The 72,089-nt window shown below is 40.1% G+C and overlaps 1 protein-coding gene across 6 annotated transcripts; it reads right to left on the minus strand.

Moving 5' to 3' along the window:
• Nucleotides 1-3,105: 3,105 nt before the first annotated feature.
• LOC148015544 (vesicle transport v-SNARE 13-like) lies at nucleotides 3,106-17,848 on the minus strand. 6 transcript variants are annotated; one of them, XR_015688307.1, is made up of 7 exons: nucleotides 17,574-17,844; nucleotides 17,427-17,485; nucleotides 17,052-17,234; nucleotides 16,782-16,952; nucleotides 3,840-3,998; nucleotides 3,604-3,669; nucleotides 3,110-3,344 (listed from the first exon to the last, which is right to left on the minus strand). XR_015688307.1 is itself a non-coding variant. In XM_087664993.1 (5 exons), exons 1-5 carry the CDS (start codon nucleotides 17,665-17,667, stop codon nucleotides 3,339-3,341), a joined length of 513 nt encoding a protein of 170 aa, XP_087521119.1. In that variant the 5' UTR covers nucleotides 17,668-17,846; the 3' UTR covers nucleotides 3,106-3,338. The 6 variants fall into 6 exon arrangements, 2 of the variants coding, with proteins under 2 accessions (XP_087521119.1, XP_087521118.1); XR_015688305.1 differs by having other exon boundaries at nucleotides 3,113-3,344; nucleotides 3,598-3,669; XR_015688308.1 differs by having other exon boundaries at nucleotides 3,106-3,344; nucleotides 3,598-3,998; nucleotides 17,574-17,718.
• Between the last annotated feature and the right edge of the window lie 54,241 nt (nucleotides 17,849-72,089).

Below are 72,089 nucleotides of genomic sequence, written 5' to 3' on the forward strand. Positions count from 1 at the left end.
TTAGGGGTTAAAAAGCTAATCTTGCTAAGAAGGCTCCTAAGATTAGGAATATAGGCAATGTCCTCCTTTTGCCCAAGGGTGAGTTATCTAGGTCACTAAGTCCTACTTGCCTCAATTTTTTCCCCTCAAGTGAAGCACCTCTTGTTTCCCCTTGAATAATTGTAATACCTATGAGTATAGGGCCTTTTCCTTTCTTAGACTACCCTTTACCCATCTTCAATGGGGGCTCCAGTGAGGATGTGGAACTCCATATCTTGGAATTCCAAAGTTAATGATTAGCTAGCATAACATTAGCAGGTAATGCAACTATGTGGTATGCTCAACTAGTCCTTGCAACCATCAATCGTATGGATGAGTTAAATGTTGTTTTCCACAAAGAATAATCTCCTAAGAGAGTTGTGCATTATTGTCTGCATGTCCTTAATGATACTCATAAATAGTAAAATGAAAGCATTAGTGATTATAACTAACTTTCAAGAATTCGTATATCAATTGGATGGTACAATTCTCTTATAAGCTGTTGCTAAATTACAACATTTTGAATGGGGGTTGGACTTTGTCATCCAACTTTATTTAGTAAATTATCCCTCACTAACCTTGACACAATAGTGACCTATGCAAAAGGGATGGAGGCAAGAATCCAAGAGATGTATGACTCAAAAGTTCAAGCTTACCCAATTCTAGGTGTTTTGACTACTAGTATGGTATTAACATGAAAAATGTGTTACATATGCCACCTATCGATATAGAACTTAATGGGTAAGGGACCATCAATCAAAGGCTCCGAGAAATGATTGCAAAAAAATGAATTATTAAAAGTAGTTGCTACAAAACAAAGTTAAAGTCGGTCCTCACAACATGTACATAGTATATATTTTAATTGCTAGATATCTACTTTATACTCATGAGATAATGGATTCAAACCCTCCAAAATTTTCTCTTTATTATTTCCTTAAGCTTTTTACTTCTTCCTAAAATTTTTAATATGTAAACCTTTACATTTACAAGCTTACATTTTTATCTTGAATCTCGTTCCAAGCCTTCAACACTCATTTTTCAAGTTTAAACTTTATCTCCCTTATAAGCTTATACACACACACACACACACACACACACATACATAGGTATGTATGTATGTATGTATGTATGTAAACCTTTACATTTACAAGCTTACATTTTTATCTTGAATCCCGTTCCAAGCTTTCAACGCTCATTTTTCAAGTTTAAACTTTATCTCCCTTATAGGTATGTATGTATGTATGTATGTATGTATGTATGTATGTATGTATGTAAACCTTTACATTTACAAGCTTACATTTTTATCTTGAATCCCGTTCCAAGCTTTCAACGCTCATTTTTCAAGTTTAAACTTTATCTCCCTTATATATATATATATATATATATATATATATATATATATATATATATATATATATATATATATATGTATGTATGTATGTATGTATGTATGTATGTATGTATGTATGTATGAAACTAATCTTGTGGCAAAAAAACCACTTTTGTGACAAATTTGAACCCTCAATTAAAAAAAACATTTCTCATTAACAAGAAAAAACGAGAAAAAACGATTTTTTAAAAAATGTGACTATCACAAACAATAGTTGAAAAAAATAAAAAATGTCAAAACAAAACCATTTTTACAAAAAATCAAAAACTTTCAATGTTTCTAATCAAAACCTTCTCTTTAAAAAAGATTTATCAAACTAAAACTTTCATGAAAAATACTTTGATATATATATTATATATTCCCATTAAGAGATTTAAAATTAGATCAAAAATAACAACTTTCTAAAGAGCTCCAAATAGCATTACTAAGTGCAAGTTTGATAAATTTTCATACAATTTTGAAAGTTGTTCCGAATCTTTTACTCTACCATCATACAATGTTGGTCAAGTCCCAACCAATCTTGGTATCATATGCACATGTTATTCCAAATATAGTGAAATAGAACCTAAGCCACTAAAGTGCCTTGCAACAGCTTTTGTGATAACTTACAATACTAGTGTTAACAAAATCTTTTTAAAAAATCATTACAATAGTTCACTTTTGAAGCCTAAACCTCTTTCACAAAATTAAATCTTTTCAATACAATAGCTTATTTCTAGAAGCCTAAACCCCTTCAAAAAAATTTAGGGAGACATTCTAAAAAGCTAAGGCAACATCTTAAAGAAAACTTTTAAGGGTTTCGGACCAACAGGGACATAGATATGACACATAATGTTTAAACCATTAGACCATATACTATGTGAGCAATACTTTAAACTTATTCATTCTCATGATTTCATTTTTCCAACAATTGTTAATTTTTCAACCACCCTACAATGCACACGTAATGAATGATATTTATTCTCGTGATTTCATTTTTCAAACAATTGTGCCAATTCTTTGACAACCCCAAGTGGTCAGCCAATCTTTCAACAAGTTCAAATTACATAATGAGCTGGTCTTTCTCCTCTGGTTGAGTTTAGTTTTGCAAAAAGTAGTAGTCACAATTTTTTGCACACCTAAGACTTTCGACCGTTGATCCAAACTCTAAAGGATCTTACAGACCCTATATGAGATGGCCTCGAGGAGGCCCAAGGGGACCACACGTGGGGAGAGAGAGAGAGAGAGAGAGAGAGAGAGAGAGAGAGAGAGAGAGAGAGATTTCATAACATACCAAAATTTGTCACATATCTAGGAATCATCCCAAACTTTCTTAGTACTATCATTGAATTAAGAATGTATTGGCTTTTATATTTATGCACAAAATCAATCCATTAGTACATGAATGGTCCAAATATCACACCATAATGTGTGCCATGGTTCCACACGACAACTTCACATGTATGGAACAATGATACAAAAAGTGTATGCGTTTTTGTGTGTGTGTGTGTGTGTGTGTGTGTGTGTGTGTGTGTGTTATACATTTGTGTGTGCACCCCCACGCATGTTACTTATTAAAAGGGAATGTGTCACTATAGCTTGTGTGGTGATTCTTAAATAGAGAGGTGTGTGCATGTGAAAATCCACTTGTGGATCCATTTGCCTCATCACACGAAGCACATCCTAGAGTTTGGCTACAAGCTGCCTCACATAATGGAAAGGGCACTTTAGATCTATGTTTACATTAATTGAAGCAAAGCAAATCAAACACCACCAACAGCCTAGAATTAACATTCTAAATATATTTGATTGGTCTTTGTGCAGAACTTGCATGGTCTATTAGAGGTGTACATGTACAAAGTTATCGCACCATACTTGATGTACCAAATCCATAAAAGTACAATCACACTTTGGCAGTAGTCTTTCAAAGGTCACACCTCGTGTTTTCTGGTTACATCTGTTTGAATAGAGAAAAGAGTAAGCAAAAATTTAGTATGAAAACAAACACCCAACTCCAAGGCAGTCTCAAAGAGAACATAAACAAATTTAACCACTGAATCCTCTATACTGCCTACTGCTGTGCACAGATGTACCTCCTCTACTATGAAGAGAAAATACAAGAAAAACATTGTCAACAGTAATGGCACAGAGTTCTGCACTTCAACATGAAACTGACAACGGGCGCAAAGCACAGTTCATTGCAATCTTACAATTACATTGCTCTTGTTTGTCTGTTTTGCCTTGATATATATAACTGCTTTCAGTTTTCAGCAGGTCCATTCCTGTTTATGAATTCAAACAGCATAGGAAGCTAAAGGCTTGTGAGAATTAAAAATCTACAGCTTTGAATGGAATTGCACAATACAGTAAATAATACATGAACATTTGAGAGTAGATCTGCTAAATCTGTGCAGATAATAAATTGGTAACATCAGATTTAAAGCCAGTAAACCTGTCAACCACGGGTGAACTTCACATAAGCAATGAAGATTATAGCCACCGCTAAAGCACCTAGGAGACCACCCATGATCCACTTGTTACGACTGATTCTTCTTGTCATTGAAATCAAAATTTTTTTGCTCTTCCCAATATTGTCATCCACATCAATCAGCTGTGCCAAAAGTAAATAATTTCAATGCCTACTCTTTGTTCAATTCCCCATTCCAAATTGAAATCTTATAGAAGACCACATCTCTGACATCTATATGTTCAAATAAGCAGGTAATAACCAGCAGACAATATGAACTAAAACCATAATAGTTCCCAATATTGTCATCCACATCAATCAGCTGTGCCAAAAGAAAATAATTTCAATGCCTACTCTTTGTTCAATTACCCATTCCAAATTGAAATCTTGTAGAAGACCACATCTCTGAAATCTATATGTTCAAATAAGCAGGTAATAACCAGCAGACAATATGAACTGAAACCATACTAGTAAGTGAAATCAATGCAATATCCAATCACTCAATAAAATCACAGCATGCACTAAAAACTATTGCAAATTTATTAAGGTTCAAGCGCACACATGAAGAGACAGCTGCTGCCTTAAGGATCAGACTCTAACAACTGCAATGAACACAGGTTCAGCATCATGAACATCTAAAAAGTGTCCTCGTTTGTTTGGGACCTAGAAAGTCTTGAGAGTTTAAGAAGTGCAGACATGCCAGAACAGTCCCCAAGAGACACATGTTGCATACATAAAGTACACACAAGTGAGGTTTTTACCTGAAATAAGATGCAACCCCCCAAACACCAACAAGAGGGGTACCTCCCTGCCATAGCATTGGGCACATTGAATTGACCACTATGCAGCTCATCATACCTAATGCATCAACCTTGGCTATGAGCTCGAAGAGTTCAAGATCACTGGGGAGGGCCAAGTTGGCAAAATAGTGGCATTTTGTCAAGAGGACGTGAATTTTTTAAGATGCTTTAATCTTACTAGTAAATGTGCAAGGTCGTAAGGCACATGTGATGCACATGGCAATTATTTCATGGTCACAAACCAAGGACCCCAAGGAGCCAGGCAAAAGTTGACAAGTTATGCCAACTTGGCTTTGGATGTCAGTTGGTGTCAATTTTGGCCCTAAGACAATTGGCCATCAAGTGTCAGTGGTGACACTAGAGACTAGCATTAATTAATTAGTTAATGCCAATCTAGGGGTCAATTAAGGTTGGGGACCACTCATGGTTACAAATGGCCTATCCAAATTAATTGTGGATGGGCATTCTTACTTTTGGGTAGGGTCAAAAGAGTTGATGTCATGAGGACATGTACTTTTGAAACCTCACTTAACATGTGGATTAATTTTTAATCACATGATTAAGTAAATGTTGCACATGTGAGATGCAACTAGGGTTAGAGTAAATTTATGAGCCCAGGGCTCCAAAAAATCATAGGATGTCAAAGGTAAAAGTTACTTTAAATTATGTTGCACAGGTACTTAGTGGTATCCGGTGTCAATTGTTGGCCTAGGTCATTCATTTAGCCATAAGTGTTAGTTGGTGACACTAGAGATGTGGCGTTTAATGGTACCTGACGCCAATCTAATGGTCAAAGATAGCACAGAGAGACTCAGGAGTGGAAGATGTCTAGTCAATTTAATTATTGGCCGGTCAAATTATTTTTTTGGGCATCGAAATAATTATTAGATTGCTTTTCAATCATTAAAGGCTGAAAAATTAATATTTAATGATAGATAACATTGGAAAAACCGTTTGGGAAGATTGCCACTCGGCAAACTTGCCCATACAAGCTAGTAAAAGGCTGAAGAAGAGAAAAAAAGAGATGATTATTGCTGTAGCAAATGTGGGAGAACTGTGAGTAGCCATGGTCAACCTATTTTCAACCATTGCAGCCAGCCACAAGTCAGTTTTGAGGAGGCGATTGTAGTTTTGGACCCTCCACAACTGGGTGATTGCATCCAGGTACAAGATGACAGCTAACTTGGATGTCTCAGCTGTAGGCGACAACATTTAATGCTGTTGTGGCAAGGCAGTAGCTGCATTTGACTGATTTTCAATCATTCTTTGCGACAAAACTCTGAATTTTCTCTCTACAGCTTTCTCTCTCATCTCCCAGTCATTTCATAGCCTTGCTCCAAAGATCTCAACATTTGGACCCTTGGAGACTGAGAAATTGCAAATTTCTCTACTGTAAACCCTAATGTTGTAAATTAGGGTTTAGCAGTAGCCTCAAGAGGCATGCCAAAAATTTGAAACTCCAAAACTCGGATTTTTTAGGACTAAAGGTGAATTTCAGCTAAATTCAAGTGGAAGACTAGCCAGCCATTGAATTTGGGGAATTTCCATCGTCTATGAAGTGGGTGAAGGCCAATTAAGTGCCCGAATTAGAAGGCAAAACAGATTGAAGACTTCCTGGTCACTTTGGACAGCAAAGGGAGTTTGGATTGTGAAGGGGATCGAGAGAATCCCATTGTAAATCAACTTCTTCTTCAATAAAGCTAAAGAAATACCAAAAGGGACGCCAATTTTGGGACCAATCGGGTATGCATTGTCCAAGATCAGTAGGTAAATTTGTATTTTCATATTTGCATTTATTGTTTGCTACTGTAATTAAGTTGTAATCAAGGATTTACCACCCATCCACGGAAGGAAGGCTGGTTTCAGTTGAAATTAATTTTCAGAATTAAGTAATTCAAAAATTCAATTTAAAATTGCTGAAAATTGGGATTCGAAGGTCGCCACTTAGCAAAAATACATGTGCAAACTTTTAAATCAAAGGGCTTAGCACATTAAATGTGGATGAGCACAAGCCAATTAATGGGTAGGGACAAAAAAATTATCAACCCCAATTATTGATTGCTGAAAATTAAGTCTAGAGGCTAAGTTTCATTCTAGAAGTCATGCCACTTTGTAGCAAAGGCAGGAACATGCCATACAAATTGAAGGAAGGTTGTTGAGGGTTGGTGGAGAACAAGATTAACCATTTTAGTAGTGGACAACCACAGGGAGAGTGCATTCCGGGTAGTAAGAAGTTTTTCTTAGCCAAAGTAGGTGACAACATCTTGGGCACTAGAGGCTGTAGGCAACCCTTGTTTGGGGCTAGCAACAACATTTTGGAGGCTTCTAGCAACGTGGGACTTGACCACGAGGCTCTTGATCAACAAGCAACTGCTATTATGCCCTCTTCCAACAACGAAATTCCAAATTCTCTCTCTCATCAATCATCTCTTATCTTCCTTAATGATCTCTCAGTCATTCTCAAATTTCCTTAGCAATTGGTAGGCATCAATGCAAATTACTATCAAAACCCTAATCTACAACCGAAATTACAATCTCTATCACAAGAATATGAAAACTTGATGCTTTGCTTAGCATTCAATTAAGCTGTTAATCAAATGTGCAAAAGTGGGGTGCACATGTGATGTGCAAGTTAGCTATGTCACAATGATGAGCCAAGGACATTGAGATATCAATAGGTGTCAAACAAAAAAGTTCTAATAAGTTATATTAGTCAAAGACTAGGTGGTGCCTTGTGACATATTTCGGCCTAAAATGTTTTATTAGCCATTAACGTCAATGGTAACGTTAAAAGTTAGGCATTAGACAATTAATTGATGTCAATTCAATGGCTAATGAATGTTCAAGATTACATGGATGACAAATTGGCCTAGCCAATTTAATTACTTGTTGATTTTTTTAGCAAGAATTAATAATTGAATTAATTTTTAAAATTAACATTCTAAAAATCAATTTGATTTGCTACCACTATACAAAACTTGCCCATGCAAATTAGGAAAAGGCTATTAGAGGCTATTGGAGCCTCATTTCAGCATTGTGGATGTTGGGAGAGGAAGAGAGAGAGAGCTGTTGTTGCAATTTTCCAACCATTGGTGATTAGCCCAACCATTGGAGCCTATCAAACAGCTACGTCCAACTCATCAAGAGGCCATTAGAGGTAGGTGACAGCCCTATAAGCTACCCTAGGCAGGTGACAACAATTTTTGGAGCCCTCAAGGGCAAAAGATTGCATGTGGGGCTCCTATTGATGGTGGGTTGCAATCAAATCAACCATTTTGGCAATAAAACTTTGAAATTTCTCTCTTTCAAACTTCCTCTCCATTCTCTTAGCCAATTCACAACTATCCTCAAGAGATCTCAACCAAGTTCAACCCCAAGAGGATGCAATTAAACAATTATTACTGCTAAACACTAATCTACAAGTAAAAATTTACATTTACCAACTACCCTCGAAAGAGTGCTCAAAAATTAGGATCTAATACTTGAAATTCAGCAGCTAAAAGTTGAGGATTTCAAAGAATTTCAAAAGGCCAACCAACTAGCATTAAGTTTGATACAAAATTTATCTTGCAAGGAGTAAATTGACAGCCAATCCCCAAGCACACCAAGGGGCCAATTAGTTTGAAGGCTTGTTGGTCATTTATAACAAAATAGGTATTGGAAAGGAACAAGATTAAAGCAATCTCAGTGTACTTCATCCAATTGCAATAATAGATAAAGAAGTACTTCAAGGGGCACTAGTTTTGGGGCCAAGGGAGTGTCCATTGTCCAAGATTAAGTGGCACCTTTGTATTTCAATTTGTGTATTTAATGCTTGCTATAATTTAAGTTAAATTAGGTTTAAAGCACCCTTCCCAAGAAGGAAGATTGGTTTCAAATTCTCAGCCACCGCAAGAACTGTGCCCATTAATGGAAGCCCAATGATCCAAGTAGCAATTGCAATAGAAGGATTGACAGCTGATTTGAGGGGGAGTGCTCATCTATAGTTAATTTGTCCTAAATGCAAGTTTTGCCCAAATTTTAGCCAAATCAAGGGGCAATTGATCTTTGATGCTACTAGTCATTTGTGACAGCCCATTGTATTGAAATTTGAAGAGAGATCAATCCATATCTTGAGTACTTCAAATTGGAGCAATACAAGCTTAAAAAATACTACAAGAAGCATCACTTGTTGAGGCCAATCAGGTGTCCACTATCCAAGATTTAAGTGGTAAAGTATTATTTCAGTTTTTTGAATTCATGTTTGTTGTAATTTAAGATGAAATCGGGTCATTTAACACCCCGTCCAAGAAGGAAGGCTAGTTTCAACTTTTGCCCTTAGCATCACCCAAATCCTCAAAATTTTCAGCTTGTTACCTCCTAGGATAATCCTTTGCCTTATAGCCTTCCTGTTTACATACAACGTATTTATTTTTGTAGCAAACAATTCTTTGCATTCAACATTATTTTTCCAAGATTTGAACGACCATCCCTCCTCTCCTCAGCATTAGATGATACCTTTGCATGCTTCTTAGACTTTGCTGCCTTTTCCTTTGAATTGTCACTAGACTTTCCACACAGTATAAAATCTATTGTACACTCTCTCTACCAACTAAGACATGCTATAGTTTTCATGCGAAAATCACGAATTTCCTTTGGCAAACCACAACAATACTTCTCAATTTTCTCAAAGATAGCCACATACAGATAAGAAGAAACTAGCGACAATGCTTCCCAAAACTTCCTATTGTACTTTTGAGTTGGACACTGTGAAGCATCCATTTTGTCTCACAAGTGATCATAACATCCACCTCATATGTGCTTGTCAATCAAGCTGCAACAAATACTTGCTCAAATTGAACTCTAAGTGGATAGTACTCTACCCTACATCAAAAGAGAAGTCCACCATAGTAAAGAAATACCCTTAAGGAAAGCTGCGGACTTTTACGCTTTTGATGATTACGTGAAGTTACTCCTAGAGTCAGCTCCATCAAACTATTCAATAAAAGCCAAAGCTTTCGGCTTATCTTGACCGCCACTAAAAGTGTCAAACTTAACAACCTTGCCCCCTTCATTGAAGTCCTTTGCTTTGCCCTTTGGTGCCAAATTGTCATAAACAAGTGGCTGCAAAAATGTTGCATTTGCTACCATACCACCTTGACCAACATTGAACGTAACATTCTATAGACGAGCCCCGATCCCATAGGTACCAAGTATGCCAAGAACCCCAAATGCATTACCAAACATTTTCATTTGTACTGGATACCATACCAATGTGACTATACATGGGATTATGCATGCCAACTGCCATTCTCAACTACATTAGTCCATGCATCCCTGCCTGTGCACCAAATATATTCTTATCATGCATGCCAGAGTAACCAGTACCATGACCAGCCATATCATAAAAGACTGATCCACATCAAAGTATTCAAGATGCCCCACATTTTAGAACATAGCTTGCTATTCCAAAGGCACAGGGATGTGCACTTCCTAAACTCCCATGCATTTGTGGAGCTTGTTAAAAAGCAAACATTTGCATCTATTCATTAGATGCAGTGAGTGCATTTTGAGGTCATTGTACATGCTGTTCCAAAGAATCAAGAGGTGCCTTTCCCTTTTAACTCTTGCTGTCCTTCTTTGATGAGTGCATGAATTCAGTAAAACATGGGTCTTTGGTAAGCTGAGACAAAGTGCCCACTGCTGCCATCAATTGAGCATCCGAATCCTCTTTTTCCTGTTGATTTTCAGCATATTTAAGTGTTGAAGATCAAACTTCATGACCAAATCCAGCATTCTCAACATGCTAACCATGCTGAAGTCCCATTCCATGGTTAGACAATGCATTACTTCCATTGTCTTTTGACTTCTCAGACAAAGAGGCATCACCATAACAAGATTCACCATTCTTCATTGCTTGAAAACATGCTAGTTGAATTTGACCATAGCTCAAAACAATTTCAGTAAATTGCTTGCAATAATGGCTTGCGATCAAGTGCCACAAACCCATCTACTGAAGGGAGTCAATGTACCCTGGCGATGGAACCTTGAAACCAGTCTTCCTTATCAGAGAAGGGTGGTGGAACCCTGATTTACCATTATTACAGAAAGTAATTATTACATTAAACAAATAATCAAATGAGAATTCAGCACTTTACTACTTTAGACTAAATTACCCTCAAGAAGAGAGAGGAGCCAAAACTAATTGGCCCTAGAGCCTTAGCACCCCCTAAGAGTATGTCTTTTCATATTAATTCCAGAAATGGATTACAATTGAGATAGCCCAAAGCTCTGAAATTGGAGAAACCAAGCCTCCGAGTTCTTTCAATTGAAATCTTCCCTAGGAGACCAGATTGAGAGAACTCGAAATACCTCCAAGTTCCGTCAACTGAAATCCCCTTAGTTTTTAGCCAACTGAGGTTCAATCCCTAACGCTCCAGAACAACATGTTGTTCTCTGCAACTAGCCACCCTAAAACTCATTTGCCCCTTGATTGCGCATCCCTGGGAACCAAATTAACTCTTCTCCTCTTGCAGGCAAATCAACCCTGTTGTAGACCTCAAATCTCACACAATCTGCTGTCGATTGACTGAATTTACTGCAGCAACCTTCAAAAAAAGCTGAGGAATGCATGCATGCATCCCAAGGCAACCATGCAAACACTAATGCTTGCTGGTTACAGACGTGGGATCAGCAAAATCCCAACTGCAATATTTCAGGCCCATAAATGAGGCTCGAATCATGAATTTTCACCACCAGATTGCACATCCATTATGTATGGATGAGAGAGAGAGAGTAGAAGAGAGGATCCTCTGATTTTCAGCCCCTGAGCATAACCCAAAACAGGTCACTTGCAGCAAATTACACATTAAATGCTGTCACCAGCATTAAATGCTACCTAAATGCTGTCATCTACTGCTGTTTAGGGTTTTGCCACTGTCAAATACTCCAGAATGACCCTCAGAACATGTTGCCCTGCAGCCAACAATGGTTCAGCTATTCTCTCCCTCTAAAAATTGCCTAGAATGCCCTCTCCAACCTTGAATGGCTCTAAACATGGTTGCATGCCAAGCAGCAAACCACCCATGCAAAACTTAGCCTCTAGACTAAATTTCTTTAATAGTTCAATTAAATGAAAAATACCCAAGTTTGGCCACCCCCCAACCCGAATTTTAGATTCCACTGAAAGCATTGAACTCCACAAACAAATGTTAGAGACATTAAATGATTTAATTCCCTAATCCCCATGACACCGGAAGTCATGCCCAAGAGGCTATTCAATGTCTTTGACCAAAATCTATCCCAAGTACCCACCACTAGCACCTATCCACCACACATAATCTCACATATGCACCACATGTGCACAACTTAATTGTCCCAAAAGCATTAAGTTAAAAATTCATGACCACTTGACTACCCACCATGTCATTAGTTTGCCAACCATTTATGTTGTTTGCCCACATGCAATTAGCTTGCCACATCATCACATGCTTGTCTAGCCAATTGTTCACAACCATAAAATGGAGGTTGCCCATTAGAATCAGAAGGCAAGCTACTAGTTAGACTATCCCTTTTTCACATCCCTATTTAAGACCAGCTTTGCAATTGTCATTGATCAACATCTCTATTGGATTGTGGTGAGTTGATTGTTATCATCTTCAGCAATAGTCATCATTGTCCTCAACAAGTATGTAGCGATCAAAGGCAATAAGCAAGAGAGTTCGTGCTAGTCTTCACTAATCACGAGTTTCTTGGACATGGCAACGAGGTGTACTTCAAGGATGTAAAGCTTGTGAGAGTGCACAACTGCATTTAGGGTTGGAGTGCATCAAGGGTTCACTATTGGCATCCTTTACCCTTCTACATGTCTATGTTGTGATATATTGATCATTCTACATTTGGATTCTCTATATCTCTTTTAAGTTGTGTAGTTTACCTTCAACAAAAGTGCAGCTAAAAATGTAGTGACGCAAAGCGCGAGGATCGAGACACTCAGTGCTTACTAGCAAGAGAGAGAGTGAGAGAGAGTGTAGAGTAGTGAGTGAGCACGATTTGTGGGTACAGTAACGAGAGTATATCTCTTTAGGTTTTTAGATAGATATATATATGAAAGTACAAGTGCTAAGGGCGTGTTCACACCCGAGCACATTTAAAAGGCACGAGAGCCTTTATTCCCAACAACCTCCCACCTAAAGGCAATGTGCCTTAAGAGGGGAAAAGAATCAACTAAGTCTAAGTATGTACAAAGCTAAAATACATATATCTATCCGACTCCCATCATCTATCGGCAATGAGCAAACCGCTCTGCTAGAAGACCCTTCGTGAGAAGGTCTGCAGGATTATCATTTGTATACACTTTGACAAGCTCAATGCTCTTGCTGTCAAGTACATCTCTAATAAAGTGGTACTTCACCTGTATGTGCTTTGTCTTTGCATGAAAGACGAGATTCCATGCTAGTATGATAGCACTCTGACTATCACAATGGAGAACAGGGAACTCTGTAACACCAAGCTCTCCTACCACACGTGAAAGCCATAAAGCCTCCTTGCATGCCTCAATGGCAGCCACATACTCTGCCTCTGTAGTAGACAATGCGACACACTTTTGTAGCTTGAAGATCCAAGAGACTTCTCCTCCAACGAAGATAAACACATACCCAGAAGTGGACTTTCTGCAATCCACATGACCAACATAGTCTACATCCATAAAGCCAACAACAGATGCCTTTTGCTTTCCAAAGCAGATGCACAACTCCTTTGTGCCTTTGAGATATCTCATAATACCTTTCACTGCTTCCCAATGCTTTTTTCCAGGGTTTGCCATGTATCTACTAACCACTCCCACTGCAAAGGCAATGTCAGGACGTGTAGCAACCATAGCATGCATCAAACTGCCAGCAGCTAAAGCATATGGTATCTTGGCCATTTCAGCCTTCTCATCATCAGATGTAGAGCTGTCCTCTGCACTAAGTTTTACATATGGAGGCAATGGAACCCCAATTATTTTCCCTCCCTCCATATTGAAATGCTACAAAACCTTGGAAATATACTCCTGTTGAGATAGGTAGAGTAATTCTTTCGACCTATCTCTAAGTATTCACATGCCAAGAATGTGATTCGCATCACAAAGATCCTTCATGTCAAAGCTACCATGAAGAATTTGCTTCAGTGAGTCCAAAGCATGAGTATCCCTGCCAGCAATCAACATGTCATCAACATACAAAATCAAGATAATCAAGCTGCCATCTATTGCATTCTTGGTGTACAAGTAGTGATCCACTTGACTTCTATGAAAACCTTGAGACTACATAAATATATAAAACTTATGATACCATTCTCTTGGTGCTTATTTCAGCCCATACAAACTCCTTTTGAGTTTACATACCATCTTCTCTTTCCCTTTTTCAACAAACCCTTTAAGTTGCTGCACATATATGTCTTTATGCAGATCACCATGTAATAATGCAGTCTTTACATCCATTTGTATGAGCTCCATATCTTCAGCTGCAACCAAGCCCAAAATGATTATCAAGGTAGTCATCTTGACTACAGGAGAAAAGATCTCATCAAAGTCAATTCCATGTTCCTGCTTGTACCTTCGCAACCAATCTTGTTTTGTACTTTGGTGAGGAACCAAAAGTGACCTTCATCTTGTAAACCCATTTGCATGGAAGTGTTTTCTCTCCTTTACGCAACTGCACCAAGTCCCAAGTGCCATTTTTCTCAAGAGATTCCATTTCCGACAACATGGCTTTATACCACTTCTTACTGTCCTGTCTGTCCATTGCTTCCTTGAAGCAAGACGGTTCACCACAGTCTGTCAACATAACATAATCAGCCACATTGTTTGCACCATAAATGAATCTATCAAGTTATCTAGTAGCCCTAGATGATCTCCTAACCCAATGATCATTGTTTGCTGGCTGTTGAGCATTTTCAGCTTGCAGTCCAAGCATTTCAGCCTGCAAATTAGCATTAACAACTTGCTGTCCTAACTATTCTTGCACATGTAGTGGTTCATTATCATGGGCAATAGCTGGCTGATCATTTCTAGCATTATTTTTTACATTTACAGGTTCATTTACAGCAGGTATTTGCTGCTGTACAGCGAGCACATTTTGCTATCCAAAAAGTATTTCTTCCCGGAATACAACCCTACGGACCTCCTCAATCCTTTTGGGCTGTTTATGCATGCGATCTTCCCAAAAGATAACATCATTGCTGCGTACTACTTTCCTTTTCTCGAAATTCCATAATCTATTATACCCCATTTCACCCTCGTCACCATATCCTAGAAAAATGCATTTACAAGACTTTGGCTCAAGTTTGCTGCGTTTTTCTTTATGAATGTGCACAAAAGCCTCGCATCCAAACACTTTCAAGTGAGCATATGAAGATGACTTGTCCGACCACACTTCTTGGGAAACTCCCCCCGCCAAAGACTTGTTTGGTGACCGATTAATCAAGTGTACGGCTATCGTAACAACCTCTGCCCAAAAACCATGGGGTAATGCAGCATGAGACAGCATCGTACGAACCTTATCTTGTATGGTCCGATTCATACACTTTGTAACGCCATTGTGGGGTGGATTATGAGGGGCAGTGAGCTCCCTCTTGATCCCTTTGCTGTCACAAAGGCCTTGGACACATATTCCCCACCATTGTCGAAACGAAGACACTTAAGTGTCTTGTCAATCTGATTTTCAACCAATGCCAAGAATTTTTTAAACTTGTCAAGCACTTCATCCTTGTTACGAATAGGGTAAACCCATACCTTTCGTGAAGCATCATAGACAAAGGTGACAAAATATTTATTTCCCCTTAAAGATAACGCAAGCGGTCTATGACTTACATAAAGCGGTCATTCCTTCAATTAACACCTCCCCTTTACATACACACACATAAACAGAGACCTCTCTCCCTCGCTCAACACCAGATTGGCCCCGAAGATCGGCGCCCCTCTCGGTATTTCTTTATCAATTAAAAGATAGAAAATTACAAAAATGGTAATGTTCCAAAATACATAATCTGTGAACAGTTGGTTTTCATCTCTTCTAAATAAATCCCAACTACATAGTAACAGTACAACAAACCAGATCAACATCCCTTACTGTCCAGCATGTGCAAAATTCGTTGTTCTTACTGTCCAGCACACTATTCTTACTGTTCAGCATGTGCAGAGTTCACACACACGGAAACATGTACTTGGGCGAAAGGAGTGCTCAGTGCACCACGGTAAATGCCATGTTGGCCACAAGGCCAATATCATGTCGAGAAGCCCTACACCTCATTAGCAAGACTAAAGTTAAAGAATTTGTGTGGCAGCCCACTCGCAAGCCAAGATGCAGTTCATGTTGGACAGACTTTCCTCTCTCCTTGATGACTTAACAAAAAAGGCAATTGGAGGTGCATTGCAAGAAACCTATACTTGTGAGGGGCAGAGGATAAATGTCTACAAGTATAAAGAGCTGTATCTAAGGCATGTTATGTAGCTAGAGTCAAAACATAAACCACTCAAGAAATGCATGTCATCCAAAATTTGCACTTTATGTTCTCTTATCTGCGCCCTTGCACACCATTTTACTGGTGTTAAATAAGTTCTATAGGATTTTTTGCCATTTCTTCTCTCCATTTTCTTTCATTATGTTTAGGTGTGTGCAACTTACAATCCATGACCCCAAACATTGTTCCGTGTGCTCTCTTTCTAGCCTTGGATCATTAAGGACGGATCACTTTGGACAATCTCTATGAGGGATGTAATAGATTTAAACAACTCATTTCCTAGGAATGGGAGATGAGAGGACCATATCAACTATATAACGACTCAATATGAGGGTACTCATATCCGAGGGGAGAGGGAAGTGAGAGACTGTGTAAATTATTGGACATCGTATTTCTAGTAATAGCTAAGGAGGCAGTGCCTAAGATATAGGTCATTGAATGAACTGTGTGATATGCAGGTATTGAGGGATTGGACTATATCTCCAAACAATGGGTATGAAGAGACTATGACTCCAGTATTTGGCAAAGAGCCATGACCCATGATTAAGATGCTTTTTTATTTTTCACTGAGGGATACATAATTAGAATTTTAACCAAAGGCATTTTACAACTTGTAAATGTCTACAGCAGGTTGAAGAAGCCATACAGTATCTTGTGCATGAAGCAATGTTTGCCGCTGCTGATGAAGGTCTTGCAAAATTGAGACTCCGATGTCCTCCGTCTCTAAAAGTGTCCGTTTACTTTCCTTTAGTCGATCTCCAGATTGATTTAGCCTATCAGTGGACATTAAGAGTCTTTCCCGTTGATTAGCTGAGGCCTGCAAACTTGTGTTTGTCACATGTCAAAATACCCAGGAAGGAAAGAACATTTATGAAGATAAAAATAAAAAGACAACCTGATAAGGGAAAAAGCATACCAATAAAGGGTCAGAAATTCCTCCATTCAGAAGATCATCTCTGGCAGCTTGGGCATCCGATGATAACTTTTTGAGCTCACGCTTCACACTGTTTAAGTCTGATTTATATTCCTTTATTTTGGTCAGTAAAACAGCTTTCTGAGTCGGTTGCAAGCTCCGTGCTTCCAAGTCCATTCTTCTGATCTTTAAATGCAAAGCAAAGATTGTCAACAATCCATCAATATTCTGTCCATTTTGGCTGATTACAGCGGTTTAGGCCTTAGAAATTATTAGAACAGCAAGTCGTTCAAACAAGGAAAACAAAAATGTAGTCAAGAAGATCAACACAGTTACAAGACGGTCAGGATATGGAAAAAGGAAGATTAAAACACGCACCAGGGACTCTGCTTCGTCTACGCCACTTTGGATCTCCAGAAGCTTTTGTTTCTTCTGTTCTGCAGAGAAACAGAAGAGCGGCACTGAGCAGTTGGAAAGCTTAAAGGACCTCCGATTTTGGACAGGAGATCAAGACCGAAAACCTACCTCCTGTGAGGAGGCTGATCGCTGGACATTTTCGCGTGAGATTGGCGGAGAGCTCGCAGTACTGCCTCTCGTACGTCTCGAAGACCTCGCTCATGGCTGCCAGGAAGCTCTGAGTGCGGCCCCAAAGATGCCTCTGCGAAACGCGGTGATCAATGATCTATCGATGGCATCAAGTTTCGACTATATGAGAATTCTCCTGCTTCCGACTTCCGACTTCCGACTCCTCTCCTCTATCCAATCACATTTGCTTTTGAAGCTCTCTTGCATCCATAATAATCATTCAAAAGCTTGAACTCGTCTCTTAAATGTTATATTCATTGTCATACTAACATTTTGCTCTCTCTTTTCCAAGTTTACCAAATAAAATAAATAAAATAAAGTGTTTCTTCGCATAGAAGCCAAAACCAATGGTTAGTTGCACCAACAATTTTTAGCATTTCCAGTAGGCTAAAGGGGCCAATAGATGTCATTTAATAGTTCCCCATTCTATCTTTTTCTCTAGGTGAGTTATATAATTTTTTTAAATTGTTGAACTTTAATTAGGTGTCATTCAAACATATAATATTGAGGTATCTTGATATTTTTATCAAGTCGACCTAGTTATAAACAAAGAGTTTACAAAAGAGTGATAATGAGGGGCCAATATAGTGACACTTAAAGATGCATTGTTTCAAAGCTTTACAAAACCCAAAATATAGAAAAAACATTGCATGACTCAATTGTTTGATCGTGCGTAGCTTATGTGTAGCGTTTAAGAGCCTAAAAGAGATGCACTATGTAAAATTGTGACTAAAGCGGGGTGGGATGAGTTTTGCTTTAAGGGGACATCACCTTACTGGACCCTTTATCTTAAGGGCATATGCTTAATGCATGCTTAGCAAATCCTAGCAATTTGTGAGAAAAAATTTACATCAAGTTAGTGATAGAGATTTTGGAAATGAATAAATTGTTGGCTTTGTGGCATGATCTTTGGTTATGAGTGTATTTATGTTAATATACTTTTATAATCATGTATGTAACTATATTTATGAGTGTATTTATGCTAATATATTTTTATAATCATATACGTAATTATATTAGATAGAGGCAAAAAAATATTTAAAGACAAAGATAGACTATATTTATATTTAGGGACTTACTTTGCTAAGAGACTTAGCAAAAACTCTAAAGACTTAGCCATACTCTTTCTCGGCTTTAAGGGTGTTGGTGGCATCCGACTTGCATAGATCATGAGACCCACCAAGGCCTATGAATGCTTAAGCCATTTCTAAGTACCTTAGCATCCTCGAAAGACCATATATATACTTGTTTACTAAGACTTGTAAAACATTTTGTGACTTTATTTGTTTTTCATCCATCTTGAAACATTTTCAAAACAAAATGAATAGGCATGAATCTTATCTGAGAAACTAGCCCCATTGATACACTTCACTATCTTCCTCTACAATATTTGAGCTTCTTGGCAACCCCAAAAAATATTGTATTTTAATTCTTCACCTTCTTTGCAAAGCAAACAATGAAGGGGTATTAGCATGCTTTTGCATATTTTGTCTCTTTCACCCTCTGGAGTGTGAAGTTAACTGGTGGAGGGAGTGGTACTCCAAACTCTCCTATTTCTCCACCTCCACATCTTGACATTTGAGGATGGGATATATTTCTTTCAAAATAAAGAAAATGAGAGACTCCATTAACTTCAAATCCTTACACTTCCTACACATCCAAAGGCATTTGTTGATCTCAATTCAGAAGAATTATAATCACTGAAGACAACAACTGAAGTGGGTCACCCTCTTTTTCTTTTGCCCACTACTTTAATTAGCCATTGGAATTCTTAATCAAACATGTTATACTCTTGTTTAAGTTGGCCAACTTCCTTGAAAGACCTAGATGAATTTCAAACACACATCGTGCCACTGGTCACAAACCTTTGTAATCAAGAGCTTGGGTTTTTGAGTGAGTAGGCAAAATAAAGGAGGGTTCAAATCCATTGGGAAAGAATCACAAACTTCTAAGCAAGGAGTCATCTCCCCTTCACTCTGAAGGGCTTGTTAACTCAATCACATGCTTCTAGATCGCTGCAATTGCACTAGTTATAACAAACTATTTTACAGAAATCCTTTGCCCTTTAATGAGTAGGGCATCCTACTAAGTAACTTGACTCTAGCCTACATTTGAAAAGGATTTGATAGTTCTTGATTCAAGGATTCAAGTTCAAGTTTCATTTTGATTAGGGAGAGAATTAGAATATTTGCTATCTCTTTTAGGTCCTCCATTAAGAAAAAAATGAACTCACAAATGGGCCCAAAAAAATAATATAGTTTAAGATGTGGGCCTTTTGGATTGTCCAATAGGAAGGCTAGATGGTGACGTCCATGGAGGGTGAATCTTCTCTCTCCAAATCTTGGGTTTTCTGTTAAAAAAAGGGATAGTAGGGGATTTAAAAAATGGAGAATGAATAGTACACAAAAATTGAGTTTCCCTCACCTCGTATTTCCCCCCGTTTTTTGGAGAATTTTCAATTTTGGTTTTTTTCTCTCTCATGAAATCAGTTTGACCCAAAAGTTGAGCAACTGACTACTTTCCCTCTCTTCTCTATACTCATGAATTTTCGTCTCCATGAGAGTAATTAGGGTTTTGAGCATTCTGCTTACCTTTATACTTTCTTCTCCATGTAGCTCCTGATTTTGGGCAAAACATAGTTGCCCATCTCTCTTTGCATTTTCTCTTGTTTGCTATTTTTTCAATAGGGTTTGATGTCCTTTCTTACTGTTATTGTTGTTTTATTGCAGAGGTTGTTTGGGGCAGGAGACAGAGGTGCTCATCTCTCTCTCTCTCTCTCTCTCTCTCTCTCTCTCTCTCTCTCTCTCTCTCTCTCTCTCTCTCTCTCTCTCTCTCTCTCTCTCATTTCTTTCCCCCCTCTCTCTATGTGTTGTTTCTCTTTTATGTTGTGTTTTTAATAGAATTTAATGTTGGTTCTAATTGTTGTTTTCTTGCAGAGTTTATTTGGAGCAAGAGGCAAAGGTGTTAATCTCTCTCTTTGTTTGGTTTGTTTGTTTTTTAATCTTTTCAATACAACATAATGTTAGTTCTAGCCCTTGTTGTTGTTTTATTGCAGAGATCATTTTGGGTGACATTGCATAAGTGCTCATCTCTCTCTCCCTCTCTCTTTCTCTCTTTGTGTTTCCTATTTTCTACTGTTTTTTCAATATACCTTCATGTAAATACTAACTCTTGCTATTGTCTTTTGCAGAGATCAAATTGGGCAAGATTGGATAGGTGTTCATTTCTTTCTCTCTCCCGCGTACTCACACACTCTCTCTTTCTTTCTCTCTGCATTATCTCTTTTCTACTATCTTTACAATAGGGTTTGATGCTAGTTCTAACTTAAGGATCAATTGTTGTTGTAGCACTTAACATAAGGTAGAGCAGAGATTCTGTAGCTCAATTTATAGGTAAATCTGCCATATTTTGTGGTACCAAAGTTTATTCATTTAATTAGTGACTTTTATGTTTGATGGGATTGATGTTTTCTTATGTCCATCATTTGCAATGGGTTTTGATTAGCAATGATTCAATCTTATCTTCAGCAGATCAGCTTATAGGTAAATTGGCATTGTCTTGTATTGCTCCTATTCATGCAATTATCTAGATATTTTTTGTTAAAAGGGATTTATGCAAGTATTTTTGTTAAAAGGGATTCATGTAGGTGTTTTTTTGTACATGCAGGTATTGTACAAGGTTTAGGTGAAGCATATAATTCTCAATTGACTATTTTGATGTGGTGAGTGATTCCTTTGTGCTGGATGATATGGATTTGCTGGAAGTCGATGGTTGAAAAATCCTCAACTTTATTGGTCCTATGTGTCCATTTGGATCTCCATGCCAATTGGCAATGATCCATGAAACTCTTGTATCATATCATCCATATAACACACAATGTGTTGAGTCTTAGAATATCTGAGGTGTCAATCCAATGTGCCTATTAAGATTTGCATGCCATGTGGCTACTATCCTTGTAACAACTACTCTACATACCCACATTTCATACAATGTATTGAGTCAAATCACACTCCTCTTCATTATAATTATAATAAAATTTATTTTGGCAAAATTCTTCGAGTATTCTTGTGCTATTCTTTTCATTATATTTCATGTAAATGGTATGATTAAAGTGATGCCTTGAAATTGAATCTATACTTTGTGTTGATGTATATATCCACATGCGTTTCGATATTGATGTTTATGTCTGTTTACAAAATTCTAAACATCTATTAATGCCATGTTGATTTGTATGGCATATTGGTGATTACTAGACATACTTAAAATGCTTATTATTTAGGGGTTAATACATACTTATTTACATCTAATCCGTAGGTTATAATGCCTAAGAGAAGAACAAGTATTCTCTCGATAGAAGTACATAACAGAAAAGATGAAGAAGGGAATTGGATCACTGATATGTATCATTGGTCATCTTGGGTACATATGTGTCCAAGTATGAAGGGAGCTTTTAGGGTGTAAGCATTTGCAATTGCAGATGTATCAAAGCACTGGAAGGGTCAAATTTTAGCTCTCAGACAAAGGAATGTTGATTCTCACTTTGTAATAGAGACGTTTGTACAACATGTATTCATGCAAAAACAAATACATATTGCGCCCACTATGCCCTTTCAATGAAACATTGCAAACAGTAAGTATCTCATTGAGAATGAGAAATTTAATGATACCTATGTAACAACTTATTTCGTATTTACAGAATTATACCCTTTGGATTGCTGTGAGTGGCAAAATGTTGAGAGTTTCAGTGGTTCTTTTAAGTGCTACCACCTCAAAATTGGTAGATTGCTCTTTGAGGGACGCACAGCTAAGCAGCTCGTAGAGGACCTTGTTTTTTTTCTATGACTCCAAGTATAGATTGCCCAAGGGGAGTCGAGAATATGAAACCCTTGAGTCTATGCACATATCGAATCTCAATAGCATAGAATGGCCATTGTGTAGCAGCGACATTTTGCACATGTGTAGCACAAAAATTTTAGCAGACATATTGAATTCTATGAAGCCAAGCACCGGCTCAAAGAATGTGCATCTAAGCCGGTCCATACCGATTGCAATTTTTGCACACATGTTCAAGGAATGTAAGGGTTTGAGATGTACCAAAAGCACGTACGTCATAAAAAATGCATCAAAGGATTATGTAGCAAGGATTCTAGGCAAAACTTGGACATAAAAAATAACTCACAGTCCTGACATAGTGGAGTGTCGAGTCACAACAAGGGACATGGCTTTCATGTAAAATTTTTCTCTCTTAATTGACTATTATCTTACTTTGGGATGAATTGGCTAACTTTCCTTTCCAATTATAGATACTTTGTCACACGACAAACTTTATGCCTAGTGTTCAAGTATCGTAGATGGAGGATGCTCAATGGTAAATGGTTGTGCCTTGATCAAGACATGCATGAAAGTGCAGATGTGGATGTTACTGTCATTTGTGAGGGCTGCGAGTCCCAAGTGTTGCAAATGGAGGATGATTGGCCCTTGAGTATAATGCGCCAGGAAATTACAATGTTAATGCAAAATCCACCTGTTAGCTTCTATTTTAAACTAGATGGTAGGAAAATTCGAAGTCGAGGTGAGGATATTGTTACCAACGGAAAGTGTGTGGCTCCACATATTTTAGAAATGTAGAGTCTCCCTAAAAATCCCAACACCACAAGTTGTAATTTCCAACACCTATAAATTATTGGGTTTTTTTGGCCAATAGAATATTGTCGCTTACAAACTTGCAATATTTAAAAATTATGGTAGTTATGCAAAATCAAACACTTGTTATACACTTTCCACATCAACACATTTACATATGCATGTAAACTTTACAAAGACGTAAGTAAAGCCATAACTAAATATCGTATGCGAACAACCCTTAATGGTTTAAAACTTAAGGTTTTTAAGGTAGAACTGGTTTAGTTCTTGTTTCATTGTTTCATTTCACACTTTCTCTCTTCATCTCTTTATATCCACCACATCCCTCCTACCTATTATGATGGATGCTTGTGCACACTTTGATGAGTGGATCCACGAGACTATCTTTGCCAACTAGGGTGATGAGATATTCTAGGTTTTCTCTAAGAACTTCAACCTTGAAAGTGTGTTCTCATCGGTGGATCCCCCCCTTCATGTTTTGGAAGACTTTGTGAGCACCATTGCTACATGCACATACTCCATCGAGGGATCCGACATGACTTGGGTGCCTTTGAAATAGCTCATGGTATTTCAAGCAAGGAAGAATCACCAAAAAGTGGTGAATAGGTGTTTGGCCCATGTAGTCCTTCACATAGAGTATGCACTGTTCCCATGGGAACTGCACCAGGTACATCACCTTTGGATCTCGTGGAGTGTGATTGTGCATTGGAAATTTACCTCCTTGCATTGGATACACCCCTAGAGGAACTGATTGAAGAGCTCATAAATGTTGAAGAGGAACATCGGGTGGTGGCAGAGCAAGGGTTGGCTCTCATGGTGCCATCTTCTTCAGAACAGCCACAAGTCGACAAACCCAACCTTGCCTCCTTGACGCCCATTGAAGTAGATGGTGTACAATACTTGCTTCTATCAGATGTGCTACAATACTTAGAAATGAAGGAAGAAGAGTTATTTTCCATCCTAATCAGGGATTCGATGGAAGACCTGATCGATTATGATTACATGGATGTGCATCCGACGATGGCAGAGATTGGAAGATATAATGGCACAAGCTTAGATACTGCGAGTGCCATCATAGTAGCACATGAGCATATTACCTCGGTTGAAGAAGATTACCTTGTGCGGGATGGCCCTAGAAGCCAGACTTTAGACAGGGCAGCTACAGGCATAATTTTTGGCCAAGATTTCACCGGTGGACTTCCGGGGACCCGACGCACCCTACCGTCAAGTTTCATTGCTTTCTGATAACTCTAGGTTAGTCGCTAAATATATTGTTTGATTTGACTTTGTCATTCAGGACATACTGTATATAGATGAGTTTACATTAAGGTAAGGAGGAGCTCGATATGCAAATCGATGGAAGGATTCGGCTCTGAAGGAGTATATTGTTAACATTGTTGCAGATTTGGTGGTCTTTTAATAGAAGTGCTCACTAGGAGGACGATAAATAATCATGAAAATTTGAGCTTTAACCAAGTTTGGACCTTTTCGAGCGATACATGTGACATCTAGCTTGGAGAAGGTGGTGCTAATCAAGCGGTCAAAGCTTCTTTACTTGTTTGACCAAACGCGTGGTGAAGCAATGCGTGTGCTTGCTAGATTAGGTGACCTTGCTAAAGTGTCAAATCCGCTTTTCTTGGAGAAAGAGCTGAAGGGGGAGTGTATCATTTTTGAAGCAAATAAGGAACTTATATTTTCATCGGAAGCTGGCCCCTCCTCTCCACCGATGAAAAAGCCAAGGAATAATTGAGAGTTCTTGTTGGCTATTGGCTTTTTGTATATACCATCACTAGTAGCCATCACATGTATTTTTCTTAATGAATATAAGATACTTTACTTTGTTCCTATAAATAAATATGTATTAAATAAATGTGTGATTCGTAGAAGTGTGACGATAATGTGTGGTACGTGAATGACGTATTCGCATACGTTAACATAATTCAACGCGTAGTACTATGCGTAGTACTGCACTTGCGATTGTGTAAGTGTGACAATAATGTGTGGTACGTGAATGACGCATCTGCATACATTAACATAATTCAACGTGTAGTACTGCACTTGCTATTGTGCATAAGCAATAACGTAACTTGTATCCGTACGTATTACTACTTTCGATGCGTTCGTACATTAAACAAAAATTAAGAGTCATACGTTTCAAGAAACAAAACAAAACAACTTTACTCAATTATTTGAATTCAGTACACATCGCATGAGATATTATGTATATATAAATAAATATTCCAATGTGGTAGAGTATACAAAAAAATTTGGCATTCCAAGATGTTATGGTGCTATAACACTCATTGCAAACCTTGCATCATTAATCTAGTAAACAATGGTGGAGTCCCCTTGTGTCAAAGTCAAATGATAAAGTTCATGTCTTTATTTGTGATTATGACACGCTTTGCATGGATGGTCGCAAGCTATGTATCATCGAACAAGTCGATAAGAAACTCCTCTGCAGTTGTTTGTAGGGCCTCCATAGCTGTAGCAGTCCACCTTCCTGCTGGTGGGCAATCCCGTACTCGTGCCCAAAATCTTCCCATCCCTTTCATCTCCAAGTCTTGCATGACTTCCCAAACAACCTTATGAAAAGAACTTTTTGGGATGAGAAGCTCATATATGCGTTGAATTGTCCTTATCTCTCGAAGGGCGGCAATGCCCAATTTCCATCTCCTCTTCTTCTGTGGTGGTCCTTGTGCTCTATGGGGAGCACCTGTTGTTGTACTAGAGGAGGCTCCACCTTGTGCTCCAGCTGGCGGGCCTTGGTGTGAGGTCTTCCCGAGGCCAAAACGGTGACATGCTTGCTTGGTGCGTGCCATGCAAGCTCGAGGAGGGAAAGACGGCCAGAGATTGGGGATAAGAAAATGGAGGAAGCAAAGAAAGCAAGATGTGAAAATGAGAAGAAGAATGAACTTTTAACCCATTCAAACCCCAAAACCGGGTTAATGCAGCTTTATATGCACTGTCCATCGTGTGATCATAAATCCATAACCTTGTATCAGAATGTGACGAAATTTCACAAGCGCACTCGTTAGGTGACCAAGAGCCCAAATTATTATTATTATTTTAAAAAATGCTTGCAGGCCCCTGGTTCGAAGATTGGTGTTACACCCCTAGTCTGAAGTCTAGTGTCTGGAGCCACTTTCCTGCCCATGCATTTTTTTTTTCAAAAAAAAATAATTTGGGCTCTTGGCCACCTAACGAGTATGCATGTGAAGTTTCATCGCATTCCAATACAGTTTAGTATTTTAAAAATTATCCCACACCAAAATTATAGATAAATTGATAATTAAGAAATCAACATTGCGACTACTGACCCTTAGAAACTTCGCACCACATAGACTATATAAAGGCATCAGGAGTAAAGTCTGCAACAAGAAATGGCAAATTTTTACATGTTATTCCTATTGAAATTGATAGTGCTAACAAAAACTGCAAGGAAGAATTGAAAATATAGCGAAGATGCACAATCAAAGTTGAGAGCGAAGGACAAGTGTAAAATTTTAATTCATATTTTAAGGGCGCATACAATAGTTTTGCACTAGGACATAGTCATATATCCAATGCACGAGAATAACACTATGCCAAAAAAGATAACATTACAAACTGTGTTCATTCCATTGGAACGAATGTATCCTTCAATGCTTGAAGATTTCTTATAAGTTGGAAGTTCTTGAGAGTTACAGTGATGCGCTTCGCATGTATTGCACAACGTTGAGCATCAGTCATCATCAAGTCAACTAAAAAGGCCTATGTAGCACATTGTAGAGCATGAAGACATTCTTTTATGAAGTGATTAGGTCTATCCTGACCTTGTACCAAAAACCACCTCCTGCTTTCTGTGTGGGAGAGGTCTTGCACAATCTCGCGAACAAGTCTCGAGAAGCTTGCCTTCGGTATGATGAGATCAAAAGAGCATTGATACCTCCTAATTTCTCTCAAGGCCACTGTACCTGGCTTCCACTTGCGTTTCGTGTGGGGATGTTGAGGAGGACCCTTGTGAGGGCGGCTTGAGGAAGATGGGTTAGGTTAAGAAGGGAGTGCATCTGAGCTAGTAGATGCTCCAAGGGGCTGAACACAATATGGGGCTTTGAGCGAAAGCTTATTTGCAACTACCTTAGACCTAGCTATCTTTCCTGCACAAGAGATGCGAGAACTCAATGAGTAAGATAGAAAGTGAAACTCTCTTTTATATAACCCTACACTGTAAAACTCATTCACATAGATGCACACTCTCTCTTTCTCTCTTAAACTATGAATTGCATTCACACTGAACACATTGTTCATCTTACTATATTAGCTCTCTTCGAACCCATTTGCTGCCTTGTCGAAGCCTTGTTTCTAGCCACTTGGCATGGTTGTCTTTGGCACTTGAGGCTTCATAACGCACTCTTTTAGTGACATGACGTGATTCCATCATGTCTGTAGCCGATTCATCAGCACCTTCATTTGCTCTCTTTTGTGAGAGTTTAGCTTCATCCGCTACTATAATTCTATACCACCAAGATAGCAATTGGATCATTGCATTGCTACCATTCACCCCTCCACCATGATCAGTTTTTCTTTGCTATGCACCACACGCTATCCAATGTGAATTTTCCATCCCTTGTGTGGACCAAATTCTGATGCTTCCCTTTTCTGCAAAGTATGGCCCATGTGCCTCAAGGATATGCTACAAAGATACATATCACACATGAGTAAAACTATGATCAATAGTTTATACAATTCATACATTTTTAAAATATTAACTTAGATGTGTGATAGAGCTTTTGCCCCATGCTTCCACCATGTTTTCGTAGAAGTTATGCATAGCATTGATAAATTCTTGCTTATCTTCATTGTGAAACACCATCTTGCGAAGTAAGGGAGCCAATTTGTTAAGATTTATCCAAACCTCAGCTTTGGCCAATCTTGTTTTTCCTCCATTACTTCAATCAGGAATTGAAAAATGTAACTTTTTCCACCCATCATAGTCCTACGGCCTACAAACCATGATGTTTCCTTCCTCATTGATGGGTGCTGAGAAAAACTTCCTAGCCTTTGCTCCTCCAAAGCAAGGCTTTTTTGGCAAGTTACCGGATTTTCCTAATCTCTTCTCATCTTTTTCAATTGTCACTTGATGCTTGTGTAGCCCAATTTCTAATAGCACTCACTCCACATTCCTACACATTGCAATGGCTTCTTTTTCTGGTTGCATCCTATAAGCAAAGAAAATGTATTCATATACAAGTTTCTCCATGATTCTGACAAAATCATGCAATGAACAAATGTGAATACGATCCAATGGAATGTTGAAGATGGGCTTCCAAGTGGGATCTTCTCTATTGCGCGTCGGTGTAGCACTTGTCACCCTTTGCCAGTTCTTCTTTCCGTCCTTTCCTTGCATCCTCTCTGTCAAGCAATATAGACATGGATTCTTTGTATTTGCACCACTGGAGATTCCACACATGCATTTTAAAGTTTTCAAGTCTCCTACAAGATGCCATTCAACCAAGTATTGACCATACCCTTCAACCGAGAGCATCTCACCATGTTCCTGACGATTGATGATGCTTGGAATGCTTGTGTATATAAAGAACAATTGTAGCACCTCAAATGTTTCCTTAGGAACTTCAAATGCAGTGAGCCACCACACATGGTGCTCAGATTGAACATTAAAGTTCCCTAGGTTGTTCTTGTCGAATTGTAAAGCCTTATTCATCAGAGTTACACTAACTCTTTCAAGCTTTACTACTTTGACAACCTCACTTTCATCTAATTTTATAGCAAATTGAAATTTACCATTATATTCCTTAATAGACATATTGTAGTACATTACCATTGCCGACTGCACCTTGTACAAATCTAAATACTAATTGTTGAGTTCGGTGAACTTCACCTCATATGCATTTTTGGTCTCAACCTTTAGTGTTTCCATGCACTGAACATGCATGGGATCTCCTATCAGCTCCAAAACCTTTGTATTAAGTTGTCGTCGGGCCTCTATTAACTTTGAAGGTTGAGGAAGAGGCACGATTCTATTTCTCTTCAGCACACGACCAAACCTAGCCTTCACACCTTTGAATATCTTTGAGTCATTGTGCTAATAATGGCCCTGTCACAAATAGATTGTACATCCACAGCTGAGAATTCATTTGATACATCGTTTAATGTGCACTCAATCACCTTTTCCTTCATAGCTTAAACTTAGGATTGCTCAAAGTGTTTTCCAATGTACTTGCCTTTAACAATCTACTAATACACGATCCAACCTCACCCTCACCTAGGTTCTCTTTCTGAGCTACCTTACATGCTTTGATACGTCACTTCCACTGGCCGCTATTCACAATTAACTCATTGATTGGCTTCTTCTTTCGTTTGCGCTCTTGTGTTAGCTTGCTATTGATCTTTAAGTCGTCCAATTGTGCCTTTGCCTTCTCATATGAGATACCAATGTCATGGATAGTGTCCTGCATTGAAATAATTTGATTGTTTTGTTGAATTATAGTGTCATTCAACTGTACCACTTGTCTTATGAGCTGTTGTATATGAAGTTGATGTGCATCGATCACATCATGGCAATTTTTTATGGTTACTTGGCAAGTTGTAAATACTTTGAACACCTGATCATTGAGCCGCCTAGGATAACAGAGTAACCCATTTTCACCCTTGCACACGTACTTCAGCAAATTTGTGATTCATGAGAAAGTTGGAGGTCTATTGTTTAAGGGGTGAATTGGGTACATTCCCCCATCAACCCACAAATCCACATGTTTCAATCCCATTTACTTGTAACTCTGCAAAACCTGAGGGTTGACACTGGCATGCTGGGTTCTTTTGAATAATGGGGCATATTCAATCTCTACCTCAATATGCAGCTTCATCTTTCATGTATTCATTTTACTATTAATAGAAATGGGGAGCCTACTTGGTTGTCACAAGAGGTAGAGTGGAGATGCACAGAGAGGCACACAAAGGTGCCAAGGGAAAGGAGGGTGTAAGTAATTCACTATGTTAATGAAGGTCATAAACATAGATAATAAGTCACAATAGAGCCATGAGAGAGCGTAGATATGGGAGGGAATAGCTTAGAGGGTAGGGATGTCCAAGACTTTTCGTATTTTAGATATTCCTATTTTACCTCCAAAAACATCTCTAAAAAACATGAAATTTGACTAGTTTGTTTGTTTTTTGATCAAAATCTAGAATATAAAAAATCCCCAAAAAGAAACTTTTGAAATTTCATTTTCCTTGTTCTTGATTAAAAAATCAATTACCTTGTATCTACTAATCATTTTGCATTGAAAACGAAGCACCACACTCTCGTAACTAACTCCTTTTTGAATATAAAATTTGGTTGAAAAAGACTTCTTGAATGAGGAGAGAGAAGGAATCTGAGTATATCTTTGTAGATAATATAAAAAAGGCAAAATGAGATTGCAAAAGTGGAGAGATAAGAAGAATATTTTACTATTCTTCTCTCCTTTTTTCCTTGTTTTAAGGAGGAGAGCGGGGGGACGAAAAGGCCCATTTGTGAGTTCATTCTTTTCCTAATGCAAGAGGCTAAGCCTATATTAACTCAATCAACTGTGACAAATTCCCATGAAATATAGTGCCATCCTTGCTTTCCATAGCCTAAAGAAAAACCCTTATAACATTTTCCAAAACCTCCCAAGGTGACTTGCTAAAGACTAAAATAGTTGCTACAAATAGTAAAGTGGATATAAAGATAGTCTTTAAACATCAACGATTGGCGCATGAAGCCAATGGTCTACCTTGAATAGGTCGCAAGCTTTCTCTTAAACTTTGCTCGTATCCCTTAAAATAGTTATTCTTTTTGTGCCATCTACCTAGAAGGGGCATTCAACAAAGCAAAACACCACATCATAATGTATTTGATTAAAAATGTACTAAAGGACCCAATCTAGAGTATCTCTCTAGTAAAGAAAGACAAGCTTAGTGTTCTTATGCTTAACTACCGACTTAGATAGGTACAAAAACTCATCATAAGTCTCTAAGAGTGCCTCCACAAATTCTTTTTGTAATGTAACGAGGTTAGAATTGTCATTTGTGAAGAGATGTAAACAAAAGTAATCCCCATCAAGTAATGGAGTCCCTTTCAAACCCCCTATTGGACCTTCCTATCAAACCTCCTTAGGAGTTGGTCCATAATATTTACAAAAATCAAGGGGCAAGGAAGTTCCCTACTACTGAGTAAGCAACACTAAAGACATGCATTAACATTACATTGCCATGCAATAATGCCTAATTTTACTCCTTAGTTCAACTCTGAAAAGCTTTATTTTTGAAGATAATATAAATGCCCAAAAATCCCTACAAAAATACATGGTGTTGGCATCCACCTAGCCGATGCCAACCTTGCTACCATCAACATGAACGTGATCTACTACCACCCATTCCATTTTATATTACCAACTAATCACTATTAGCATTGGATGCTGCTCATGCTTACTATTGTTATCCACTCTATTGATTATGTTTTATTGAGACACATGCATCTCCATTAAAAAAACCTACCATTTATTTATGCACCCTTGTCTCACCCACCTTTTGAGGGGGAAAGCTAAGGTAGGAATCCCCTTCACAATGAGATGGACATTATAGCTTTGAAAAGAGAGTAGTACTACTTTGGCAAAGTTTCTCAAAACCCATATGCTTTAGAGTGGCTATAAAACTCTAACTTATAAGATTGTGAACCTTGTAGAAGTCCATGTTGACCAAGACAAAATCCTTATCCAAGCCAAGAGCAAGGTCCATAAATATAATGAGATTGAGAAAGGGACAAAAGAGTTGAGGGTGCCCACAGAAAACTAACATGATACATATAACATGTAATGATGAAGATAAAGCTCATTCTCGTGTGTGACAACTTGAGAGCTTGAGCTTACCTTCTTCTCCATTGCCATCAACATTGCTTGTGTGTGTGATAGATTGCAAGAGAGAGTGAGAGGAAGAGAGAGTGAGTGGAAGAGATGCAAAAGGAGAGAGAGGTTGGTAGAGGGTTTCCCTCTCTTCTTCTCTTATTTTGCTTCGTCTTCATCTTCTTCTTCTCCCTTTCTTATTGATGGTAGGTGAAGAGAAGTGGCAGTGGCTTGGAGCTTCCAAGGCATACACAAAAGGATCATGGTGCTATCAAAGCTATCCTTAGTGGTGAGAGAGTACTAGTAAGTTAGCTATAAATAACTTCTCAAGCCTCTTGTGTTTTCTTTGGTTCTTGCTAGAGCTAGATGGTTCAAAGCTCAGAATATTAGCCTCTAGATGAGAGCTAGATTGATCAAGTTTCTTGAAGAAATAGGCATTGTGCCATGGTCCTCTATTTGCGGTTGCAAACCCCAATAATGTAACAAAAACTAACAACTCAATTATATAAATTGTTCAAAATAAAGGGCAATGTGATTGTGCAAAATTTGCATAAGTTTATCGAGAACTTGAAAGGATACTTATTGAATTTTGTAGCTTACAATAGGACTTGCTTTTTGAAATGGACATAAATGAGCAATATTATATAAATATCTACATCAAGAATGAGCAAAATTATATAGATATTTACATCATGAAAAAAAACAAGATTTGCAATCTTACTACTATATTATTTTAGTTGTAGGTTCGGAAAGCCCCAAACCTCCAAAGGGTTTCCCGAACCTACAACCTTTTCTAAACCGCCCTTTTTTAATTAAACCCCCTCCCCTCCCCTTTCTCTCACATGTAATCTCTCCTTTTCTCTTTCCCCTCCCCCCCTCTCTCTCTCTCTCTCTCTCTCTCTCTCTCTCAAATCAAAACCCCCTCCCCTCTCTCACTTATAGCCTCTCTCTTTCTTTTCCCCCTCCCCCCTCTCTCTCTCATGTGTAGGGCCTAAGTTCTCTCTCTCTCTCTCTCTCTCTCTCTCTCTCTCTCTCTCTCTGATTAAACTTTTCTTTTAATTAAACATTTTTTGGATATATTTTTTCACACACTTTGAGAGAGAAAAAGACACAGAGATGGAGGGAAAGAGAAAAGAGAATAGTCTTTTTAAAATTAAACATTTTTTGATATAGTTTTTGACTTAGAGAGAGAGATAGAGAGAAAATATATAATTTAAATGAGAGAGAGAAAATAGGGGGAGAGAAAGGAAAAGAGAGGAAAGACAAAAATGGAGAGAGAGAAAATATAGAGAAAAGAGAGCAAGAGAAAAAAACTTGAAAGAGAAAGAGAGAGGGAAAGAAAAATAGAGAGAGAGAGAGAGAGAGAGAGAGAGAGAGAGAGAGAGAGAGCAAAACAGAAAGAAAGGGAAGAGAGGGGGAACATAAAGAAAGAGAATTATAGAGAGAAAAAATATAAAATTTGAGAGAGGGAGAGAGAGAGCAAAAGAAAAAAGGAAAAGGGGGGGAGAGAAGAAAAGGGGGAGAGAGATAGAGAGAAGAAAAATAGAGAGAGAAAAGAAGAAGAAGAAGAGAGAGAATTTAAACACGAAGAGAGAGAGAGAGAGAGAATTATAGAGAGAGGAAATATAAAATTTAAAAGAAAGAGAAAAGAAAAAAAATAAAGAGAGAATAAGAGAAAAAATGAAAAAAGAGGAGAGGAAGAGAGAAGGAAAAGAGAGGAGAGAGAGAGAGAGAGAGAAGAAAAGCGGGGAGAGATAGAGATAGAGAGAAAGAGAGAAGAAAGAAAAAGAGGAAGAGAGATGGGAAAAAAGACGAAAGAGAAAAATATTTTTTAAATTTAAATATTTTTTGAGAGAGAGGGGAAGGGAGAGAGAAGGAGAGAGGGGGGAACACACACACACACATATACACACACAAGATAAAAGTTTAAAAGAGAGAGAGGGAGAGAGATAGGAAAAATATAAAATTTACATTCTTTAAGAGAGATTGAGGGGGGAAAAGAAAGTGAAAGAAGAAGGAGAGAGAGAGAGAGAGAGAGAGAGAGAGAGAGAGAGAAGAAAAAAAAAAGAGAATGAAGAGAGAGAGAAGAAGAAAAAAGAAAAAAAGAGGTGTGAGAGAGAGAATGAGAGAGAGAGAGAGAGAGAGAGAGAGAGAGAGAGAGAGAGAGAGAGAGAGAGAGAGAGGGATTGGGGGGGAGAGCGACAAAGAGGGTGAAGAAAAAACTTAGAAACAGAGAGGGAAAAGAGGAGAGAGAAAGATGAGAAATGGATTGTTGAATGAAGTAGCACGACAACTTCACTTACCGCTTCGGGGCAACGAAGCAGCCTAGCATTTCATGCCGAAATACTAGTATTATATTAATATAGATATCATCAAAATCCCATTTTTTGAATGTGCCTCCACACGGGTTGTGAGAATAGAACCCTTGGCCATGGGTTCAAACAAATATTTGCATTCACTTGAGATAGCTAGTCTTGGCAAAATTATCTTACCTCAACTCTAATCCATCTATACACACACACACACACACACACACACATACATATATACATATATATATACATACATATATACATATATATATATGTATATACATATATACTTAACACATTCTCTTATTATATCCCATTGTTTTTCTCTCTAGAAAATGCTCCATGGCTTGTGCTATCTTATTCTTTTTCTCTTCAAATTGTCTTCACACTTTTTAGGACATACGGAAAGAATGGGTCTATATTATTTGCCATGGCCATGCCCAACTAGTTAGAATGAGGGTCTTTCATGTAGGCACATTGATAGAACAAGCTAAGACCCAACATTAAACCATGAGGAGTGCTATCTTACCTTCTTGAGATGGATGGAAAGTAAAGAATATGTTTGGACTTTTGGTGATTTGATAGAAAACCATGTAAAAACTACCTCGAAAGTTCCTAACAAAGTGAGTTGTTTTATTACATATGATATTAAATTTTTTGATAGTATAATACTTTATTCTCTCTCGATAACATCTATCAAGTCACATGCCTAAAAAGATAATTTGTGGAGTTTGTGCAAACTCGCTCCTTATTGTGTCACAACTTATGTTAAAAAATTTACAACTTCTCATCTTCTACACAACAATTGGATATCCTTAGATGTTGAAGTATCCTTTAATCTGGATTTATTTGGTTTCATTATGCATAAAAATTGGACAAGAACCCATTGGTTCTTGAATATTTAGTTAATGATTTGGCCAAGGATATCATTGGGAATGTTGATATATCTTACTACATTTTCTTGATGGAGGATTTTAATATGCCCATTATGTCACACCAATTTTATATAAGGGTCTCGTATATCAAGTCAAGGAAAGTTGGCACATATTATGCATTAATACCAAATTTATGACACATCTATAATGTTCTTGTCATTAGACCTTGTCTTCATAGTCCTTAAGGCAACAAAGATGATATGTGTAAATTCTCTCCCCGCTTTGTCTTAAGGCAAATTAGTACATAGGAAGTGGAGTATCGTGCACCCCAGTGTTTATTACTACCATGCATCTCATACTCAACTAAGATTGCATGAGGAATTTCTATCCTTAGCACAAGAACCCAAAATGCATAGATCTCTTGCACAAGTTGTTAAACATCTTGAGAATTTTCCATTTTTTGAAGGGTAAAAAATGCTTGTTTATGTGCAATGTTAATATGTGGCACCCCCTCTCTAGCTACAATGTGTTTCTGTCACACTCAAGGAGGGCTCCTCCTTGATGGCAAAGATGGGAGTGTCATGACCTATGCTACTTGGTTGTGCTACATTAGTTGGATATTGATATTGATTAAGGTATTTATTTGCCTTTATTATTGCAATCGCTTTAATTTTTTTCTATTTTCATAAATATGTGTTGTTGCTAATGTTCTCTTATGTTGTAGTAGCACATAAAATGTTCTATGAAGAAGTAAACTTCGTAGGTGGGGCTTCAACTAAATATTTGATGTCAATACATGTGCAAATGAGGGCACTTGCTATCATTCATAGAAATGCATGCAAGAGAAGATTGTTTGAGGAGTAGATGATCATCTATATGTGCAAGCATCTTTGCAATAACATTTTCTTTTCCCATCTCAAAAACAAGTGTTTCTTAAATGTAAACAAATAGGTGTTACAGATTTGAGACTCTTTTTTAGTTTTTGATGAAATGCAAGTCTTCCAAAATGCTCAATGTTTATTTGTGTCTACAAATAAGGACAAGTGTTGACATTCATGATAGATACTCACAAAAGGAATCTATTTGAAGATAGAATGGTGCTTTCATGATTTGTGTTTTGTTGGTTTTATGTCTAAATTTTTTGGCATGGAATTTCAATGCTTTGCTAGGATTCTCAATTATGTGAGAAATATTGAGAAGATTGTGTGTAGTTAATGGGAAGGGTGTAAAGAGAGAGAGAGAGAGAGAGAGAGAGAGAAAGGGGGGGTTTGCAAAGGGGAGGTGGGGGGTGGATTTTGGGGGATAAAAATAGTATCATGTTGCAAGTGCCCTTAAGACCCACACTTGCATAGGTACTAGCACAAAGTGCTAGCATAATAAACACTCTTGCTTGCACAAGTACTAGCACTCATGTGCTAGTATTGCTTATGAATGATTGATATATCAATTAATACATAGTGTATATAAAAGCTTTTGAGATAGTGCTTGCAACTCTATGGTGTTGATGAAGATGATGATGTTCACAATGATCAAAATATCCTCGTTGACTCAATTGTCTCATGTGCTTTCCTCCTCCTTGTGCTCATTCCATGGTAACGAAGCTCAACTTCTCTCTCACACCTATATGGACTTAACCTTTATGGCCTCTATATGGCCTTAACCACCAAGCACAATCTTTTTTCCAAATGCCTAAGTGCTTTTCTTTGCTTTTATAAAAAATATGAAACAAAAACCCTTTCAAATCTCCTATGCACATTAATGTAAATAAGTAAAAGCTTTACTACACTTCGCGCTATGCTCTCCAAATAAAAATCAAATTTCCCCTTTGTTCCTTTATGTCTTAGAATGCCAAATGCATGCCAAATACAATTCTTTAATATGGATCGATGCAATGTTTAGATTTTCAATGCATGAATGCTTCTTTATCTTAAGAACATGTAGAGATACCAAAGCTTTAATTTTTGAAATTTTTTAAGGTTCTTTGGTTTTTTCGTGATCCAATCCTATTCCTATACTTCTAAACATTACATTCATAAGATTTTTTGTTCAAAATTCACATATCTAAACCTATATATCTACAAGTGTTTCGAAGTTTGCACATGACAATAGCATCTTGTTTTGCTATGTGGTGAGAGTGTAAGGGCCTCACTAGTCGATTCCATCCTTAGTCTTGGCAATGGAACAAAAGTCTTGGGCATGTATGGCAACGATGGGACTTTGGATGGAATCTTATTGTTTTTGATAGCTTGAACCATGCTAGCTTTGCTAATCTCTTATCTCGCTTCCTTATACTCATTTCAACCCAGTCACATACTCTCTTTTCTAAAGTAGAAATGGAAGACTAGACTTGAGGTGTTGTCAGCTCATCTACTTGCATATCGCATTGTAGTCAATACTTTATGGGTTTGCAAATGGCTCCACAATCCAAGTACTACTTGATTCAAATTCCTTGCTCCATACATATCCATTGTAGTCAATACTTTATGGGTTTGCAAATGGCTCCACAATCCAAGTACTGCTTGATTCAAATTCCTTGCTCCATACATATCACATTGTAGTCAACACTGGATGGGTTTGCAAATGGCTCCACAATCCAAGTTCTACTCCTTGATTCAAATTCCCTGCTCCATCACTCCAAACCTATTCCATGAAAGCTCCATGGAGAGATACATAAAGACAAAAAGAAGAAGATGAAGAAGAGCTTTACCCAACGGTCCCCCACTCTCCTTCTCTATTTACACTTGAACATTTATATATAGGGTTTTAAGTTTAGGGTTCTCTCCAAAAGTTGAGCATCCTAGCTACCTCTTTTTCCTTTAACCAATTCTTTTTTATCTATGCATACATCTTAATTTAATTGGACTTATTCCAATTAAAGAAAATATTCAGTGACATAACCTTAACATCCATTGTAGTTTTTCTAATTTAAGTATAAAATATGTTATAATTTGCATGGACTAGCATTGGCTCTTGAAATAAGATAATAAAATATAATTGCAACATGATGTCCTTTTGAATAATATAAGTGCCCAAAAATAATTTTGATGAAGCTAAAAAATTAATACATTGCTCCAAGCAACTTCTAACACTTGCACCTTGACTTTCTTTGACTTGTTTTTTCAAGAATGATGTTAATAGCCTTCCTATGTCTTGAGTATGGATCAATTCACAATGCTCACTCCAATGTCACCGATGTCTATGATCTCTCTCCATAAGTGGCTACCAAGATCCTCCACAGATGAATGGCATGATGTTCTACCCCTTCCCAAAATGACTACTATGACAAATGTTCTAACCATGCTAAGGGCATCCATAGTGCATCAAGCCATGGCTTACAAATCCATTCCTCACTAGTCACCCACTCACACACCCTTGCAAGCTTCCTATCTTAAGCATGATGGAGGAGTGATCGCATCAGTTAGTTGATTCTACTCATCCCAGGAATAGAACAAAAAGTGTTGAGGCTACCACATGTTAAGGTTCTTGATTCTACTCATCCTAGAAATAGAACAAAAAGTATTGAGGCTACCACATGCTCAATTAGTTGATTCTAGTCATCCTAGTGAATAGAAAAAAAATGTTGAGGCTACCACATGCTCAATGGTGAGATATGAGCAAAACTCTTATTCTTTCAAGAGTCCAACCTACCTTGGCTAACTAGCTCTCACCTAGTCACTCTCTTCTCCTCTCTAAAATTTTGAGTTCACTCCCATAAGCATGTAAGCAAACTAACAATTCTAAGATTGTAGTATACACATCCTCTTCTCCCTCTCATTTTAGCCCATTTGGTTTGGTGTCGAAGACGGTCTCATGATCCTTATACGATTTCTTTGTCAAGATTGTGGGAGAGAAGGAAGGAGTCTCACTTGTAGCTTTCTTGCTTGCACAATGGGGGAATACACATAAAGATGGAGGCTGAAAACAGTTTTCCTCTTCTTAGTTGTGTAAGCCAAAAAGAACTCTCCTACATAGAAATAGAAAAACCCTATATATGGGTCTCAAACCAAACTCAACTAACTAAGGTGGCATACTAACTGAGCCACGAACTAGAGTAGATAAGGATAGCTGTCATCTAGCTATTATTCATGGGCGGTGTACCAACCGCATCTGCAACAACTGACAAGTCGGTGACATAAATGCACAACGGTCACCCTGGCATATCACGAGTAGAGCTCCATATCTCAACACTCCCCCTTGAGCTCAATCCCAATTCCTGCACACCAAGTAGGTCTCTGAACTTGCGCAACTTCTCTGCGCCCAATGCCTTCGTAAATATGTCAGCTACCTGATCCTCTGTGCTGACATAAACTAGATCAATAAGACCTAGTAAAACCCTCTCCCGCACATAGTGATAATGCACCTCAATGTGCTTTGTTCTAGCATGATAGACTAGGTTATTTGCCAAGTGTATACTACTCATGTTGTCACAATAAATGACAACTGGTCCATTTGTAGGCTGATGCATATCATAAAGTGGCTTATGCAACTAAGCTATCTCACATGCAGCCATTGTTGCGCCCCTGTACTCTGCCTCTGTGCTCGACCAGGCAACTGTAGGTTGTTTCTTACTGCTCCAAGTGACTGTAGCACTCCCAAAAGTTAACACATATCCACTGGTAGATCGTCTATTAGAAATACTACCAGCCCAATCAGCATCAGTGTATCCATGCAACTGTATCTGAACCCCAGTCTCATAAAGTAGTCAATATTGCAATGTGGACTTCATATACCTGAGTATGTGTCTAGCCGCATCCAAATGCAGTTTCCTTGGAGCCTGCATAAACTGACTTACCAATCCAACAGTATAGCTCAAATCTGGCCTGGTAATAGTCATATAAATCAAACTTCCTACTATGCGTCTGTACGTAGTAGGGTCTCTGAGAAGCTCACCTGCATCTACACTCAGCTTCACATTCTGCTCCAAAGGAACTGAAATAGGCTTAGAGCCTGTCATCCCATATTTGAATAGCATGTCCAATCCATACTGCCTCTGCAAGAGCCGTATCCCACTTGGTGATCTAATCACCTCAATGCCCAAGAAATAACGCAGCTCTCCCAAATCCTTCATCTCAAACTTCTGCTTCAATAGCATTTTCACATGAAGGATATCTTCATCACTGTCTCCTGTCATAATCAAATCATCGACATAAATGACAAGTAGCATAATATCTTTCTCTGTTTTTCTCACATAAAGTGAGAAATCTGCCTTGGAAATTTGAAAGCCAATAGTGACAAGATACTATCCTATCTTGTCAGACCATGCTCTAGGTGCTTGCTTCAAGCCATACAAGGCTTTCTTCAACTTGCAAACAAACTAGGATGAACAGCATGCACATAACGTAATGGTTGCTCCATATATACCTCTTCTTGCAAATCACCATGCAAGAAGGCATTCTTTACATCCATCTGATGTAAAGACCATTCCTTTGATGCAGCCATAGCAATGACTGCTCTTACGGTTGCCATCCTTGCAACCGGACTGAATGTTTCTTCATAATCAATGCCATATGTTTGTGCATACCCCTTGACTACTAATCTTGCCTTGTATTTGTTCACAGAACCATCTGCATTGTGCTTCACCTTATAAACCCACTTACAGCCAATTGCATTCTTACCTTTAGGCAAAGGTACCAATTCCCATGTAGCATTTCTTCCAAGGCATCCATTTCTTCATCCATGGCTTTCTCCCATTTTTCTTTTTCCATGGCTTGCTCAAAAGAAGTGGGTTCCGGTTCCGGTATCACTTTGACCATATAGGCATAGTGAATGGCTGTAAATCCATCATATTTCAGCCTATCCACAGGATATCTAGCTCTGGTAGACTTGAGCAAAGTAGGTTCGCTCCCAGGTGCTCTCAAAACATCCCTGGTCTTCCTTACTCCAGGTGTAACAATAGAAGGAATACCCAACTCATCATCAATGCTCTGTTCTGAGCCACTGGATTCACCATCCACATAAGAGTGACCTGCATTCACATCAAACATGGGCTGATCTACCTTCTCTTTTCCTTTTCGTGATACCTGAATACCACTATCTGCATTGCTTTGAGAAGATTCTCCTGATCTCAATCTGCCTGTCCATGGCAAAGAATGTGAACCACTGCTAGAGGACGCTCCAGGTCCACTAATATTTTGTGACTGCTGCTGTGAATTCTATGCAGCATTACCATTTTGTGCATCTACATCATCAATCACATTTACTGGTTTATACCAGCTACTCATCTCATAAAAAACAACATCTCTGCTCACTATAAACTTACGAGTAGAAGGGTTATAGCATCTATACCCTTTCTGCTGCAGAGAGTAACCAATAAAGATGCACTTCTCAGCTTTTGGATCCAACTTGGATCTCAAATCATTTGGCACATGAACATAGGAAATGCAACCAAAAATCTTCAAATGAGAAATATCTGGTTTTCTACTAGTATACCTCTCCTCTAGAGTCATCCCATGTATTGCTGCAATGGGAGTCCTGTTCATTATGTAGACTGTTGTAGCAACTGCTTCAGCCCAGTAAAAATCTGGCAAGTCTTTTTCGTTGAGCATGCCACGAGATACCTCTCCAATATGCCTGTTTTTCCTTTCTGCAATTCCATTTTGTTGTGGGGTATGATTGCATGAATATTGCTGCTTTATGCCATGCTCCTGCAGGAACCTTGCAAACTCATTTGAGAGGTACTCTTCCCCTCCATCTGACCTTAGGCATTTTATTTGTAGGCCTGTTTCTTTTTCAACCATAGCTTTAAGGGTTTTGAAATGCCCAAAAACTTCACTTTTCTTTTTCATAAAATACACCCAAACTTTTCTGCTATAGTCATCAATAAAAGTGACAACATGTCTAGGAAATGGTTTCCTTGCCTGTTTTCCAAATTGACAGGCTTCACATACCTTATGCATTTCTGCAACCTTGAATTTAGGCAATCCTGCAACAATATTTTGGGCTTGCATTGATTTAAGTCGCTGTACATTAACATGACCAATGCATTTATGCCAGATATCAATATCTGCAACTACATTTGTCCCATGTGCAAACATTGCTGTACTCAATTCAGGCATGTCTGCATCCAACGTAAACATTATGCCCTTCTTCTTTCCTTTTGCTATCAAGCGACCTTTATTTTTCATATCCTCAACAAAGCATCCATGAGGATTAAATTTGACTTGCAAGCCCTGCTCAACCATTTAACCAACAGAAACCAGATTCTTGGTGATATTCGGAACATGAAATACATCGGACATGTATTTCTGTTTCCCATCCTGCATAGACAAATGAATTTTTCCAATTTGCACAATAGGATGTGCAGTATCATCACCAGTCTCCACAAATCCTGGTTTTTCCATTTTCCTTGCATCCTCCATCTATTCTGCATGACCTGTCATGTGGTTTGATGCACCTGAGTCAACATACCATACATCGTTGCTTTCTTCTGCACTTATCACAGAATTGTTCATGTGCTGCACCATAAACAAATGCTCATTTCTGTCATCACCCTGTCTACTAGAAGATGCATAATTCCCTTGTAATTTTCCATTCATGATGTCATTCTGCTTTTTATAGCAGTCTTTAGCCATATGATCCATTTTACCATAGTAGTAGCATTCAACATTACTGTTTGCATTTTGGCCTCTTTGCCATCCACCACAACCTCTTTGGCTCCCCCTGCCTCTAGAGTTACCACGTCCTCCTCCATAGGACTGGTTTTCTTGAGTTTGCTGTATATTTTGTTTTCTACCATGGCCTCCAGATCGGCCTCCTCTACCTCTGTCTCTACCTCTTCCAGCATTTGAGTAGAAGACAACTTCTTTTGAAGTTCCTCCTGAAGAAGATGCACCACCATTTCTGTGCTCCTCAGAAATTAGAAGAGAAATCAACTCCTCAAAATCAAGAAATCTTTCACGGATAGAAATGGATGTTCGAAACTGTGCATAATCCTTTCCTAGACCATTCAAGGTCACATAAACTAAATCATCGTCTTCCACTGGCGACCCAATGGAAGCAAGTGCATCTGCAATCTTCTTCACCTTCATGTGGTAGTCATTGATGCTCATATTTTCTCTTTGCACATTGTGCAACTCTTGCTTGAGCTGCATTTTCCTAGCTTGCGTATTTGTGCTATACATTTTTGACAATGTATCCCATGCCTCCTTTGGCGTACTTGCATCTTGAATATGCACAATCATAGAGTCTGAAATGCTGATAGACAGCCAGTACATAACTTTCCTGGCTCTCTCATGCCATGCTTTAAATGCTTGCATTTGCTGTTGATTGGAAATATCAGGAAGAACTGGTTTTTCTTTATTTCTTGCAACAAATTCCCAATATCCTTTTCCCATAAGGAAATTCGTCATTCTAAACTTCCATGCTTGGAAGTTGTTCTTGTCAAGCTTTTCAGTGACAATCTGTGAGAGAGAATCAAACGCCATTACAGAACACTGCAAAAAATTCTGTCACTACAAAGAACACAGCTTCAGCCTCACAAAGGCAAATCTGCAAAACTGACGAAAGTGATATTTGACCACACAGTCACTTCCTAGTGACGATTTTGCATCAACAGGCAACAGGGATGATTCTGTGACTCGCAATGTCTCTGTGCACAAGCATACGATGCAATTTTTACAGTAACTTTTCACCGACCTGTAGAACAGTGGTCGCACAGCATAAAACAGGGCCTTTTCCTAAGTGCATGCAGAAAACTTCCGCCTTCAAAACAGGCCCCGAAATGGCCTCAAATAAAAAAACAGAGCAACCAAGGGCTAAAGCTCTTGCTCGCAGCATATACTGCCCTCTTGCTACACCGCGAAGGGCGTCTCAATCTGAGACAATGCACTCTTGCACTTTTCGGTTGTGCTACCTGCAGAGACTTGCTCCCAAAACAGAAAAATGAAAGCAACACTGGTCCTCTTACCAGAACACCGCAAACTTGGCTTGCTTTCTTGAGCTCCTTACCATGAACAAGGCTCTGATACCATGTCAAGATTGTGGGAGAGAAGGAAGGAGTCTCACTTGTAGCTTTCTTGCTTGCACAATGGGGGATATACACACAAAGGTAGAGGCTGAAAACAGTTTTCCTCTTCTTAGTTGTGTAAGCCAAAAAGAACTCTCGTACATAGAAATAGAAGAACCCTATATATGGGTCTCAAACCAAACTCAACTAACTAAGGTGGCATACTAACTGAGCCACGAACTAGAGTAGATAAGGATAGCTGTCATCTAGCTATTATTCATGGGCGGTGTACCAATCGCATCTGCAACTGACAAGTCGGTGACATAAATGCACAACGGTCACCCTGGCATATCACGAGTGGAGCTCGATATCTCAACATTCTTTGCTTCAAGCACTTAATTGCTTACAACCCACTCCAAGCCCAAGGTTGAGCAGAAGAAGAAGAAGAAGGAAATGGAAATGATGGAGCCAATGAGTACTTCATCTCTAGTTCCTAACATTCTCACCCTCCCCCCCCTCTAGCAAGCAAGCAAGTATGATAGGAACATGAGCTAGAGAAAGCTTGAGAGAAATTTGGACACATAAGAATGATCTTCTATTCCTTTTCTCCAACTTTTATACATGGCCTTCTTTGGGAACACCCTTTCTATTGGGGGCCCATTTTCTACTAAAGCCTTTGAGTTGCCCCTTCCCTTTAAGCACTCAATGGTGGAAACTAGTCTTGATAGACCATATATTCTCTTATGCGCGCACAGAATACACAAGTAGTAAAGTTAGGGTGGTCATGTGTTGATTGCCCTTGCAATAGTGGTTGTTAAATATTTGGCCAATTCGAATTGCATATAAAGGTTATAAAAAGATCAGGCCATCCCTTTGCGCATACAATGCCGATTGCATCTTGATACAATTGATACATGAATCTTGGACCATCATTGAAGGACAAAGGAAAAACAATTCTCTTGCTAATAGTTGCCCCCATCACACAAATATTAGCATTATCTATGCCACAAACCATCATAGCCAAACCCTAATAAAGTTTGGCACATAAATTTTGATGATTCTAACGACAATATGCTAGCCTACATTGCTCAATACTACAGTATGCATCCACCATGTATTGTTGCAATAGCCTTTCTCCTCCCAAAAGACACACATTAGAGGCATTATGCACTTGGATATAGTATGCATAGAACTACATTTGTGTGACACAAATATTATTTGTTAATTGCTCTAGAGGCACATCATTCATCGCATCACTATATGGGATCATTGTATGCCAGCCATCTTCTCCACTTGCGAATATCAAGACATACAACATTGGCATGCACACATGATGTAAATTAGGCATTCACACACACTTGCCCTCTTGAGCGAAAGCATGGATATCATGATGGCTAAGCTTATCCTCATCACCATTCCAAGGAAAAATTGTAGCGTAACAACCCCCATTGGACAAAGAAAAGGAGGATCCTACGTGTGAAGGGACATTAAGGAGGGGAGCTAAAAAGGGTTACTTAGACCTTAGCAATTAAGAAAGAGAAAAAAAGAAAATTCATCAACTAACTGATGAATGAGCCGAGCCACTGCCACCTCCTCTTAAACTAATAATCATCCTCACCATCAATACGAATCGCTTACTTGATATCACCAAAGCTGCTGCGAACCCCACAAGTGTGCGATCGAAGCACCATCTTGACTACATCGACGAGGGACAGGGAGAGTTCTACAATGGCGAGAGAGGGAGAGGAGGAAACCGATAGCCTTAGCTAAAGGCTATAAAGCCTTAACTTAAGTCTAAGGCTTAGGTTAGTGTTCTTTTGCCACTCGCCGCCAATTGTTGAGAGAGAGAGAGAGAGAGAGAGAGAGAGAGAGAGAGAGAGGAGAGGAGAAGAGGTAGGGAAGAGGAGAAGAGAAGAGGTAGGGAAGCAGGGAGGAAGAGGAAGAGGAAGAAAAGGAGGAAAAGAAGAGAAGACAAAGAAAAAGAGAGGAAGGGAAGCAGGGAGGAACAAAAGGAGGAAACGAAGAGAAGACAAAGAAAAAAAGAGGATAGGGGAGGAGAAGAGAAGGGAGGAAGAGATAGATGAAGAGAAGAAGGGAATAGAGAGGAAGAGAGTGAAAGAAATAGAGAGACTGTGAGAAGAAGAAGAGCAAGAGGAGATCATCATCAACCATAGCAAAAAAGAGCATCACTCCAACTTGCAAAAGACTCATCCACTCTTCATGCCTCTAGTACTCGTGGAACATGCCCCTTCTCCTCTAAACGAAGTCTTTGTCTCACAAGGAACCCACCTGGCCATTGGGAGTTCTAATTAAGACCAAGTTCTTAGGTAGCATACATAGATTCCCTACTCCTGATGGCTCCAAAGAGATGATATTCTGGAGCAAGGAGCATGGGAGTTACAAATACGATTGCAAACGTGGATAACATGCCCTCGCATGCAACACAAAACCAAGTTCTTTTGTAGATTAATGATAATTTATTAATACATGGATGAATATAAATAAAAGAGTTTCAATATTCGATGAAGAATTTGTGGCTTAATAAAAATGAAAATTCAACAAGAAAGAAATATTAGGAGTTTTAAATTCCGAAAGGTAGGATAAATTACATGACATTGCAATACATTGAATAAATTCTCTCAGTTGCATAATATAAACATAGAACATCAAAGAAATCATTTTAGAAAAAATTCAAGGATGATCATTAGAAAAATCCACAATAAATTTAGTAAGAATTAGTAAGCAAGAAATTGCATCACGAATATTTCTTTTAGCTATAGGGAAAAAGCGAAAATTTCATCAAGAATATTTCTTTTAGCTATAGGAAAAAAGTGAAAAATGCATCAAGAATATTTCTTTAGCTATAGGGAAAAAGTAAAAATTACATCAAGAAAATTTCTTTAGTATTCCAAATATGTAAATATAGAGAATTATTTTCTTAGTATTTATAATCATATCAACATATAGAATTAGTTTTTCTTGACATTTATAAATCATATAAACTAAATTAAGATAAAAGTAGGTGACTAAAATTGTCGATAAGAAGTATCATCTTTAGAGAAAAAATTTAACATTATTAATTAAGTAAAATTTTTTAAATTGCATATATAGTTCATAAAAAGTTATTGAATTGAGTATGTAACCATTAGAACCTGGGATATTCAAACCAATTCACATTGCCAACATGACAAAGTGAAACATGAGCCCTAGGTCACAAAGTAACCAAAATGATGATAAAATTCTCATTTGAGAAAAATAAAAGTCTAAAAATTCTTAGGGAAAATATTCATCTTATTGACTTGCGTAGCTTCTAAGGCAAAAAATGTGATTCCAAGGTTCCAACTTAGTTTCCACAAATTATGAAGAATTTCAATCATTTTCCAATATATAGAAGTCTAGAAAATAGTCAAGACTCGTAATAAGGTCAAGCAATCCATCTTTAATAAGGGTTGCGAGTAACATTGCAAACAAAACTAATAATAACCAAGGAAGGATCCAATGAAGGAATACTAATCAGAAATTAGGACTTAAAAAAGTGACTTAGAAAAGAAAAATTTGAAGAAAAACTAGAAGAAACCCAAGAAGCTAGGAATATGACTAAGTTGTAAAGAATTACCGCTAAGTTAAGATCTTGCATTGATTGCCTCCCTATTTGTGTAGAAATATTGCTTGTACTTGTAATGGTGTATAGAAGTTTAACTTGATACACTTAGAAATTTAATTGAATTGAATCAAAATCCTAATGTATTAAATTAGCTTTATTATCTTGGAGAGTTCGGACTGATCTTGATGGCAAGAGGTCATCCGTAGGGGGATCCTTGGGTAGCACGAGTTGAGAGTGCTAGGGGGCTTTGGCTAGCAAACTTTGAGACTCCTAGGGATCATCCAAGCCCTTGGATGACTTAGGATGGACTTCCTAGGGCTTCGGTACTAGTTAAGGGTAGAAATTTTAGAACAAAAAGGCCTTTATGATGTTATTCCATATGGGCAAAAATATTGGAAAAATAAAGGCCTTCATGCTGTTCGGTTGTATGGATGGAAGGTAAACACTTGTGTAAGATTCTTTATTATATAAAAAAGTTATTTTTTCACATGATTATTTTCATTATTTGTGTGTTGTGACTTAAATTACGTGAATGAACATTGTGACTAAAGGAACTAATTAAGGAAGTTGATTTTATGTATGCAAAAGAAGTGTGTTAAGATAATTAGATAACTAAAACAAATCCCTGAGAAAAGTGGGAGGGTGAGATCCCCAATGGATCCACCCTATGGATGGGTGGTCTTGGTGAGCTGAGAGTTTTCCTTAAGACATTAGATTTAGGAAGTGATTGAATACCTAATTGTTTAGTACAGATCTTGAGCAAATGCCAGTTTTGGAAAATGAAGTTGAGACTATACCCTACAGGTAGAGGGGTCGACGTGTATTACTCCCCCTCGTTTCTCAGTCACTATGGACCAAGTATGACTTTGATACGCGCTTCAATTTGAGTTGACTTGTGAACATAGTGGCTTAAATACTAACACTAGTTAATCCAAATAGGAGAACTTAATTTACTTATAACCCAAAATTCAGATCAATTCTTGTGTGAACAGCCAAGACCTTTCATTGCAAAGTGGGCTCGAGAGAGTCTAGGTAGCAAACATTGTGTTATTCGAAAGAGGACCAAGTGACATTGCCTAGAAAATCATTTTGATGGACTAATAAATGGTGCTATTGAGGTTGTCTCAGAGCAAGTATGTTACATGTGGTATTAGAGAAAAATAAAATTAATGTATAGGAAGATTTATTTGTAACCGTGTTTAAGGAGATGTTCGATGCAAAAATGATTCACCCTCTAACTTTTGGTGGAATATCTTTTAGAGCAATGAAGATTGGTAAAAATTCTTGGTATTCCGAGGAATGTTTACTTTAGCAATATATTTCCTTGATTTTGATTAGCAGGATCTCTTCATGAGGATCTTGGAGCATATGTATAACCCTTCATCATTGTATCAAGAGTATTGATGGTGGACATGAAGCGGAGTCTATTGCTTAATCAATGCTGATAGACTTGCCTACCTTCAAAACAACCTTAAAAGAATCAAGTGAATGGAAGACCTTGAGCTAGTCAAGCTATTCATCTTCGAAGAATAATGTCTAAATCCTATCCTCAATGTAGGTGAAGAACAAGTTTGCCAAAACCATTATCTTTATGATCAAGTGCTCCATATTCTCCTAACTGAGTGCGTTGCCATTTTAGAGCACTCGTGCGGCCACAATTATTGTAAAGATGATTTTCCAAATCTTTCCCAAAAATACAAAGTTCTAAATATATTTGATGAGCCTTCAACCCACAAAACGATTGATGCATCTAAATTTTACAATTAGAACTATTGTAACAAAAAAATCTCCCTAGTTTAATCCCAATTATTTACTTTATGTTATAATGAGATCTGGATAGCCCTATTATGAACCACAAATAATAAAAGACTCACAAATTCTTACAAAATTGTGTACTTCATACTAACCTTATACTGTAAATTAAAAATTTGTGAATCCTTAAAGAGAGACAAATCTTGTAAGCATATGATACATGCAACTAATCTTGCAAATGTTAAAAATTTCGTCTAAGATATCATGTCTTCCATGCCTATGCTTATCCTAGTTGAAGCACAAGCGAAGAAATTCCTTCTTAAGCAAATCAAGCTGCCCAAGTTTGATGGAAAAGGAAAGGATGTCAAGTTTGAAGTAGAAAGTGGATTAAATCTATGGAGGATTTCTTTGTTGCCATAGGCATTGCCCCTTTAAATCAGGCAAGGATAGCTAAACAAAAGTTGACATGCGAAGCCCAACTTTGGTGGAAGCAATGCTTCAAGGACCAAGGAGTTATGGAAGCAACCATCACTTGGAAAAAATTAAAGGAAGTTGTACACAAGCGATACCTCCCACTGGCATACTGCACACTGAAAATGAATAAATTCTTTAGCTTAAAGTAATCTATATTAAGTTTGGAAACCTACTATTCTAGATTTGTGTCCCTTTTCTGAAGTATGCTCCACCTATGGACATCACCTAGCAGGTGTCAAAGCTTTGTCATGACTCATGGGTTAAACCCTCCATTGGATAGTGGCAACCTACCAAGGTAAAACATTTAAGACTTTTATTGATTGTGGAAGCACCCACTCATTTATCCTATCAAAATGTGCAAAAAGGCTAGGAATAAACACTGAATCTACATCTAAATTGTTTGTAGAATTGGCCAATGTAAAAGAGGCAATTTTTGCTCAATAGAATAGAAGAGTAGAATTTTACTTAGGAGGCAATCTTTCCAACTAGAAATGGATTGGCCAATGCTTAATAGAAATGGATTGGTTAATCTCGAATGATGCTCATTCATTGTGGGAAAGGTCAAATCCCATTCCTAGATAAAAAAGGAGAGTTGGTAACCACTCAAGGCAAAGTTGGAAACCCTAGAATCAAACTAACAAATGCTTCTCGGATAATGAAGGGACTAAGAAAAGGACTGCCTATCTATCTAATCAAAATTAATAAGATTGAGCAAGGAAAGGAAGTTGATGAAGAACCATCTTATCTAAATGAATATATAGATGTGTTTATTGAAGAGCTAACATAACTTCCTTCACCAAGAGAAGTTGATCATGAGATTAAGCTAATACTAGGAGCTATGCAAGTAGTATAGCAACCCTATCGTGAGTCCATTCCATAAGCCATTGAGCTGAAAGAACAACTCAAGCAACTTTTGGACCAATGATACATTGGGCCAAATAAATCAACATGGGGAGCCTCGGTGTTGTTCCAAAAGAAGAAGGATGGAACCCTACATCTTTGCATTGACTATTGTAGGTTAAAGTAGGTGATGATCAAGAACAAATATCCAATTCCGAGGATAGATGAATTACTTGACTGTCTTCAAGGTGCAAAGATCTTCTCAAAGATTGATCTAAGTTCAAGCTATTATCTAATAGAAATCAATGAGTAAGACATTCCAAAAACTACATTTAACATAAATATGACCATTAGGAATTCATTGTGATGTCTTTTGAATTAAGCAATGCATCCGCAACCTTTTAATAGGTTGATGCAAGACATCTTTCAATCCCATCTTGATGAGTTTATACTTGTTTTCTTTGATAACATCCTGACCTACTCAAAGAGGGACGAAGATCATGAATTGCAACTCCAAGTTGTCCTTGAAGCAATGAGGATGCACATGCTTTATGTCAAACACTGCAGGTGGTAGATGCCCACCCATCACTGTCACTTCATTCTTTATTCTTTTAATGACATTTGAATAAAGGGAAGGTTGGTCACACATTGTAACTATTGGAGTTCCCACATCTTCTCTCTCTCTCTCTCTCTCTCTCTCTCTCTCTCTCTCTCTCTCTCTCTCTCTCTCTCTTCTTCCACCATAGCTCTTGCTTTTGCTCCATGCTTCCACTTCAGGGCGGCTCAATCCCTTGAACTAGCTCTCTCTCTCTCTCTCTCTCTCTCTCTCTCTCTCTCTCTCTCTCTCTCTCTCTCTCTCTCTCTCTCTCTCTCTCTCTCTCTCTCTCTCTCTCTCTCTCTCGCTTCTTCCACCATAGCTCTTGCTTTTGCTCCATGCTTCCACTTCAGGGCGGCTCAATCCCTTGAACTAGCATCAAAGCCATCTTCCGCAAGAGCTCGAGCTTTACTTGACACTGCTTCCACTTTAGGGCTCAATCCCTTCAACTAGTATCAAAGCCATCTTTCTCAAGAGCTCAGCCCGACTCGATTGCTTCAGCTTCCATTCAAGCTACCTACAGCAGGGATTCACCGTTTTGATAGCCATTGCTTCATCTTTTGAGGTTTGTATTGGTTATCTATTGCTCCAATACTCATCAAAACCTCTTTAGGCCTAATCTAGAACCTTAGTGGAGGTCATTCATCACTGTTTTTAGCCCTACTATTGTGGGCAACAAAGGCAATAACAACTCCAAGACAATTTGCACTAGTTTGCAGGCTGATTAGGACAACAACACTCCTCCAATATTTCCTCCTCATTGAATTGCCTAACTCCTCCTAGGATGCTCAACATTGGCCTTGGCATTGCCTTTAACCCTTGGCATTGAGATTTGGTAGCTTGTATTCAGTTCATTGACTATGTATTTCACATACATGCTATAATAATAGGGTAGCCCCCTATCATTGATGTCCCTTGCTTTGTAGTGATGTAAAAATGATACCCATTCATGCTTGGTTGATGCCCATACATTTGTGGAAGCTTATCCATTGATTGGAGATTATTTTGGAGCTAATTTAAGTATTATTCTTGCTTAGTTCTAGTTGCTGTAATAACCAAGGCTAAAGCTCTAGATCCCCAAGAGGAGCACCAAGGAAAACATGGAATCTACTGCAAAAAATTCTATCTTGTCATATCAACAAGAATGTTCTTCATATTTTTATCAACCACAAGAAGAAGAAAAAAATCAATATTCACAAATCTTCATGCAGCATCATATAGAAATTCTTCCACATATTTATCACAACAAGTCTTTAGTACATTCTTCATATTCTTCATAGAAACCATTAGAGAACCACAATGACACAAAATAAAGATTAACTTTAAATGGATTTCATCACATAGTATTCATCTTTTATCATCTTCATAGTCTTTCTCTCATGTAGATACAATGTTTCTCATGAAAATTGGCTATCTCTCATATCTATCTCTCTCAATAGTACATTGGAATAATAATGAATGATCCTCAATAATCCTCTATTGGTCGTGGATGCCCCTCTTGAGAGGTATGTTTGATATGAAGAGTCACCAAAGCTATTATAGTGTCCCTTGAGAGCTCACCACTATCACTGCCATTATATTCTCCACTTCAAGTCTTCTTCAGCTACTTCTTTTAATTCTTCGAGATATTTTGAGCTTGTATTCTTCGTCTTCCAAGATTGCAAAACATTTTCCAAGCTAAACATCCATCCATTAGAGCAGATACAATAGCAAACAGAGGCTTATAGAATAGAGATATAGGCTCTACAAAACACTACATAGGGTCAACAGAAAGCATAAAAACCATACAGTCACAAACCAAAACCACTTCAAACCATCCAAAACCATCCAACACACTCTAAGTCATTCCTCAAAAGACTTATTTACAATCCCAACCTCATAAATAGAAAGAAAACATATCAAAATAGACCCTATCAAAACTAAACAGACTCATTACATAACCTATCAAAACATCATATCTAAACAAAAAACCATCATGACCTTTGCAAACATACTCAACCCATCTCAATACATTCCAAAACACTTCTAGCTCAACCAAAATCAATCAAACCCTCAATATCAACCATTCATCTCACAAAAAAAACAAAAATTAGCTTTAAAAACAAGTCAATTCAACTCTCAACATATCCCCATACCTAATCAGGGAGTGTCCTTGTGACCTTGAAAGAAGGAAGAATACTAAGCCCAAAAACTAGCTAAATATTATGTTCTTGAACATTGATCAATTAGCTTCCACAAACAAACATGGAATCTATCAATCTCCAAAATAACCTGGATCTATCAAATAGATTGACGAAAGGAAAACACCTTAAAGCATAAACCAATCCTTAGTTTTCAAAAGAGAATCAAACAAATTAGTAAAGGATATAAGAGGTTCTTCAAGTCCTTTGTAACTCTTCAAAACTTTAGCCAAAGCTATAAATTAGCAACTTCAAATCTTTTCTGCTTTCTTGAACCATATCTCTAGATAACCACAAATCAAACACACCCATGCAGTAGTACACAACACACATAACACATAAAAATCTAAATGACAAACCAATAAGGAAAAATGAAAAAGAGAGATTTCATTAAAACTCAAGCCACCAAGTAAATCTATAAAGAAATCATCAATGAAGATATTTCCCTTTAAAGGCCTAATGATTTTGAAACCTATCCATAGAAAGAGTTTCATCTACAATATCTTGGGAGGATTTTGAAACAATTACAAACAACACATCCTCTCCACAAGGACAAGATATCTACTTGAAAGACAAAGGGCATGAAAGTATAAGATATCTAAATGTTGGGAATCAGTATTCACATTGACATTCAAGCACAACTTTGGAACATGCTTTTGATCATTATGAGTGTTGATGCATATATGCTAGGTACCAAGCAAAATGAGCAATCAATCTAGCTGAAGGATTAATAGATTGATGATGGATCTGGGCAAACTGCAAATATTTCTGATAAGCATGGATACGAGTTCGCCAATCCCTTGGAATTATAGGCCAGTTAATCTGAGGTCTTGTCAATGAATTAGTCTAGCTCCACCCTCTTCGTCTTTGTATCTACTGATCAAAACCAGAGTGGCTACTAACCAAATGAGGGATGCTAGGAATAAAAGAAGTAGACAGAGGAAGTGGAACAAGTATCGATGGATGAAGTGATGGATAGACAAAATCATAAAAAAAAGAAAGGTTTAAAAATGAAGATTTGGGTAATTTGACTAAATCAGATAAGAAAGAAGTTCAGAAATAGACTGAAAAAGTGGAAAGGAGTGTGATAGATGGTGTAGGACAAGGAGTAGGGGAGAAAATGTGATCAACAATAAATGGACAATGAGTAAAGATAGGAATTTGAGGAGTATCTTGTGATTGAAAAAGAAGAGGGAAAATGACATGAGGAGTCATTTTAAGTATGGATAGATAAGAATCCAATCTATGGGCCATTTGCTGATAATAAGTTAGGGAAGACATTGATGGACCTAGAACAGAGCAGCGATTATAAGATTCAAAGAAAGAGGGATCAAAAGGAAATTGATTAGAAATATGGGTTAAAAGGTCCTCCCTCAGTTGGTAAGCAGTTTGTAATTGTGCAAGAGCTTTCAATTGCGTCTTTTCAATACCACACACTCAATCATGGAATGCCAAGACACCTTAAGACATATATCCACTTTGGAAGGATAGGCTTAAAAAATTTCATCCATTTGCAACTTTAAGTGGCTAACATAAAGAATAGCTTGCAAGATCACATCCCCCACACACCAAGACATATCCTCATCACATTAGGAATCAGGAGATCACCTTTAAGGTACATATAAGATATTAGCATTATGTTTGGTATGACTGAATCGACAAAAACCATTCTTGCAACTTCTGCTAAATGATATGAAGACCAAGCACCACTCCATCCATTCTCTAGAGGATGCAAATCCATAGTGGACATCTTCATGTAAAAAGCTAGTTTTTGTTGTTGATAGTGCAAAAAGAAGGAATGATCTAGCGGGATGTATTCCAGAAATTGCTCAAAGTAAGACCATTGAAGATCCATTCTGGATTGAAGTCTTTCCACTTTAGCTTAGAACAAAGAACATAAGGTTGCTTGATGTTGAAGAGCAGCCAAGTTTGTGGCTGATACAGATGGTATTGATGGTATACTAGGACTTGAAGAAATGGAGCGTAGTTGAGCCAATTGTTCTTTCAACTCCTCACTCTTGATGTTCTGATGCTCAATAGTATAATTGGTTGATTGTAACTCCACTATTTAGATAGTAATTAAAGCTTTAAGCTTGTGGGTCTCTTGAAAAAGATGGTCCTTATCCTCATTAGTAGTAGTTACTTGGGCTTTTTCCTTAGTCAGCTAAGCTTGTAAAGAGGAGATTTCCACTTTCTAAGCTTCTATCAACTTAGTATGGGACTCCATCTTTTCTTGAAAAGATCAGAAAGAGTTTCCTTAGTGGAGGCAAGCTCAATGGTGGTAACCTTATGGAACTCCTCCTTGGAATATTGCATCTTCTCATGAAAAGAAGAATATAGCTACTGAAAATAAGCTATAATTGAGATCTTTATAGAACTTTGAATATCCTTACAAAGGAAACGAATGGCGTCTCTTAAAACTAGGCGATGTAGAGAAGGAATTGGTACATCCAAACTACCATCTCTATATGCCCTGAATAAATTTAGAGATGTGAATCATGGATGAAGGGTACTGCTCGATGTAGTGGGAGCTCACGCTCAACTGCTAAGACCCACGGACCGCTTATTGCTTCAATCGTTTCAAGCGAGCTCTAATGGCTATCTCTCACCTAGCCGACGCGCCATCGATCCTATGAGTGTAGTGAGCTTACCTTGATGCCGATATGAGTTGCCTCCTCTCTTGCACACCCCGGTAGTTCCACGATCCTAGATGCGAGCTCAAGCATCCTCAAGCCTCCTCCATCCCCAAGCTCCATCCTCCATAGCCACGCGCACGAGAAGAGAGAAGAGAAGAGAAGAAGAGAAGAGGAGATGGTGAAGAGCTTCACCCTCTTGATCCCTCACTCTCACACACTCACACTCTCACACTCCCTCTCTCAAGAGCACACATAAGCAAGAAGATGAGGAGAAGAGAGCTCTTGTTAGCCACACACCAAAGAATGAGCTTCCATTCACTTTTTGAACTTTATATATACAAACCCTAAAAGCCCCATGGGCGCCCATCCCTTTTTACATGACTGGCCATTGTGGCAAGGTCCTTTTTCCATTTCCCTCTTCTAGCCTTATGCCTCTAGCCTACACCCATCTAATATTTTACAATTGGCACAGGAGGGAGCTTGTGCTCTTTTACAAGAGTTTTCCAAGTTTTTTGAGGCGCCTTTCATTTAAAATTGCACTTTTTTCCCTGGCTTAGCTTTGGAGATCACCTACGCGTCTTTGCTCTTTTTCCATGTTTTTTTTCTGCTTTTTCCTCCCTTTTTCAGCCATCTCAACTTGGGGTTAACATTACCCCCCTCCTAGATGGGTACCAGTCCCATGGCACTTCTGTGTTGTTGTAGTTTGGCAGGCAATTGGCCAAGTGGTGTAAAGGTGAGGGCCACTTGGAGACTCAGGTGCTTGTGGGAGTTGTGAAATGATTTTTGTTGGAGAAGCCAAATGGATATTACATGGTTGACGGGGGCCTCCGAAGTTGGTGGTTTGTTGCTTTTTGTGATGCTTGAAAAGAGAAGGTACGGTGCTGTTCCTAAGGGGAGTGCCTACCTCATTGTGTTAGTGCATTGTGCTCGTGCTAGTGGAATGGGGAGGTGGGTCTAACCGCAGGCAAGCTTGGGTGATGTCCCACACTTGAGGACCCCATTTGTGCTAAGGGAGGTGCGGTGCAAGTGGCTTAGGGTGACAAGTCTAACCATAGGCGCGAGTGTTACCTCCCTAGGTATGGCCTGCCCTTGATGTGCCCCAAGCGTGAAGTGGGGGAGAAAAAGGGCTAGGGGGTTAGGAGTGGAGCCGGCCGATTGAAGCCACTGGGCACGCCTAACTTGAGAACCCCTAGGTGCAGTGATCGTGCTTTATGTGGTGGTAAGTGCTTCTGCAAGTGGCTATGTTGTTCAGTTCAGCAGAGAGTGTTTTTCATGCTTTTCCTTTCATAATGTTCTTTTCTTCGCTTTTACTTTACTTTACTTTTCTTTTCTTTAAAAAAAAAGTTACAGTAGTGGAATGACAGCCAAGGCCTAATTCTCTCCATCTGAATGAGGAGGGGAAGGGGGTCGGATGGATTTGCTCAAAAATTGGTAGCTTTGCATGTATCCCTTCAGATTCATGTGGGCGTGGAGAGAGGAGGTGGAGAGGAAAGGGTGATTGCATCTAGTAAAGTGGCTGTCATTCATGTCTTCTAGGAGGGCTAGGCAAAAAGAGGGGAGGAGACTAGCCCTCATCATAAGACGAACCATGGCGCAGCTGTCAATGGCGTTAGGGTCGAAGAAGAGGGGAGGCAGGCAGCGCTCTTGTGGAGTCGGGTCTTGCTTAAGTAATAGCTTAAGTAATCTAAGGTTGTTACATGTAGTTACAAAAGCTGGATCGGGGCATGAAGAGAAATCTGCGAGGAAGTGCGTCATAGAGTCATCTAGGCTTTCTGAGTTAAAAAGGAGGGCATGTTCGAAGGATACTACATTGGAGTTATAGATAATGGGAAAGTTGTAATGCCCGTGGAGGGTGGCATCAAAATCCACACCTACCCTTCAAGGGTATGCCATGTATGTGGGGTTGTTCCTCTCGAAGGGCAGCGTGTTACAAAATGCCATCCAGGCGAGCATACTAATGTCGCAAACTCGCCTCCTCCACAAGGGTTGGATTTTATAGCCCTGTACTGTATGTGGAACTTCAAAAACTTTGTTTTGCCAGTAATCAGCCTCTTCAGTTCCCCAAGAGGTGGGGGTCTTCTCTCTCTCTTCTAGCCACTTTTGCCCTAGTCAGCCACCACTCGCGATCACCTCCTCCATCACCTTAAGCGGCAAGACCCTTCACAAGCTGTTGGGTAGGAGAAAGCTAAAGGTGAATGGATCCTTTTCTTTTTCTTGTCTCTCCCAAACCACTAGCTCTGTGTGGAATCCAGCTGGGATGTCATCAGGGCAAGGTGGGAGGGGTGCGGACGGTTGCACGACTGGCTTGGCCCTTAACTACTTCCTGGCTTCTTTGACTAACTTCATGTGTCTCTCTTTAAGTGTGGCTTGTCTCTTCGCAGATGGGTCCTTCTGTTGTTGCTCTTGAGACTGCGGCGAGGGGGGTTGTGGGATCACATCCTCTCTGAATCTGCCCATGTTGAATTCGAGTTCTACTTCCTCGCCCTGCCGGTCTCCTTGTTGTGCTCCCTCTTCAAATATTATGACATCTATTTCTTGGGGGGTTAGGCCGGCCAACAGTAGGTATTTCCTTTGCTTTTCCAGGCTCAGTATAACGTCCGCAGGTTGGGGTGGCATCTGCAGTCCTGCGTGCAGGGCTCTGCGTGCAATGTTAAGCTTCTTTTGTGCCACCTCCAACGATTCTCCCTCCTTTGGGCAGGTGGTGTCCATGATTGTATTGAGGAAGGCCTTTTGTTGGGCATCGAAGGCCACCTGGGCGGCTTCTGCCTTGTTCTCAGTGATGATCTTCTCTTTTTTCACCAGAGTAAGGCGTTGTGCTAGTGTCTTCACCCTTCTTTCATTTTGCATGGACCACTCCTCTGCTCTCTTGTTCATCTCTTCTATGCTCTCTCCTTGCCTTAGAACCAGGGTCGTGAGCCTTTGTTCTTGGTCTTCCCGTTCTCTGACCAGTTTCTCCTGTTCTTCTTTTTTGGAGTTCGGCTAATCGGTTAGGGACTTGATCTCGTTCTGCTGCTGCTCCATGTTCTGTTTTCTTTCCTCGTCCATGTCATTGAGCCTAGCCATAAGCACTTCGACTTTGGCAGTTTTTGTAATGAGCTTCTCATACTGCATGATTAGGAGCTTGTGTTCTCTCTGTATTTTCACAAGTTCTTGTGTTTCATTGTCTAGTAGCTGCCTCCAGTGCTCTTCCCTATTGTCCTTAGCCTTCACTTCTTGCTTGAGATCCGAGATCTCGCTTTGCTGCACGGCTATCATTCTGGTTTTGTCGAGTTGGAAGGCAACTACTGACTCCTTTTCAGCCGCCAACTCAGCCACAGCTATCTTTCGTTCCTCCTTAGCTTTCTCCAATTGGGAGAGTAGCTCGGCGGTGTACTCATCGTAGTTAGCTGATGGCATCATAGTTATGTGGATTGGTCATGTCAAGGCTTCCACTTTCTGCCGTTTAGGGTCTTGCCTTGATTCTGCATCAGTGGGCTGGCCTCTTTTGCCTTGCGGCTGTAGTTTCAGTGCTTTGTCCCTGGCCCATTTCTTTGTTGATGAAGTATTGCATCCATGCCATGAAATTTGAAACATCGGCACTGGTCGGGATGCTGGGGGTGATGGTGGTTGGTTTGGTGGGAGGCACCATGAGGGGAGGAATCGGGTGAATTGGGGCTTTGCCCTTGCCCTCAATGATAGCGGGTGGCACAATTTTCGGCACTTGTGTGCTAGAACCAGGCCCTTCTTCTCTTTGCGGGCTCAGATTCCCCAATTCATCTGCCTTGCTTTGTTGTTCGATAGACCGGCATGTAGCCTCAGCCAGGTCTTCTTCCTTCCTTCTTCTTAGTTTCTCGTCTTCCTCCGTAGCTTTTCTTTGCCTTTCCACTTTTGTTTTTCGGCGTTCTTCCTCCTTTTTGTCTTTTTCTTCCTTTTCCTTCTTTTTTCTCTCCTCAGCCTCCTGTTTTGACGCCTTCTTTGCCTTCTGTAATTCCTCATTTTCCTTTTCTTCTTCCTATTTCTTCTTCTTCTCCCTCTCCTTGGCCTCCTTAAGGGATTCTTTTTTGGCCCTTTCCAAGTCCTCTTTCTCCTTCTTGTGGCCTTCGTCATCCTTTTTCTTCCTTTGGGATGTTTTCTTCTTGGGTTTCTTGGTCGTCTTCTTGTTTTTCAGTTCTTCCCCTTCTTCCTCGGTCTCGGTTCTGTCGGTGGACCCTTCTTTGTCTTGGTGAGGGGGTGACCTATCCGGCGTTTCTCCTTCTCCTTCTTCTGCATTCTGTGTCTCCTTTACTACCTCCTGGATGAGCGCAGTCAAAATGCTTCCATAGTCAATAAATGAGGCCTTGGACGAGGCCTTCTTCCTTTCTGTGGCCTTGGAAGCTGAAGACTCTCCACTTGCTGGCGTACTTCCCAAAGCTAGTGCTTTAGCCGCCTAGTCGATGGTTTTGCACACATAGCCGTTCCAATCGACTTTATGCAGGGTATGAGCTGCCACATTCTCGAGTACCGGCACACTGATTCGGTGCATCAATGCGTTGTAGCGTTGGCTGGAAAAGAGCGCATGTACCATTTTTGCATGCAATCTGGTTTCTGCATTAGGAATATCTTGAATGTTGATGCTGTCATTTGTCAGCACGTCCTCCTTTCTCATCCCCAGCATGGCGTACACATCTCTCTTCTACTTATTTTCTATTTTCGGTTCTAGTCCCAACGCCTTTTCCACCAAGGCGGGGGTTAAGCGAACCAACACTTGCTTGGCATTTTGTCCCCTTTCTATTGTGACGGTGCCGCATTCGTTGTCGGGGTCGTAAGACCTGAGAAATTCCATGCACCTTATGTGGTCGGGTTCTTGTGCGAATCTTTCTAGGTACTTGGTGAAGTTGCCGTTTTCAATGACTCTCCTGGCCACCTCTTCCTTGGCTACCAATCCTTCTATGTTGTGAATAGTTCGGAATTTTAGTTGGTTGTAGGCGCGGCTCTCCAGGGTGATGCTGTACTGCGCTCTCTCCTCTTCCGCGAATGGAAGCCGGTGGGCACGGTCTTGTTGCGACATTTTCGTTCCTATCATAAACATTAATTTTCATTAGTGCTTTCCACATAGTAATTTGCTGATTGTTGAAAAAGAAAAACTCTATGCTTTTTGAATGAATTTATTAAGAACCAATGTAGATTTTCCTTTTCAGACTTTGACTTTTTGCCCTTTACTTCAAAGTTTCCATGCCCTTTTTCCTAACCCATCCGTTTTTCATAATATATGTTTATGTGTTTCACTAATTTTGATTTGATTGGCATGATTTGATTCACCTTACCCTCTCCCCTTCCAGCTTGAGAAGAATCCTTCCTAGGATTTAGGGTTAGAAGGGCAAGGACGTTCGGCATGGTGGTGTAGGAGTTACTTGTGAAGGAGCCAATCATAGAACTGGGGATTGTATTCTAAGTGAGCTTCGCAGTCCAAATCAAAGGGTCGAATCCCCACTTGCGTGATGTATGTGAGAACATCTGTTAGGAAGTCACCAGAGTTGACACGGCTAGTAATGTGTAACTCTTCTTCAGTCAACAAGCGATCGAGGTAGGGGTGTCCTTTGATGTGTTCTTCCATGGGTCGGCCCTGAAGAGTGGTTAACACTCTATACGAGGTTGGCGCGACATATGTGGGGTCGTATTACACTGTTTTGATAGCGTGGCGCTACTCAACGTTGGTCATTATGCGGCACCCTTCAACTTCCCATTGCAGTCTAAGAGTGTACCAATGCCTCAAGAATGGGGAGTCAGTATCAGTGAGCTTTGATAATGCTGTGATTTCTTGATCAATGATAACAGAAGTGGTTCGCTGATCGTATGATGGGATGAGGCACTATTTGATGGCTTGCTCCTTGCAGATCTTGTTGTTGAGTAATTCAGTAGTGGAGCGAGAAGCTTTTGCGAATGCAAATTCAAAGGTTTCCCAGGAGTATGGCATCGTTTTAACTTCAGTTGCAAAGGGTTCCTCCAATAGTCCTAAGTCCAAGCAGTCGTAGCTTAGTGCTAGCGACATGAGGTGGTGTCTAGTCGTTTAATGCATTCCACCACGCCATCCTCGGTCTACTTAGCGAGGTCGGTGGCTAGCGCTAAAAAGGATTTGCGTTCATAGGAGGGTGTAAGGCCGACGGGTGGTCGAGGTTTGCTAGAACTAGAGCTTGCGACAATGAAGACTTGCGGTTGGGAGTGTTCTTGAGTTTGCGGTTGGGCTGCTTGGATTATGGGTAGATTAGGAGCAGCCATGACGGATGGACTGCTGCATTTAGGTTGGATTTGGGGAGTCGGGTTGACTTGCTCGGGTGATGACTCTTGTGACGGAGTCTGTTGTTTGGGCCGATAGGCTTATGTGACTCTCTTGGGTTTAGGCATGGATGAGTCGGATGGCTGTGGTTTTGGAGAGCACTACGGCTTATGGTTTAGAGGGTTTATGGGACTTGGGTTGATCAAGCTTGAGGGCGGCGTATGAGTAGTGCCTTTGGCCGTGTAGGCCTTAGGGATCCATAGCTAGGTGTTGCCCACGTAGTAGCCTTACGCATGCAAGAGGGCTTTAGGGATCCATCTTTGCTTGATCATGTAGCGCTTTCTGTGATTGCGTCTTGGCCTCCTAGATTTAGAGTTTTTGGTTTTATGAGGATAGGAGTGTCGACTCCTAGGCGGCGGTTGCTGCTGCTTAGGCTGCCATTGAAATCTAGGCTGTTGGCCTTAGGTTTTGCTATTGTGGGCTGTGATTCATGAAATCTGGGAGGTGGTGGCCACGCACGACCCCCCTCCATGGAATTGGCTACGGATATTTCTATCGGTGGCGTTGCGGACAGTGATGAGGTCGCACAGCCCTTGTTGAAAGCTGTGACAATGCGAACGTTGCCTATTGTGAGGTGGATGCGCTGTGCCTCATAATCAACATTGTAGTGAGTCTGCTTTTTGAAAGTTCCCCCCAGCAGCAACTTCGTGCCTGCGTTTTTAGCATTTGGCAACACGTAAAAAATCATTGGGACAGTCTTAGACTTGATAGAAACGGTGGCCCTGCACTTGCCAAGAAGTGCATAGGAATGGGCCCCATATGGGCTTAATTTCGCATTAGTGGGTTGAAGTGGTGGTCTGCCAAGTTGAGTCCAATGATTGTGAGTTAAGTCATTGAAGTTTACTGCCTCGTCGATCAAAGGGTTGAAAGCGCATGTTTGTTTTGTAGTGACCGTGATATGGAGGTATGCGGGCTCTACGGCTTCCTCATCCTCATAATCAATCTCAGTGATTGTGGCCACTCGTATCTTGACAGGCGGTTCTAACATCGGGGGCTCATGCAAAGGATGGGTGGGAGGGTAGTACTTCTTGACACGACTGCCATTGAAGAAGCCTATGCCCTCACCATCTAAGGTCTCGAGCTCGACATTGCTTGTGCGGCTGATTGCACGAACTTTGAAAGGTCCAAGACCTCTAAATTTCATTTTCTGCTTATGCCCCTTAATTGAGTAGAGGAGCACTAAGTCGCCCTGTTCAAAGTCGCACTGCTTGACATGCTTGTCAAACCAGCTCTTGTGTCGGGCCTTCTCACATATAAGCGCATGGATGGCTAGAAGGCGAGTCTCTGAGAGGCGTTCGAGTTCGACTAGGCGTTGCATCCATGCCTCCTTCCCTTCCCATCATTCTTGAAGTGCTATTCTCAGGCTAGGAATGAAGAACTCTAATGGTAGAACCGCTTTAGTTTCATAGGTCAGCCTAAAGGGGGTTTGACCGACAGTCGTTTTATGAGCTGTGCCATAAGCCCACAAAGCTGCCATTAGCTTGTTGTCCCAATCGTCACTGCGTGAGGCTGAGACCACCTTGGTCAGGACATTGACAAGAATCTTATTCGTGGATTCTACCTGACTGTTTGCCTGAGGGTAGTATGGCGAGGATTTGCGATAGATGATGAGAAAGGTGGACAGGAGATGCGCTATCACTTCGTTGATGAAGTGTGTGCCTTGGTCACTGACCAGTTCAATGGGGCAGCCGAATCGTGAGATCACTTGCTCCCATAAGAACTTGGTAGTTGTCCTAACATCGTTTTTTCGTGTCGCTCTTGCCTCTGTCCATTTCATGAGGTAGTCCGTGGCCACAATGATGTACTTGGCCTATGAATACTGTGCCATAGGATTGATGGGTCCTATGAAGTCAATTCCCCATTTTTCGAAGGGTTATCATGCAATAACTGGGGTCAACTCCATCTAATCCTTGCGAATCGGGACTTTTGTCCGTTGGCACTCATCACAATGCTTGACAAATCGCGTTGCATTGCGAAAAAGTGTGGGCCACCACAGTTGAGATTGCAACACTTTTCGTGCTGTCGTATCTTCACTAAAGTGCCCTCCAACAATGCCGATGTGTGTCTCTGAGAGCACATCGTGCATCTCATGTTCGCATATGCATCTGCACAGCAATCCATCTTGCCCCAGCCTATAGAGTTGGCTTGCGATCAGTTGATAGGGTTGGATCTTAAGTATTAATCGCCTAAGTCAGGCTTTTTCTATCGGTCGATCAAGCAGTCCGTGTGTTCAAGCACTTGGACTATGTCATCCGCCCAATATGGCGTTAGATCAGCCTTGAATAAATCTCTCTCACTGGATAGGTTAAATAGATGGGCGTCGGGTAATTCGTTAACAATGCCTTGTCCAGTGGCTTCTCCCATGGGAATGCGTGACATATGGTCGGTCATGTAGTGCTGCTTTCCTTTTCGTACAACCACGGAGAAGTCAAATTCCAAGAGCAGAAGGAGCCACTGAGCTATGCATCTTGTAGCGCAAGGTTTGTTTACTAGATAGAGCAGGGCTTGATGGTCCACAAAAAAGGTAAAAGGTGTGGCCAATAGATAGGGCTTGAATTTCTTCATAGTAAACACCATGGCTAATCCTTCTCTTTCTATTATCGAGTAGTTCATTTCCATCTTAGTGAGTTGTCTGCTAGCAAAGCTCACTGGATAGTCTAAGTTGTGTTCTCCAGGTTGGCACAACACTACCCCCATGGCAAACTTAGAAGCATCGATATGCACGTGGAAAGTAATGGTCCAATCTAGGGCTCGTAGAATTGGTGCTGTGGTTAGAGCCTTTTGCAACTCTTCATATTCTTGTCGGCATGCCTCGGTCATTCGAAGACGATTAGCAGCTTTTACAAAGGTCTGGCGATCAATGCATAGTTCAGTACAAACCGCCGATAGTACCCCGTATGGCCTAGGAAGCATTGAACTCCCTTGTAGTTGATTGGGGGTGGAAGGTCAACAATAACCCTGAATTTCGAGAAGTTAGTGGCAATGCCATTCTTTGACACCACATGCCCTAAGATGCATCCATGCTTTACCCAAAACTAGCACTTTAAGGGGTTCAAGGAGAGACGATATAAGCGACATCGCTCAAAGACTGTGCGGAGTTTGTTTAAGTGTTCGATCCAGGTCGAGTGGACACAGAGGTCGTCGACAAAGACTTCCAACTCCTTGCGAAGCATGTCTTTAAAGATGGTGCACATGAGGCGTTGGAAGGTGGCAGGGGCATTAGTCAACCCGAAGGGCATGACTATGTAAGCAAAGACGCCCCACTCAGTGGTGAAGGTAGTCTTGTGCTTGTTCATAGGATGCACTTGCACCTGGTTGTACCCTGAGAAGCCGTCCAAAAAACTGTAGGCTTCCTTGCCTGCCACTCTCTTAAGCATGTGCTCGGTATACGGCAATGGATAGTTGTCCCTCTTAGTAGTAGCGTTCACCTTCTTGTAATTGATGCACACTCGAACTTTTCCATTCTTCTTCATCACGATGACTATGGGCGATACCTAGTCTGTGTGTTCAATTTCGTAAATGAATCCCGCTCTCATTAGCTTATCAATCTCCTCTTTGACATCATGAGCATGTTTTGGATTCATAGGGTACGGTCGTTGCTTGACCGACGTTGCGTCTGGCGTCATGGGTATGTTGTGAGTCACGACACTCGAATCTACCCCCTTAAGCTCTTCTAAGGACCAGGCGAGCACGTCTATGTACTCTCGCAAGAGAGCGACAAGACTTGTTTCTTCTTCCTCAGTCAAGTCATCGGCAATGAAGACTGGTCGAGGTGTTTCCCCTTCCTGGGCTAGGTTCATCTCCTTGACCTTGGCTGGTCCCTCGATCCATTCGCTCGTTTGCCCTTGACGCTTAGCACCTAACAGAACTACTACCCTATCCCCTTTTTTGAATTTTGTAAATCATTTAGGTAGGTCCTGTGGTTTTTGCTGTTCTTCCGTTCGTGTATCCTTGGGTTGTTTTGTCTTTTTCTGCCTTAATTGTCTGCGCCTCAGGTGGACGGGTAGGTCCCCCTTGGTGCCTCTGGCTGTGGGCGGCCTAGGGATTTCTGGATCACTATCCAAACTAACCTTTGACTCAGAGTCAAACTCCCCGTCCTCGCTAGAAGAGGTGGTCTCCCCTGGTGGGCATAGTTCGGACGGCGACTCTGTCCTAAGCACTGATGTTGTTCCTGGCTGGGCTAGGCCTGTTTGCTCAAGGTCTATGGCTCCTACGTGTTCCAACCAGGCACGATCACATTCCATGTGCATGACTCCTGGCTCTATCCTGAAGAGACTCTGCATCCGTTCTATTGCCAAGGAAGATCAAGCCGTTACCCCAATCTTCGATGACTCTAGCGTTGCGCATCCCAGGGTCGGCCTAATAGGATATCGTAGTCCACTTTCTTCATGACTATAATGTCCACAGAGAATTGGACACATGCGATTTTCACTGGCCAATTCTTAAGCACCCCGAATGGCTTGACTCTCACACCATTTGCTAATGTGACACTAAACCTAGCAGTTTTGACAGGCGGGTTTCCCCAAGTCTGAAGCACCGCGTAGCTAATCACACTAACCCCAGCTCCCATGTCCATGATTCCCTTTCTCGTTGTATCGCCTAGGGCTAGAACCGGTAAGACCGCATGCATCTCGGAACCTTCCCAGAAGGCATTGATGTGTAAGGATTTAGGCATGGAGTTTAGTGTCAAACTCGGTATTTGCATCTCTGCATCATGGTCATGAGGGTTCGCTGTGACCTGCTCTCGTGACCCTTCAACCCACTGCTTAAGATCTTGCCATAGGGTGGGATGCTGCCTAAGCAGATCTCCTAGGCTAAGTGTTACAGGGGTAGTCACCAATGTGGTCAGTGGGTGCTCATCTTTCTCCTAACTTGGATCGTCCTGGCCAATGGCCGTGACTGATCTGTGGCCCTGTAGCATCAAGGCTTGGCCTTAGCGGCACAGATTGTGGTGCAGTTGCTTCTCCCGACTTTGGTTGAGGAGGTGAGATTGGCATGCTCATGCTGGAGAGATCATCGATCTTGTCCTCTATATGGGCTCAACATCTTTTAGATGCTCTTGAGCCTCCTTCACCCATTCCTTCACTTTTTCTATGGCCTCTAACTGTCGCTTCGGATGCGGGTATTCCCCTACCTTAGCACTTTTCTTTTCGAACGTCTTAGGGGCTAAAGTTTCTGCCTCTGCATTAGAGACCTTCTTTCCAGCAGGCAGAGTTGCAGCACTCTCCATTTTTAGTGCGATTTTAGTTGCCAACCTCTCCTTCTTCCGCCTGCGACTTTTCTTTCCTATCGAAGCTACGTCAAGGTTGCTAGGTCCTAGCACTGATATGCCGTCCTGTTTTGTCGGGCACGGGTCATGACCCGCAATGGGATAGGTGTAGCCTCCCCATCGAGGTTCTCGACACCAAACAGCCCCAATGGGACAGATGGTATGTTGGCTGAGCTAGAAGATGGCTTTTGCTTTGGGCAATCGAAGAAGAGATGAGTGATTCCGCACTCAGCACACCTTTTGTCAACCTTGTCTCTGTTTTGCTGCTCCCTTTCAGGGCAGCATGATGAGAAATGACCTGGGTGACCACAAGTCCAACAGGTGATTGGATCCTGCGTCTGCCCTCCTAGGCCTCTACCTCGTCTTCTTCCTAACGCCATTACCGGCACGGGGCGATAATCCATGAGGACAGCGTTTCCCTCATCATCATGCGAGATGTAAGGGCATATGTAAGTTTCTTCCTCATTTGGTTCTTCCACATAGTGGACTGGACAGTGGATGGGTCACATAAGGACCAGGTGGTCTGGGTATGCCAGTACGGTTTATGTCCATCCTAGGAATGGCTGGCTTAATGTCGTTAGGCATAGGAAGGGCCAGTGGGGATCCCCTTCCAAAGAATGGCTGCGGCCTGTTCGCTAGGTAAGGTTGGCCGTAGGGTTGCGAGTACGGAAGTCTTCTTGGTAATCTACAATGCGCGACGTCATGACCGAACCTACTACAGTTAGCATAAGGTCTTGACCTAGGGTCTTGACACTCGGCTGGCAAGTGGTTTTCGCCACAGTACATGCATTGGACGTGTGGGCGCGTTGGTCATCTCAACATGTCTTGCAACTTGGCTAACTCCATCTTTACATCAGCCAAGTCTTGGTTCGTCTCGGTGGCCTTCCCCTTATCTTGGGATGATGGGACTGATCACTCACTAGAGGCTGACACTCTCTCTGAGCTTTGCGAGTTGGTCTCTTCTAGGTTCGAGCTCCTGGAGCTCCGCTTTTTCAGCCGATCATTGACTCTGATGGCTTTCTCAAATAATCTAGCTAGCGCGTCTCACTGTAAGCTTGAATTGCATGCCAAGGCCTTATATAACTCCTCGTCTCGAATTCTGCTGATGAATACAGTCAAAACTACTCTTTTAGTCGGTTGCTCACCCATAGGGATTCTCTTGAAGAGATTCCTCATGTGGGTTACGTAGTCACCAATATCCTCCTTCTCTTTCTGCTTGACGTTCATCAAGCATACTAGCAGATTATCGGAGTATCTAGGCTAGAAAAATCTCTTAATGAAGAGATCCTTGAGGCCATTGAAGTTGGCTCGTTCTGCGGCATCTAGGCTTGTATACCAAGTCCTTCCCTTGTCACCTAAGCAGAGCCCAAATGCTTGAGAGTGTTGAGTAAGGTTGTTGAAGCCGTTGGCTTTGCAGACTTGCTCTAACTGCTCTACAAAGCTGTATGGATGGTCGTGGGGTTGGTATTTGTCGAGTTGCTTGGCAAAAATAGAGATTTTAGACTAGCTCTTTGAGCCTTGGTTCCCTCCTAATCCTGCGAGCAGCGATGTCGCTAGTGCCGTGGAACTTTGCTCTGCTGCCGTGTTATCTAGCAGTCGCTTCATGAGAAGTTCGGTCAACGTCAAGTCTCCTTCTAGGGCTCTCTCATGATCGGTTCGATTTCTACCTGCTAAGTTCAGCACTTGCTGTACCTCACGCAACTCCGTGCTTTGCCTTTGGCTCCTAGCCTGCTGGTCCCTATTTTATTTGACTATACTTTGCAAAGCCTTGTGGGCTAGTTTTCTCTCTTCCTCTAGGTCTGCGATGATAGCGTTTGCCGTCTTGCCGTGGTGCTCGTACCGGGCGTGTGCATCATAGTTGCTGACTAGCTGCTGCTGAATAGCCTCGGGGAAGACGTTCAAGTCCAGTTCCTCATTAGATCTATGGTCTAAGCCCCCTTTTGCCATAGTCGTGTTGTCGTGCTCCACCAAGCTGTCAATAAAGTTGAGTAGATTTGTCAAATCCACGTCGTTGATGCCACCTGCTTAGTCCTACTTCGCGCGTTGATAGTTTGTCTATGTCTTGGGTCCTCTCCTACTGGTGGGTTCCTTGTGTTGAGATTTAGAGAGACGAAGACATAGAGTAAGGAGCAAGCATGCTCTCATCTTCTTCATCCATTCATTCTATCATAACCACACACAAAGAGTAAGTGTATACAATAGTACTAAGGTTTGTAGGACCATTCACACTGGGTCTAAGACCACCGACTTATTTATTGTCCCACACTTGCTGATACAGCTGGACAAGACTAATGTCGGTCACACATACTATGAGCTTGATATTCTAACACTCCCCCTCAAGCTCAAATCATCTGATGAACTCCGAGTAGCTGTCTAAAACTATTGAACTTATATTTACCCAAAGACTTGGTAAAGATATTTGCAACCTATTCATCAGTCTTCACATGCATAAGATCTACTCTCCCTGCAAGAACCATCTCTCTGAGAAAATGGTAGTGTACCTCTATGTGTTTTGTCCTGGCATGGTAAACTGGATTCGTTGCCAGGAGTACACTACTGAGATTGTCACATAATAAGGTCACTGGAACATCCACCTGAATATCCAAATCAGCCATAAGCTTGAGCAGCCATGAAATCTCACATGTTGCCAATGTAGCACCCCTGTACTCTGCCTCAGTGCTAGACAATGCAACCGTTGGTTGCTTCTTGCTGCTCCAATTGATCATGCCACTTCCAAACCCAAAAGCATAACCACTCATAGATCTGCGATCATATGAGCATCCTGCCCAATCTGCATCTGTGTATCCAATTAGTTTCAAGGGCTTATCTCTCATATAGAACAACCCATAATCTACAGTGGACTTAACATATCTCATAATCCGCCTAACAGCATCCAAATGTGGCTTCCTGGGCTTTTGCATAAACTGACTTATGAGCCCAATTGCATAACTCAAATCTGGCCTAGTGATGGTCAAGTAGATCGGAAAGAGATTGTATATCCCCAACAATGTGGAGCTAAAGAAATCATCCTCCATGAAATACATGATGGAAAACTTGGAGGACACAAAGGAAAAAGCAAAACCCTAGAGGCACTTAGGAAGTAGTTCTTTTGGCCCAACATGAAGCAAGAAGTCATTGACTACATCAAAACATGCCCCACTTGCCAACTTGTAAAAGCACCACGCTCAAAGCCAGTAGGATTACTCCAACCATTGCTCATACCAAGCCGCCCATGGGATGTAATCAGTATGGATTTCATTGTGGAGCTCCTCGAATCCCATGGTTACACAATAATCTTTGTAGCGGAGGACTGTTTTTCCAAGCAAGCACACTTAATCCCTGCCAAACCACCATTGAACGCTAAGGAGGTGGCCCGCCTCTTCTTCGCACATGTGTTCAAACTACATGGCTTACCTTGAGCTATGGTCTCATATAGAGATGGAAGATGCACGAGTGACAGACATGTGGAAGGAACTCTTCAAGACTCTGGAAACATAGTTGAGATTCTCCTCATCCTTCCACCCTGAAACAGATGGACAAACAAAATGAGTCAACCAAGGCATTGAAGATTACCTTAGGAGTTATGCTTGAGTGGATCAAAAAGATTGGGCCTTGTACCTTGATGTGTTGGAATTCCACTACAACAGCACCATCCACTCGGCCACAGGCTACACGCCCTTTGAATTGGCCACAGGAAAAGAAGTCATCACCCCACTTGCCTTAGCATCAGAAGTGGCCAAAGTTGAAGATCAAGAAGAATGGAGAGATCGGAATGTGGTGGCCAAGTAGAGCCTAGAACAAAGAAAAATCACCATGACTGAGCAAGCCAACAAAAAGAGGAAGGCCGTACTATTCACTAAAGGTGACATGGTCCTAGTCAGCTCTAAGAATATGTCACTCCCCAAAAATATAACTCCCAAGTTCAACCACTGCTACTATGGACCCTACCGAATCACCCAAGTGTTGAATGAAGTCACCTACAAACTCGACCTGTCAGAAAGTGTACGTGTCCATAATGCTTTTCATGCTCGTCTTTTGCGCAAGCTCTATCCTGACAACTAATGGGGATGGCACATACCAATGCTCCATTCCAATGGTACCTTCTAAGTAGAAGCATTCCTCCGATGCCGGGAACAAAGAGGATACCTCGAGTACCTGAGCAAGTGGCGTAGGCAT

Source organism: Lygodium microphyllum, chromosome 24 (genome assembly GCF_053477565.2).
Source record: "Lygodium microphyllum isolate KBCC chromosome 24, Lygodium_microphyllum_v1.1.10, whole genome shotgun sequence".
Lineage (NCBI taxonomy): Eukaryota > Viridiplantae > Streptophyta > Polypodiopsida > Schizaeales > Lygodiaceae > Lygodium > Lygodium microphyllum.

Coding starts and splice junctions, on each gene's coding strand:
- LOC148015544 (XM_087664992.1), bottom strand. CDS start 17,667: ATGAGCGAGGTCTTCGAGACGTACGAGAGGCAGTACTGCGAGCTCTCC. Junction 17,486..17,573: donor GATCAGCCTCCTCACAGGAG/GTAGGTTTTCGG, acceptor GTTTCTCTGCAG/AACAGAAGAAACAAAAGCTT. Junction 4,177..16,781: donor TGCTTCATGCACAAGATACT/GTATGGCTTCTT, acceptor CTTTTGGCACAG/CTGATTGATGTGGATGACAA.